The sequence below is a fragment of the Hippocampus comes genome, unplaced genomic scaffold (genome assembly GCF_001891065.2).
Source record: "Hippocampus comes isolate QL1 unplaced genomic scaffold, H_comes_QL1_v1.1 scaffold93, whole genome shotgun sequence".
In the NCBI taxonomy this organism is placed as follows: Eukaryota; Metazoa; Chordata; class Actinopteri; order Syngnathiformes; family Syngnathidae; genus Hippocampus; species Hippocampus comes.
The window spans coordinates 1,261,092-1,333,180 of record NW_017805481.1 but is presented as its reverse complement, the minus strand read 5'-3'; the positions used below and the strand labels follow the sequence as shown (position 1 = coordinate 1,333,180).

Sequence of the window (72,089 nt, the reverse complement as noted above, 5' to 3'; positions counted from 1 at the left end):
AAACCCGTATGAAAACTGACCCAAGGACTGCTTTGGACTAAGGTTTTTCTTGTCGTAGGGTTGGGCGATACGGCCTCAAAATTAAAATCCCAATTTATTTTCGGATATTGGTTGACTTTAGAGGCACGCATTTACCAGCTGTGAGGAGCTTCGCTTAGCCTGGATGTGCTCCATGACGGTGTGATTTTGCTTGAGTCGCGAAACCAGTTTATGTTTCCACTTGTCGCGGTAACATTGTATGCTGACGTGCTATTCTCACCCCGAGCTCATCATGTGGGCGACGGCACGCTATGGCACACGCCTACTTTATCAAACTACAGTTGCATGTCACTGAATATGCAGTATGCTTTCGTCATTTTTACATACATGTCCGTGAATCATATAATGCTATGAAACGTTGGAGCTACACCACGAAAGCCATGAGGTCGTTTAATTCGATATTTTACAGTTTTGTTTTTGTTCTGTTGGTCAGCGCAGCTGGTGCCGAGTCAGTCGACAGTGAAACCTTGCCAAAAGGCCGCCAAAGAGCCCCAGGCGACCCGTGGACTGCCGCAAGGCGCTGTGGCTACATGGACAAGAAACTGTGCATAAATGAGTGGGCCGGATATGGAATTTTCAGGCTCAAAACTCTTATGTTGTCACTTATATATGGAAAAACATTCTTCAAAAAAAACAACTTGAAGCACGACTTGGTTGCAACCAGAAAATGGATGGCTGGATGGATGGATGAGGTGGCTATGTGCTTTTTAGCCAAGCCCTCTAGTCAATGATAACCACACAATAAAAGTGGATTAGTTGAGAGACACTTCCGCATGTTCAAAAGTATCAGTTTAAGCTGAATTAAAGAAAAACAACAACAAGACTTATTCCGGCAGTTGCCAAAAGAACACATCTGTGTTTCTCATTAGATTCACTGCCTCGACTACTTTTAAAAATACACAATCTCTTGAGATACAAGGTGTTCATAAGCTTTGTGACTGGCACTTGGACAACTTATTAACATGAGTTGAAGCCCCTGGGCTGCTAAGCCGGGCTTTGATCAGACATTTTGGAGACACTGCGCTATTCCTTCAAACAAATCCATTGGGGCCAAATTCCAAACAAACTCATCGAGCATCAAGTGTACCCTACGGTGCAGGGCACGGCTATAAACGCATGTTCTCTTCAATAGCAACGTGAGGAGTTGAAAAGAAGATTCATACACGTGAGGACAAAGTAAGAAAAGGGAAGTGAACAGCATGCATGGGTAATGCTATGAGATCGGCTGACACACCTCTGCAACCTTGCCAGAGGCCAATCCCAAACCCTCTCCTGTGATAACAGTTATGTACAGAAAACCAATTTCGTCTTATATCCGCTCTTGAATTTAAGCAACGGCAACCTGTCAGTGGGGGAACACATCAAGCCGGGGTGAGTGAATGAAACGCGCAGAAAGAAAAGGCGGCCTCAAAGCCTCCGGCTAAAGAGTAAGGGTCAAAGGCAAGAAAAGGGAAAAAGATGTGGACAAGAAAGAAAATGAAACCGAAATGGACCAATTCAGTCAGCACGGGCGAACTGTGAAGTCACCTGAGGGGAGGCTCATACACGATTTGTGTCTCCATGGAGACTGGGCTTTGTCGGTGCGCTCTGAAACTGTTGACCAACTGGCCTGCCCGGTGACTGATTTCCACACAGTGTTCCTGACCAGATCGAGACCAAAAGCAGGCCTGTGGTCAAACTGAACTGATGTGGACAGCGGGGAACTAAAAGGTAAATGGGCTGCATTCATAAAGCGGCTTTCCGCCGTTACCTTTAAGAAACTCAAGGTGCTTTGGACGGGGGTTTGCTCAGTGACACGATGACCGAACTAACCGACTTGTTTCGAATTGGTACAAATCAACAGGAGTTCTGCCTGACATTCTGGCCTTAATCAAGTCAAACCGGGCTATGAATTCCTCGTGTATATTTCTTCCGTTAAGCGAGTAAGTGGCTAACTTCCTGCCCGGCGTGTTAGCTTGTCCGGATAATTGTGAAAATTAGCAACGACGGAGAATCTTGCACTTCCTGACCAGTCAGGGAAGACCAAAAACCTGCGCGGTGTGCTAGGGCATACTTTGGTCCGAACAGTTCAGTCAACTCAGTTGAACACGAGTGTGACAAAATAATTCATCCATCCATTTTCTGATGCGCTTTATCCTGACTAGGCTCGCAGGGCGTGCTGGAGCCTATCCCAGCTGTTTTCGGGCAGTAGGCAGGGGGACACCCTGACCCGGTTGGCAGCCAATCGCAGGGCACACGGAGATGAACAACGTTCCGCGCTCGCACTCACACCTAGGGACAAATTTAGAGCGTTCAATCAGCCTGCCGCGCATGTTTTTGGAATGTGGAAGGAAACCGGAGTACCCGGAGAAAACCCACGCAGGCCCGGGGGAGAACATGCAAACTCCACACAGGGAGGCCGGAGGTGGAATTGAACCCGGTACCTCTGCACTGTGAGGTCGACGCGCTAACCACTCGATCACCGGGCCGCCGGACAAAATAATACAACTCAAATTTCCACACATATGATTCGTTAAAAACAGCCTCATCTGCTAACATTTCTATTCTAAGTATAAAGGGCTAGCTTAGAAGGTACTGTATTTCGTCTTAAAGAATTAAAACGACAAATCGTATCTTATTGCACGGCGTCTTGAGCTATAAATACATATATGCAGTATAGCTTCCGTCCAACACAAGTTCAAGACACTTCAAGGCAGGGCTTTTCGATCATCTCTGGACTTCCTTCGCCATCCTGACCGGAGGAACCATATCAGATACTCAAGTCGGGCTTCCTCTGCGGTCCACCGTTCAGTGTCGGCTTAAAGGGGCCCACTCCGAACGCGCGGCGCATTATGGAAGTTTTAATAGGTGATCAGAGCAGCTGCTGCCAGCACAGCGTTGATTTACCGCGGCTAAGAGAGGGCTTAATGACTATAGAAGCAGACAGCTCTTAACCCTTTGATGTGCTCCGGATAATGTAATAGGATCAGGTAGCCCCCTTGGGAAAGTTGCATGTGCGCTCATGAAAATGAGCATATACAAGGCCCCGGCGCTTTGGGAATCCAATTACACCATCCGAAAAGTCCTTAATAAGAGAGCGCCGCCCCCTTTCAGTTCAGTTGGAACAGCACATGGCTTGAACTGGCGGTCAAAACGTTTGACACGCTTGTAACGGCCGTGCACCAGTGTGTAAACGCACTCCAATCCAAATCCATACGCACTTGGGTTTCTTGCTGACAGGTGGTGCGTGCTCAAGGAAATAAAAGCTTAACTGGCACAAACTGCCCCGGCAGGCTTAGCGCTTTGACAGAGCGCCATCGGGGTGCTGTTCCAGAAGTTAGCGCTATTCAGATCATGCAACATCCACATTGAGGGCCAAGGGGAGCGCACATTTTGTTTCGCAGCGTCCGAAGATGCATCAAGTGCACAACATGTCTTCAAATCTTCACAGATTTTTTTTTATTTTTTTTTTTTTTATTATGTCTGGGACACGAAACATTGAGCAGTTCAAAAGGCGAGCCAAGTGTAACGTGCGGAGTAGTAGATGATGCGGCAATGTGCACCCAGACCAAGAAGAAGCTTGGCTTATCAGGTAACGCCATTGCAGTCGAAATTTCTATTGTGGTATAACTAGGAGGATACATTAAAGAAAATTAGCAAATGTGGTTAACTCTGTTTGGCGGGTGGGGGAATTAGGTTCAAAATCAACCGGACTATATTTACATGGCAGTTTCGAAGCAGTCATCATACAACAATTGAGAATCTTTGCCAACCGGCTGTTCACCCTGATATAAAACTGGACCCCGGGGCCCATTAACAAATATAGGAATTACAGCTCAATTGTCCAATGGCTCTTGGTCTGCCAGGATGTAATCAAAAACAGATGGAATCTTCAACAACAACGACGACGACAAAAAAAAAAAAGTCCATTATTACAGTAAGGATGTCGTCTCCCAGTCGCTCATGAATTAAAGCGAAGCAGATACGGGGACTGTGAATGATGCTGGGCTTCCGGCAGCCGCCAAGTCGCTACCCACCAATGCCAAGTGAGACGGCGCCAGGCACTTCCTGTTGTAAACACGCAAGCCACATTTAGGGAGAGTGTGGGAGTGGCGGGGGGAGGCTGAATGAGAGACAACAGGGGGGACGTCGACATGTCCCCAGCTGCTCCGTGAAAATTTCCCCGATGAAACAAATGTGTTCAATTTGTTCAGACAACCGTCGGTAGTCTGTTTGAGGGGCTGTGTTGGGACAAATGGCATCCCTCCGTGGATTTGTTCATGGAGGCAGACGGCTTGAACGCGACTAAATGGGAGAAGCTTGCAGGATGTTTTTCTCTCCCACTCCCGCCATTTCTTCTGCTGTCACCTGAAGCTACCGTGGTCTGGAAAGTTTTTTTTTTTAAGAGTCAAGGTTGAAGTCAAAAATTAAAAGAAGTCGGTTAGCATAGATTACGGCCAAATGAGGCAGTGCCAAACCTGATCGAGAGGTTGTTTTTTGTTTTTTTACGAAAAAGAAATTGTGACAGTTTTCATTGTCAATGGTAAAATGGGGGACGGGGGGGGCTTGTAACTGACCATGGGTGAGTACCAAGTGTCCACAGTTTGAAATAGAATTTGGTATTATGGCGTCCCGTCACTTTTTTTTTTCTTTCCCAATATTGTGTCTTCACTCGCAAAGAAAGGGGAAGGGAGATGCGAGGGGGGCGGGTTGGGAGGGGTGGGGGGGGGGGCTTTAACAAGTTTGGCTGGTTCTTAAAACAAATGACAGCCAACAAAACAAATGTGCAATTACAAGCGAGAATTAAAAGGCATGACATTTACCAAGGCTCATTTATATGGCCAACCACGCTCGGCTCATTGGTAAAGTCCCAATTACGGCGGGTAGAGCGACGGTGAGCGAGCAGACGCTGGGTTGACTCGGGATTGAGGCCGGACAAACACAGTAGGGCTGAGGCGTTAACGGTCCGAGGGAGGTTCATCTCGTAGATGAATGAGCACCTGGATTAATGAGGTCAGCGAGCAGCAAGCTGCTGAGGAAGGAGATTCGAAGCCAATGCGGCCATTTTACGCTTTACTTTTACTGCACGTCTCATGGCCCGTTTTCCTTGGCCGGGTTTTAGAGGGGGCAACCGGAAGGTCACAAAGAGCCACAGGAGACCAAAGAACGGACTTTTTTTTTTTTTTTTTTGGTTCGAAGACAACCGAATGGGGGGCAATAACAGTTGGCGTGCCTATTATAGTGTCCTGGCGTGATTTTGAGAAACCGTTTGAAGGAAAAAAAAAAAAAAACTCGATTGGAAAACAGTTTTATTTTCTCACAATGCAATAATTTGGAGACAGCTATTATATTTAATTGCTTTCCGTCTGGAAATTAGCCCATCGGAGTTGGCAAAGGTACGCTTTCCAATGCGGGTGATGTCACGCCATTACATGCATCGTCGCGTTTGTAATTATTCAAAGCACTCGCAACGTCGTCTTTTGCAATTATATCAAGTTCATTGTGCCGTTTGACAACTTTGACTCTTCTTCGCGATGGAATAGTAATAAGGTAGTCGCTGGCCCTTTAAACGGAGCGGGCTAATAGATGCCGCGGAAAGGTGCTAATGGATGACAACTTGAAAAATGGCCTTATCTGAGAAAGGCCCAGGACAGTTACAAATGAAATAATCGGACCGGGCACATTAATCCATGCTCATGCCCTCCGGGGAGACCTCTGCTTTGTGTGAGCATGTGTACAGGCAGTGTGTAAATGTACGTCTGCGTGCGTTTGCAAGTGACCAATGCCTTTCCCCCCACCCCTATATGCTTCACTTTCAATCATTGCATTTGCCAGCGAAAAGAGAGGGATTTTCGTTTTTCTTCTTTTTTAAGCAGTCAGATTTTTCTACAAATAAAGAGACAAAACAACTCTAAAGGTATCCATCCGTGTTCTACCACTGACTGTATACTGTCCACGGCCCCACTTTGGTGACTTTGGGTGAGAGGCACGGTACGCCCCGGTGCGGTTGCCAATCAATCACAGAGCAAGCGAAAAGACATTTGAGCCACAATTCGCAATCTGGCATCTAATGGCCACCGAGCACGACAATGCCACCGTAAAAATGATGTAAGGTTATTGCTCGGAAGGTTCCTGGAGTGCCAGGCGACCTAGACGCGCAAAGGAAGTGGGGGCAGCAGAAGGACAAGGCAAAGGCTGGCCTCATTAGCTGAATATTAACGTCATCGTCAGTTTTGGAGAACGCGACACGAACCGCAGCGCGTCTCGCCGAATGCTTCTTGTCAGCCCCCCTTGTACAAATGTTTAAATATTGTCCTCTTCATGGACAAAATGGACCGGGGGGTAATTATTCCCCGTCTTTAAACGCAAACAAATTAAATCAGCTTTTGTTTTGCGTTCAACCAGGCGAGGAACTCCATGAAGAGCGATGAGAAAATGAAAAACATTCATCTTTTGGAAATGTTTTTTTTTTTTTTTTTTCATTTGTCAGCAGTTCAGCCAACTGCAGACGTGCTGTGAAAGCACTGTGACATATTTGTTGGTCAACACTGCCATCTGCAGCGCATGTGTTCACCCATCGTTCCATGCGTTCACACTGCTTCTTAATCCCAGTCGCAATCCCTTTTCTTTTTGCTCACTCTCTGCCGACTGTCAAGTTTTCTATCACTCGACATCGAGCAAACCGGTCGAGGCAGATGGCCTCCGCATCAAGGAAAATCCTTTCAAGAAAACGAAAACTTGCTTAGGCTACATCTTACGTGGGCAAAGCTAACTGAAACGAGGTGCTGGTTATAGAGAAAATGTCCTTTGCTGTCGTATTTGTGAATTAATATCATACATGAGCTCTGGGAGTTCATGCGAAGTGTATTTATTTCGGCGTCGGGGTACGTCCGCAGCTGCAGAAATATGAAGATCAGACTTTATTACACAATACCCTTCCTTGCACTCCACAAATGCTCTATAAATACAAAAAAAATTGTTTTGTTTTATTTAAATAAAACCATTAAAAACTGAATTGAAACGAAGCATTTCCTACCAAATAAAAACCAGACAAACTTGCCTCTAAAAACAACAACTGAATTTCAAAAAAAAAGGGGGGAAAAAAAGAAAATCTCATATTCCTGCGCCACCCGAGCTGCGTCTTGATTTTTTTTGAGGCTTCTCATGATGAAGATTTTTTTTTTCCTTGCCCCCTTTGCCTCGTAAAGCAGAATTCAGTTTGTCTCAATGTGACGTGAGGAGCACGGTTCGAGACCTGTTCCACGTGGAAAGTGCCAAGTGCTAAGCTCGGTTGTAAATCGGGACTATCACTGTAAAACTGAATTGAATGAATGGCATCTCATTTGCACGACTTGACAGGTTTGGGATGCAAGATAACAGCAGACAGCCTGGAGTGAAACTACGGTACGCCTTGTTGATTCATGTATCATTTGTTACGCCTTTAATGACGACACTACACTGCTGCAAGAATAAAAAAAAATATGGATCCTCTCACGAGCAATGGTATGACCTATGAAACTATTCACCGTTTTAGCTCCCCATTTTATATATTGTCGCTATATTGCGATTTCTTACGTATTTTATCGCAGGCGTTTTATAGCACGCCATGTTTAAAACGACAAACTGTATTTCCATTTGCTTTCAGGGCATTTCTTCAAATCACGCAGATACGCTGTCGCCAACACAAACTGATTGCCGTTACTTGGTTTGAATGAAGTGTTGACAATCTTGGGTGACGGCAGTGATGCTTCGAGCAGATGACTGACAAGCGAGGTGTGCTTTCAGTGAACATAGTGTGCATCATGCATGCAGACGTGAGTGTGTCTGATTCAAAATATTAAAATGTATACAGAATACAAGAGTGATTTTGGTACTGAAGCTGTACAAGCATTTGTGGCGTGATTTAAAAAATAAAAATTGCAAAAGTCAAGCAATATAAATCTCAAAGTTTTACTTTGATCTACCCATTCCACTATTGAACTGCTCTAACGACTGGTTTGACCATCTCCATCAGTTGAGCAAAATTTCAGTCTGCCAAACAAATACTTTTTTTGAGGGGGTGCAGGGGGTAGCAAAGCATCGTCAATCCCAAAACCCAGCGAAACATGTTCAATGCCAATCCTCCTCTAAATAGCTTTTTTGATATAAATATCAGACTGCCTATTCCATTACAGTCCTTCTTCAGAGATGTGCGATAAAAATAGTCATGTAGTTCTATCAAAATTAGCGTATCTAAAACTGCTGTGTTCCCAAATCTTTATTAAGCCAAGGCGCACATTCCACACAAAAACTCTCATGGGACACAGCCAAACAATAATGAGCAGAATTTCCAGACAAATTAAGAAAAAAAAATGGACAGTATATTATTCTATGGCACCCCGGATGAGTTCTAACAACCAGTTTTTGGATCACTTTATTAGTGATTTTAGCCAATGTCGTTAATACTCTCGAATTGAAGGCAGTCCACCGAGTGGGGGGATTGTAGAAGTATGACAATGCTGCCATCCAGTGCGCACAGGGGGGATCATGTTTACAAAAAAATATCATGGTCACAGTCGAGACAAAAAAAAAAAAAAAAAAGTGTCAATGACCCAATCATGCAATGATGGTGCTGTGAAGGGGTGCAAAGAATGAGAATAAAAATTTGGTACCGTTACAACAAACATCATCTTCGTCCCGATTCAATTTCAGATTAAACTGCCTCATCACTCTCATTCTGCAGGCGAATGAAAAAGTGCCCGTGTCGAACATTAATCAGCACTAAATGATAGCTGACCGATTCTGGGTTATTATTTTAAGTTACAGGTCACCAACATGCCACCCGCAGGCACCCTGGAAGCCCCCCCCAAGCACCACGGGCGTGGCACCTGCTCTAAAATCAGCTCAGCAGTGATGGGACGCTGTGATTTCCTAGAATGTTGTCGAAATGATCTTGTTAAACCTCTTGCAGAGATTTATGGAAATAAAGTGTTGCATATTCATATTTATCCGTTTCCATGAAGTGTACACAAACGGTAGTTCTCAGTTTCAAAAACAACGGTGACCGCGGCTTTAGATGGGTTAGTACGCCAAAGACATCATACGGCTCTCCTTGGCTTGCCATCAATCTCCGCCCTGTAAGGAACCAGCAAAGAGTACAAAAGGCTGATCGTGCTCCGACAAAAGGCTGCCCTTGGTGCGCACTGTGACAAAGGTCATCCACGGAGTCGCATCCGTTTATCATCAACCGATGGCTGACAGAAGCGCCGAGACGGGATTTCGTAGGATTTTGTAGAATCAAAGTTGACAATGCACCAAGGTGAAAGAAAGTGCGGCGACGACAAATAGGCGAGGTGCGTGCATTCCAATATGTGCCATTCAAATTCTTCTTGGTTAAGCTCACAAACTGAAGACTTGGCATTCAGCCGGGGCCGGGTAAACTTGCTGAAACGGCATGTGGCCGATAAAGAAACCTTTGTATTAACTCGGGGTTTAGGACCTCGCTGTCTAATTCTTGAGGCCTTAATGCCTTATTGATAAGTCGTAGATATCCCGAACGACTGAACAAAAAGGCGATGGCAGGAGACAGAAGCCATAGAGAGTAAGCACCTCTCCCCCCCGTTGGACATTTTCCAATTAGGCTGTGGCTCGCCAGCAGGTCTAAGCAAGGATAATCCGAGGGGTTATGGCGTTGCAGGACCGACAAAGTGAACGACACCCGAAGGAAAACGAGTGTCGGGAAGAGCTCGCGAAAGGCGAATGACGATGGCTGTGAAGAGAAGAGAGGAAATGAAAGGTGTAGTGCTTGAAGGTGCAGCGAGTTTATTGTCCTGAAGGAGGACGAAGAGTGAGAAGGGGAGATTTGCAGTCGGCGGAACCAGTATGTGACGTCAGCAGCTTGTTGGATTGAGGTGCTTTGTCCAGCTGATTTTAATCCGAACTCATTAAGGAACCGAGAGCAAGTGTCTGCGCAAGTGCTCCGGCAAGAGAAAGTGACAGCCGACCGAAGGAGCACTCGACGATCCATCAAGGGAGATAAGTAGACCCTTATCTATGACTTAGAGACGGCGGGGAACCGTTTTTGATATTCCCCTTTGAAGCATCTTGCTGGGTTTTCTTTTATTTCTGTTGTACGTTCTTTGTCCTTGGAATTTCATCGCGTGGCTTTGGTCAAAACATGCCCACAAACGGAATTAACAGAGCCCTGAAGCTCCAGTTTGGGCTCATCAACTACGAAAACCGCTACCTTACAGCAGAGGCCTTTGGCTTCAAGGTGAACGCTTCAGGCACCAGTATGAAGAAGAAGCAGATCTGGACCTTGGAGCAAGACGAGCACGACGGCCAGGTGGTGTTCCTCCGCAGTCACTTGGGACGTTACCTGGCTACCGACAAAGACGGCAAGATCACATGCGGGGCTGAAAGTCCTGAACCAGAGTGCCGGTTCCTGATCGTGCCCCAGTCTGATGGTCGCTGGGCGCTGCAATCGGAACCTTATCTGCGTTACTTCGGAGGCTCAGCCGACTACCTGTCCTGCTTTGCCCAGGTGATTGCCGAGCAGGAGTTATGGGCCGTCCATTTGGCGCTGCACCCGCAGGCCAGTCTGCTCAGCGTGGCACGGAAACGCTACGCCCACCTGTCGGCCTCCGACGGAGAGATCTCGGTGGACAGCAACATCCCCTGGGGGGTGGACTCCTTGGTCACTTTGGTGTACCAGGATGGCAAGTACAGCCTGAAAACCTGCGACAGCCGCTTTCTCAGCAATGACGGCAAACTGGTGAAGGAGAACACCAACGCCACGAGCTTCACTCTGGAGTTGAAATCCGGCAAGCTGGCCTTCAAGGACTGCGATGGCAAATATCTGACCCCCGTGGGTCCCACGGGAACGTTGCGATCTGGCCGATGCTCCAAGCCGGGGAAAGATGAGCTCTTTGACCTTGAGGAAAGTCACCCACAAGTCGTTTTTCAAGCTGCCAATAAAAGATTTGTCTCCGTCAAGCAAGGTAAATCGACAAACGACACGTCGTTCCTGCCCGCCAGTCGAGAAAACAACACGTAGCTGCTGCGACGCGATATCTGAAAATGAAATTCACACGAAGCAGCAAGTGGTACAGTGCTGCCAGCGACTCACTCTGCACAAAAAAAAAAAAAAAAAATGTCTTAAGATCATTTTTTTATGTGGGGTGAATGAGTGTTTTATTTTTCTCGCCACTCTGAACTGTTTTTTAAAATGTCAGCTTTTATTAAAATGTCAGTATAGGACAAGTGTAGCATGAACCAAGCGAACAATCTGAGGGGGGTTCTTACAAAATTGTATTTCTATATCATAGTTGACGTTTCAAAGGTTTCACTGGATATGCTGGTTGAATGAACATTATATATTTGCCACCGCATATTCATTTGACGGTTATTTTCAAAGTGGGGGATACATACAAAAACATCTCAAGGCTCAATTATAAAATAAAAACGAGTACAATAAAATAAAAGAGTGAAACTTTGATATTTATAAAACACTCGTCCCACGATTTAAAAAAATAATAATAATAACAATTCAGATCCTGTTGTAATCTGAGTTCCAAGGGCCACAACTTTAGGCACAATCCCAAAACAAGAGCCTATTGTCTTGGTTGGCTTTTTGCAAGCCCTTGCTGCATGTGTTGTAGATGTAAGCTGCAGAAACTGCCCTGAGTACATTAAGTGTTCCACGCAGACGCTAACAAAGACAAGCAGGGTGTTAATTCACTGAGAAATAAACCAAAAAGGTGTTTAATAGAAATATACGCGTTGTTTTTTTGCAATATGTTAGCCAAAAATCTCTCACGGGGCCAACCCCCAAAGCACCATCCGCATACATTCTGTTTAAACTACATTGTGTTCAAGTCTGCGTGAAAAAATCACAAGGAGTCTATTGACATGGCTGTAATTGCTCACACGCAGTACATAAAAATTCCTCAAAACACAAATCAGGGGAAGGAAACACAGACTAAATTGGTAGATTTATGGATGTGACTGGTCATGAAAACATTTGCGCTCTGCATTCTGGTTATTTTCCTCTGCATACATGATGGCGAACATGCCCCAGACAATCCCCGAAATTTTGTAAACAACCTACGACAGTGGAAACTAATGTTGAATGTTCCTCATGCCGCACAAGACGGAATAACGAGAACCTTTCAGGAAAATGACGCTAGTCTGTTCTGCTCCACCATATTTGTTCCACTGAACTCGGATGTTCAGCCCGAGCGAGAACTCTTGTGGCGATTGTACAAAAGGTGTTTCTCACGGTGCTCCTTACGATTGATTTCACAGTCCACTTGGCGATAAATTTCACTTTCTCCCCGCTACTCGATATTTTTTTACGGACTGTCGTTAACGCAATGTAATTAAGGCTCGCCGTCCTGCCATATTCACACTCTGTTTTCATTTCGCCATTGAAGAGCAGTTTGTGAGAGTTTTATGAAGATGACATAAGCAAAACCAGACTGTCAGAATGCAAACACAAATGATTTCGTTGTCATTAAACCTTCGTCCGTCCATCCATGCCGTTTATCCTCACGAGGGTCGAGGTCATGTGTGGCCTAAACCAGCTGACTTGGGGCAAGAGGCCGGTGACACTCTGGACTGGTTGCCAGCCAATCAATCACAGGGCTAATCTAACCCTGACAGTTGCATGACATGACTTTAAAAAAACAAAAACAAACAAAAAAAAAAAACCCCAGCCAGTAACATCAAGACGCCATTTCGAATGATAAAAAGCCGAGTTTATCTTGTGCGCGTGCCCCTGAATGGTCGTCAGCCATACCGTGGAGGTAATAGTGGTAATGGGCTTTGTCATCTCCGCTATGTCCTCATTGAAGATTACACCATGAGGAAATTATGCGGTGACAAAATTGTCCTCTACGGGTCAATAACCTAAACCTTGACGCTCCTCGCTCTTCACAGTCATCCACTGAGGAGGGGCTCTCGGTTCCGCAGAGAGGATCTGCAACACGCCGGTGCGGGCGCAACAAATAATTACAGCTGCGCCTTGTGAAATAAAGCTCGTATCAGCCTGCTAGATGTGATCTGGTCGCATCTCCTGTAAAAATAACTCATGCAAATCAAATGGAAGGACGGCTTCCCTCGCAAGGTTTCTTCATACTCAATTACAACAAGTGAGAGCATCGCTGAAGAGCATCTTAACCGGAGTAGATTTAAGGTTGATGTTTCTATAACCCCTCCATTTAATTTATCGGACCAAGACCGACATTTTATAACGGTGGCGTTGGTCCTTGCGGCGGTTTCACATTTTTTTAAGAACAGGGCACTGAAAGCTGCTTAGTGGGCCCTGCAGCGAAGATTTGCATTTCACCACTCAAGGAATTACAGCAAGCGAATGAGCAGGAAGGGCGGAGGGGGGTGACTGCGGCGGATTAGGGTTGTAACAGGCTTAAGAGAGAGGTTGGAGGATATTTCTGTGGCATCTAATTTGACCTGCAGCAGACACCGTTCAGTTATACGCGTCTGTCAGTGTATTCCCCACCACCTGACACACCCAAGCAGACAGGGCTAATTCATGAGGCTTAAGCATATAACATTGGATTGGCTGCAAGTGAGGCGACCCCCCCCCACCCCCTGCACCCCCACCCACTCCCAGGGCAATGGCTGACTGACAGGAATGTGAATTACTTACAGTACCGTATTTTCCACACTAAAAGGCGCACTGGATTATGAGGCGCACCTTCAATGAATGGCCTATTTTGTCTTTTTTTTTTTTTCATATATTGGACACATTCTAAGACGCAATCTACAATGCATCCACTAGATGGAGCTACGCTCAAGGAAATGCCAACAGAACACGACACGACACTACACCCTGATTTATATAGCGACGATCAAATGTCAGTAAAACTTATGTAATAAAGCAGCGACACAGTTCACTTAACCGACAGCAAGTTATAACATCGACTTGTTAACGTCGAACTCTCTTGCCGCTGCTCCATTTCCGTGTTCAACTGCGGAACCGATCGCCTTAAGTTTGAACTCTGCGTCGTAAGCATGTCTCGAGCGAGGAGCCATTTTGGAGTTGAGATATTACCGTAATGACCATCCAAAAGGCGCATCGGATTTTAAGGCGCGCTGTGAGCTTTTAAGAAAATGGAAGGCGCTTTTTAGAGCGGAAAATATGGAAATAATTATCCTCAAAAACTAAAATTCCTTAACATATATGACCATTTGTACACGGTTCCAAATTAGAAGTCCCGCTGACCAAAACTTTAAAAAAATAAAACATGGAACATTCTGTATCTGTGGCATCTGCAACACTCGACAGGTGACACGATGACCACGTTTTGTTTTTAATGTCGTTGCAAGACAAACGACCTCTGCCAAGAATTTGCAAAAATCAATGACCGAAAGATCCCCCTCGGCTGTAAGAACAACTCACAGTCCAGGGTGCATCGGATGTGAATGCAAGGTGTGTCTGTGATGTCCTCTTCGGAGGCGATGTAGTCATGATCCTCACGAAGAAGCAACACCTATGCAGGTGTGAAGCAGCAACACGATGGCCAATATTCTTTTCTTGATTCCAGGTGTGAGCATTTCAGCCAACCAGGATGCGGAGACGGACATGGAGACTTTCCAGATGGAAATTGACAAGAAGAGCAAAAAGTCCATGTTCAGGACAAACGGGGGCTCCTACTGGACTCTTGTGACACATGGAGAGATCCAGTCCACTGCATCTGAAGCGTAAGTAGCTTTCGAGAGGTGCGTTTTTTTTTTTTTTGTAGCAGACTATTATATCACTGTTCAAAAGGTGGCTCCAGTTTTTTCGTGCGGTGATTACAATGCTGGCCCTTCACTTTTCCAGCACGACTGTGTACATAGCAAAAGTCAGATAAAGAAGAACCAAAGTTGTTACGAATAGTTTTGCATCAAGGAAAACGTCGTGTGTCGGCTCAGGGTGAAATGGCAAAGATTTTCTGTGAATTCAACTTGACCGGTCGTCACAGGTAACTCACATTTATTCAGCTGACAAAAGAAGTAGGAGTCACTGACTGGCAAGCAGTCCAGGTTGGGTGCCAGCTCGCCTGAACGAGTCTGATAGAAAATAGGTGATTGGCCCTGACTGAGCCATCTTAACACCTTCTGGATGAACAAAAACAAGAGTCCAACATCAAGGACCATAACAAACGCTCTTCTGGAAAGTACCACATCAAGGTGAGATGAGGGATGAACATTTTTTTTTTTAATGCGAGTTGCCGAAGCCAATGCTGCGTTCCACATTTTAAGTGTTGAGCAAATTAGACCAAAGTTCCGGCGCTCCTCGCCGTTGTCGATACGTCTTCAGAGCTTTTATCGATTCCTGTCACCTGACTCACGACATCAGAAGCTTCAAATGTCAGTGGTGCTTCGCCATCCCCCATCATTGGTTGTGTGTGCCAAATCTGCTGTGCGGGATAAATCCGTTTGATGTTTGACAGATAAAAAGACTTTTTACGCATGAGTGGACAAGCACAACTCCATACCAGCTATATAACTGAAACAACGAAGGGTGTATTTTGACTACGGAAATATTGCATGAAGTAACATCTGGAGCACCAATGAGTGCGGGAACAATTGTCTTCATGTGGGTCCGGGGTAATTTACTGTATGAGAGGAAAAATGAGGCTGTTTCAGAGGGATAATACTCCAGAAAGATACCAGAACTTTTGGGGTAGTGACTGCAATGGGAAACAGAGAGTGTCTGACTTGGATGACTCCTCGACACCTTTAATTTCACTTCTCAAAATTCTTCAGACATTAACTCATTCACTCCCAAAGACGTTTTTAAACGTCTTTTCAGACTTGGTCCAGAATTGGCTGGTACCGAATGAGTTAAAGACGTTCAGAGTCAAATGAGAGAAGCAAGTTCATCTTCAGCTGTTTGTGATTTTTTTTTCTGCCCCCCCCCCCCATATCCCCAGAGAAATCAATACAATGTTTGACATCGAGTGGCGGGGACACAGAGTGGCTCTCAAGGCCAGCAATGGCAAGTATGTGTGCACAAAGAAGAACGGGCAGCTCTCGGCAGTGAGCGATGCTGTAGGTAAGTGCTTTTACGAGTCTGGTTCGAACTAGATTGCCGGACGTCGAGCTGTAACCGTATGCTATGTCCTGTTCTTGGAGGGGAGGATGAATTGTTCCTGATGAAGCTCATCAACCGACCCATGCTGATCCTCCGCGGGGAGAATGGCTTTGTGTGTCACCACAAGAACTCCAACACTCTCAATGCCAACCGATCGGTCTACGACATTTTCTCACTGATATTCAACGACGGCGCCTACAACGTTAAAAGTCAGTGTTGGCGGAAAAATCGACCGGACAATCGCTCAATCGCCATCGACGATTGTTTTTAAACCGGCTGTCGTGTTTTGGCAGGTGTGAATGGAAAATTCTGGTATGTCTCCAGTAACGGCCTCGTGTGCTCAGATGGCGAAAAGGCTGAAGATTTTTTCTTGGAGTTCCTGGAACACGGGCGGATAGCTATCAAAGGTTCCAACGGCAAGTACCTTCGAGGAGACCAGGGAGGCACGCTCATGGGCGATCGCACTTCAGTTGATGCATCCTCTCTTTGGGAGTACTAAAACCTCATCAAGTCAGTGTCCTAACGCGGCGCAAGACGATAATGAGATGAAGAAGCTGCTGCTGTCAGCTCACACAAAGTGGATTGGCTGGCTAACATTTTCATGCCATGTTTTATATCAGCAGCCAGACGCCCAATCGCATTTTTAAATTGAGACATTTCGGAAGAGCTTTGGTTCCTCATTTTGTTTTTTCGTCTTTGAAATGACCACATAATTGCCAATGTGGGAGCGAAAAGAAAAAAAAATAATCATAGCTCATCCAAATATGTTCTTTCAATCGAGGCCAGCAAAAGTACATCATGTCCAAGCAGACACCCACAACAAAAACGTCCTGATTACGAGTGCTGTCTAGTTCGTATTGAATGCCATCCAAATATTATTTGTAAAAGCCATTTGATGAACCAAGGCCACCACGAGTTCCACCACAAAATGCAACCATTCATCTCGGGAAATAGAAACGATGAAATTTCATCCATTCAAAATTGCTTTTTTCTCAACAAACACGACTGAAATTCGATCAGGAAAATTCCGGATCCATCGCAATATTGAAACAGGCACGCTTTTAGTTTCGCCGACCCTCGCGTTAAAGCCACCCCCCGCCCACCCTTGTTTACAGTCCTTTATTTTTGCCCAATGCTTTTCCTGGGTAAGCTCCAAAGGCAAGGCGTGGCCCCCTAAACGTCACGATGAGCAATTGGTCATGCCCCGTTGTTTTTAAAGACAGACGGGCGATCGCCAATGGAGTTTTCATTTATTTTAATGGGCCATTTACAGCTTCCATAAAACACGGTATGACACAAATGAAGTGGACTTGCGCAAATGGACTGTATAGTTCGAATGCCAAGCGATGTACAGTAAAGCAAACTTGGCGGTATCGTTGGGGTGGGGGAGAAAAACGTGTGGCAAATACCAAACATAGTTTGGGAAGAAATATCAAAACAGCAACATATGAAATGAGCGTGAAGCAAAGGCAGAGGTAAAGCATTGCGTGTGTGTCTAGTGGGTAAAGTTTCTGCATTGGGGCCTTATACTGCATTCCACAGTAAATCACTTTAGGGTTTTATGGCTAATTAGAGCAGGTTAGGGATAGGCAGCGTTTGGGTGCTGATGAGGGAGAGGGTTTTCTCGTCGGCATGGGCAAAATTTGCATTTCATTGTTGAGGAATCACATCTCGAAGGAACTGAGGCGAAAAGGGAGTATACCGTACGCAATTTGGCGGCAACTGTTGACCGAGTCGAGTTTGTGGTCTGAAGAAGACCGACATGACGTCCGCTATTATCGCAGATCCCCGATGGGGCGCCTTTCCGCTCGATGCAACAGCAGCACCAAAAGGGTTGCTTAGAACACGCCGATGAAAAGTTAAAACAACAAATTCATCGTTCATTTTTTCCCCTCAGGAGATTCGAGAGATTTAGACAAGGGCCCATGCCGCACCGTGAGAGAGAGGTCGATTGTGTTGGGTAGACAATGGCGACCTCTGTGAATGCTAATAAGGATTGTGCATTCACAGTCCATGGAGCACCGAATTTACAAAATCACAAATCGATCATCGCAGAGTTTCCTAACGCCCACTGTGACGCTTAAGTAAGGTCAATAGCTTGCTAAAATCCAATCACCCCAAACCAATCAGAAATTCTGATCATTGTATAGCACTTTCAGATGTTCATGGCTTGGTAGTAGGCTCAAAAAAAAAAAACAAAAATATTGCAAAAATGCATTTGTGAGTAGAGAGTGATATGATGGTACAACGGCAGCATCCGTGAAGTGGAACACCGTTTTCATCTTCCCTCCTGGAGTTGGCACTGTTCTTGAAAAGTGACACTCGAGGGTTCAACAGATTCGATCACGGTGAACGCGTGCTTTCATTTCCACGAGCAGACTGTCCATCAAACTATTTTCTTGGAATCAAACTATCCAGAATAAAATCTAAATGTGTCTACGAACCGAGATGGTGTGGGTCTATTTCTGGATGTCATTACTGCTCTCTAGAGCTCTTTTTCCGGGGTGACATAGACAATCCTCCGGAGGCTCTGTATGTATGTGTGCAGATTTATATCCGTGACATACACTGGGGGGCAGTGTGTGCCTTCTCGAGTTTAGTCAATTCACACACATACACACAGTTTGGTTCCAAGGACTGAGACAAGCCTCCACCGCATGATTTCCAGCATCGTTGAGAATCTCAGCATGCTCACTGCCCTCCCACCCCCAAGCACGGTCATCTGGCGCCACACAACTCCTCCTCACCGCTACCTCAAGTGCAAAACAATATCCTTACGAAATACATAGAAAACAAGTGCAAAAAGTGGCGCTTCCGCAACTCTTCACTGTTGAGAGAAACCCTTCTCCCAAGCCAAATTGTCAACCGGATTGTTGACTCGAGGCAAACAGCCATTCCGGCGCGTAAATCTTTTCAATCAACTCTAAAACTCAGCCCTGACATATTGACAGAGCACACAAACGACGAATACGTCGACAACAGGCAGAGCGGCGTGGAAGCAGATGCACTTAGGGGATTTTAACGTCCTTGAAACGGCTGCGGTTTTAAATTTATACGGGAAAGCCAAAAATACGCACTATGGTAAAATTGAATCCCAGAATCGTGACAAGGTGGGACCTCAAAGGTCACCCCAATGCATCAGCATTCAACACATTTCCCATTGAGGGTAATTATTTGGGGTGGGGGGGGGGGGTTGCTTTAGAGTCTAATCATGAAACTCGACTGTCAACATTTATCAAGGAATTTTTTTGGACAAGTATAAGCAGAAGTGAGGGAAAAAAATAAGACACTCTAAAACCCAACCATTTTTGGGCCAAGACGCAAATTTCTTGACTGTGATGATAAAGTCATCGATTCCCAACGAGGCGAGTGAACGCAGACACGACTCCGGCAAATTTGGACGTATTTGCGATTGTCGGATGTTTTCGAAGGATGAATCTGATCCTCCGGTGTGGGGTGTGTCGAGAAGAAATGATCTGCTCGGAAAATGGTCGAGACCAACAAATATAAATAGCAATGTGTTCAATTTGTACAGTCTCCAATCCCGAATGCGTGCGGTCAACAACGAGTCGAACCGAGCGGAAAAACTTAATGATTGCGGCGTTAAGGAGATCAATTGCCAATTAAGCAGCTCCCGAATCATTTGATGCTGACTGAAATGGGGTCTGGTTATCCGCCATCACATATTTTATGTCAATATTTGCAGATTTCCATGCTATCATGAAGAAACAACTACAAAAACAAAACACTCCAACCATTTTCTCTTCTCACAGCACTTTATTTTATTTTTTTAATGAAATTGCCTGCACGGTAATAAGCGTAGCTTTACCAGCAGGTTCTTTCTGAGAACAAAGTCCTCTTGACAGGTAGTTTGACAGGGAAAAAAAAAAAAATCATGCTTTCAACGCTGGGTGAATTGCATTAGCACGAATGAAAACTTGCTTTCAAATAATCATCTTAAGTAGTAGGTGTCAGCTTTAATTGCCTTCTATCCCCCGTACACATTTTTATACATGTTGAAACTACATGAGCAAATCTTGAAACGTCTTCCTTCCGCTATTCGATGAAAGTAACTTGATACCGCCGGTTTACTCACAAAATCGAACACGATCCATAATCGCGGCGCAAATTGTTTCTCATCCCAAACCAACAATTCACATCGGAAATACTGCAAAATGAATTCATTGGTTCCAAAATGCTCCCATCAGACACCAAATCTAGCGAATATTTTTGTCGATGGACGATGCGGCGAGAGGCAAGAAAATAAGTGAGAAATGGGGAAAAAAGCCAACTGCGATCCCGCTCACTCATAGAGAGCGTGTGGAAAAGACCAAGCGCACAAGTGGTGTTGAGGTGAAGTGCACCAATTCCCTTTTCCAATCTGGAGCCACAAACCGTTAAGGCCGTTGGGCCCATCTCTGAGCGGCCCCCCCCCAAGGCAGCTGGTCGAAAGGATCAACCCCATTAACGGGGCTCGAGTGTCAGCGCAGACTGCTCAAAGTCTGTGCTTCCCAATTGGTATAGCCGATGCACCAAAGCGTAGAAAATGAACATAAAGCCAGCGGAACCGCGACTGTGCAACAGAAGAACAGACTGGATCATTTTCATGGCCAGAGAATTATCGGATCAATGCGTGACTCATTATAAGTGTCAGAGTCGAGCTCGCGCAATGGGGTCGGGGGAGGGGGGCGACAAATGACTCGTCTTCACAGCACCTATGCACTTTCTTATGAGAAATGACACAAGGACCCCAAAAACAGGAACACGCCTGATCCTCAAAAAGAAGCTCAGCTTCAGAATTTGAGCAAAAATATTAAGACTCCGGGGATCACTGCTGTGTGCGGTTAGCACACCGGCCAAACAGTTCTGAGTTTGAACCTCAGCACTGGACTTACATGTCGCACACAGTTTCTCAAATAAAAACATTCTCGGTTCATTGACGACTAAATTATTCAATTGTGAAGGTGAGTAGGGTTGTTTGTGCGACCCTGTATACGGTTTTGAGGCTCTACAAACAAGGAAAGTGTGCTGCATGTTTTATTTTTAATGAAGCGCCAAAACATGGCACACTTGTCAAGATGAAGCGGATGACCCGAGGAAATGAGGTAGAATAAGGAGAGAATTTGGCTATTTTCAGAGGCTGCCGGCATGTGACCACCTCTGCATATACCGCATCGATATATATATATTTTTTTTACCTTTGTTCATAATTTCAATTTGCATGATTTCCAATAGCTTGAATCTCCCGTTTCCATGCTAAGTGGCAAAATGTGCGAAAAACGGTTCCATATCAAGAGATTCTGTCCTCCTTCTCTATTTAGATTCCTAAAAAGCTCAGGCGGCTGTCTGTCAATGCAGAGACACTTCCAAATTCATTTCATGTAAATGCCTTTTCAAACCTATATTTTTACCGCTCTTAGAGCACAAAGGATCTGCTTGAGGCGGCTGAGAGTTGGTTGTTCATTTGAATTCAATTAACTAGAATGGTTTGGACTTCGGAGAGCTCTTTTATGTTGTTGCGTGTCAAAGCACATGACAAACGCAACCACTACACTTCTTCTCGAGCATTTAAATAAATCTCTGAAGGAAATGCCACATGTATAGTACTGACAAATTCATTCATACTGCAGAACGACTGGCTACTTTTATCAAGCACTCTCGAAATCAAATCGAATTGCAATCCCACTGAATCGAACCGCATCAAATTGTGTAAAATGTACTGTCCTTGCATCCCATGCACAGAAATACATATTGAATCATCTTCTATTAGAGACATAAATATTTATGTGCTTTTCTCAACCCCATAAAAATACCATAAAAAATACCAGATTATTACTTTTCATTTGATTACAATTTTAACTAAATAACACATACTTTTTTGGAAATACATACAAAAAATAGATTTTACCTTGGGTGGCACTGGCAGCCATTAGCAGCACCACTTCCGACAGCCATCAGGACCTTTCTTTGCATCGCATTCAAAGGTTTACCACAGCGTTGTTCTCTGGTGTCAGCGTCACAAGGAGCCTTGACTGGCAGCTTAGAAGAGGTTGACATCGGGGACCTAGGGCATAACACCAAGGGCACAAAAATGTCAACAGTTGTGAATAGACTTTTTTTTTTCAGCAGTTTTAGTTTTTCGCAAACCGCGAATTGGCCCGGGTTAAATTTACAAGAACAAAAATGAGCCGTGGCAGCCTAGTTTCTTGTTTTTGTTTGCTTGCTAAAATGGTAAAACCCAAGCATGTGATTTGTGCAGAAGAATATACAGCTCAGTCAAACCCAGAACTTGGAAGCCGGCTCAAAATGGAGGATAAATCATGCATGACTCCCAAATTAAACAAGGAGCTGTTGCTCGTGTGGCGTCCGCCAGACCTAACCTGCCAAGATGGAGAACGTTTATTTTAAAAGACCTGCTATGGGTGAGGAATCAGGACACAGCTCGAGAAAACCTCACGTCATTCCACTGTCTACTATGCGCACCGCAGTGTGCTTAATTGCAGCATCTCTTTCCCTCTTCCCCCGAAGAACAGAGTGCAGCATTTCTCTCATGTTTGCAAGTCCATGTTTGAGTGACTGGTCATAGGGCCACAATTTTCCAAACCCCAACATGCTGAGTGGCAAAAAGCTTGCTCCTTTGTGTCTTATTTTTTTCTTTAACAGGATTAACACTTTCGTTCACAGCTGACTGCAAATTTCCTATAACAACTCTTCTCTCTCTTTTTTTTTTCCACACCACTCTTCTTCAAAAGTGAGAAAGCAGCATGAGAAAACCATTTGGCAGGGAAGGTTTTCATTTCCCTGCAAGAGCTCCATAAGAAATACATGTGAATGGGTTCAAAATATCCTCAAGTACTGGCCCGGTTGTTCGAAAATGTCTCTTGTCTCACTGAGGAACACTTCTTTGGATAAGTGGTAGGAACTTATGTGTTCAAAACACGCACACAAAAGATTGTAATGGTCTCCAAAGGCGCTGCCGCTGCTCATTAGGCGGACATCTTACTTTTGGAAGGGAAAACAAATACGACTTCCCCTTTCCTCCTGCTCACATCAATATAAGATCCTTGGGCTTTTGTTGTAAAATACTGATTTAAAAAGTGCATTTAAGTTACCCCGCAACTGGAGACGTGTTTGTTCAATTCCCCCCGCTGCACTGATCATTATTTGTCTGAGAAGCACGTGACATCACTTTCCTCTCCCAACAATTGACTTCCTCTTACTCCCTACTTTCTACATTGGGAGTCAATATACACAAAGTCACTTAGGTGAAAAGACACTACTTTGGTAATGCTACAGTGTTTCATGTTAAAAATCTGCACACTCACCTCATAGATTATCAGAGTTCCGCCAAATGACAAGTATATTAATTGTGGTGTACATTAATCACACTATTTACTCCTCTTTTTCACTTGCTCGTACAAAGCAGTGTTACACCATCCTTTGCCTTAGCGTTGTCTCTGAAAAAAACAAAAATAACAAAATTAAGACTATTTACATGAATAACAAACAAGTGGACCGGGTGCGTGCGTTACAAAAAACACAAACCTACATTGACTAATCAAGGCGGTGAGTTTTTGGAAATCGAAAACGACTTGGCAAGCTACGTCGCCGTTGGCAAGTATTACGGGTAAAAAAAAAAACGTGTGATTAAAAAGGACTATGTAGGGGTAGGTAGTTTCAAAGAATAAAATGGTGGGTTTTGCTTCGTTTATATTAGTCACGTCATATCGCAAGGAAGCCGTTTCAGGAACACTCAGTTTTCAACAACGATTACATTTGAATTGTTAGACGGCGTACATCGAAACAGGAAGCGGGAGGTACAAAAATAAATTACACTGCTAAACCATACCTTTGACTTATATTTTGAAATGCAAAGCCGGAAGCGAGTTTTCTTTTTCGGAGCACTTGACAAATCTCTACCCATGCGCTTGTTCACCCTGCCTGCGGGTGAATCACCTGTCAGTGTCTTCCTCACTTACACAAGCATCTCCAGTTGTTATCTTTTAGCGGAGAAAGTGACCAGAAAGTATTCTTTTCTTTCGAATATTCTGCGATAAACTCAGAGCTGTCGAGACGGACTAACAGTGATATAAGGAACGGGCGGTGTGGAGAGCTTTTACGCGTTTGATTTTTTTATTTTTATTTTTTTTTTACAAATGCAGAAAATGTGCGGAGTATTCGAATAACTGTCATCTTCGCGATGGGGTACGGGTTGGTGGTTCTCTCTGCCGGCTGTTCGGGTTTGCTCAGCTTTTGCTTCCTCGCCGTTTCAATCGGAACTGATTATTGGTACATTATCGATGTGAATAAGCCTAACTACACTGACTCCGCGGAGCTGAGTTCCTACTCTGGACTGTGGAGAATTAATGAAGGTACGTGCACTTACTGATTGCTGCAATAAAGCATGGCAGGAAAAAAAAAAACACCCTTTTTAAAAGTTTTTAAAAATATCAGTTTTTGTATTGGGGTTGCTTTAATGTAAATCCTTGATTTGGTTTTGATTGGAACGAAGACAGTTGAATTGTGATCAGTACTTGGATGCAAGACCAAAGCCCCTGTGAGGGAAAGATGGCCAGACTCAGACAAATACAGAATGTTGGAGTCAGGCGGGGCATCTACCATAAAAACCCTATGTCAATCCCCCCACCCCAAAAAACTCTTATATGTGTAGGATGGGGGAAGTGTACATAAGTGGCTTTTCAAATATTGTTTTTGATAGAAATAAGGCGCAGCTAAAGACGAAAACAAAGAATGGAAAATAACTAATCTCGCCTGACAGGTCCTTCTCAATTGTGCGGACGCCACAGGAATCCTAGTAAGAAATTGCCAACACAACTGCAAAAATGAAATGGGCTGCAAAAACTCCATTGTGGTTGAGGGCGTAGCCAGAAAACGTGTCAAGTGCCAACTGCGACCCGAGTGAGGACAAGCGGTTTAGAAAGTGAATGAGTGAATATCATGACGACAACCTTGAATGCAGGCTTCTTTCTTTTTTTTTTTAATGGACATCACTTTGTACGGCGCTTTTCATCCTTCAATGAATTCTAAGCACCCCGAAGAAGCAGACACACTGTCGTGATAACGCAAGCCCATTCACACACTGATTACACAGCATCAGGAAAAATCAGGCGGTGAGTGTCTTGCTCCAGGATGCGGTCTATCGACGTGATGATCTGCGTCTCCATCTCACAACCTTCAAGTTAAGAGACAGCCATTTTATCATCCAAGCCAAGCCTTTGAAGGAACCATACTTTTTTTTTTCTCCACAAATTAGGAGAATCGGACCAATTTTTTTTTTTTCTCCACAAATTAGGAGAATCGGACCGAGAAATATAAGCGATGTTACATAATGACACTTGTCAATGAGTGCAGCAAACACCAACTTTACTGAACATTCACACTGCAGCTCTGCTTACCTTTTAAGTCTGACACGATAGAGCTTCCATGTGGGCAGTCACTTGAAAGTGGCATCTCTTCACCAAGTCTAGCTGCTAAGTCATGAGCGGAGAAATCCAGCGTCGGGGGCGGTATCATGTGAATTCGAAGTTAGGTCACAGTCCGGTAAAATTCGTAATCTCTCACTTGTGAATGCATGAAAAAAAATAGCCATAGAGCAAAATATGTATTTAATATTTATTTATTGGTTGTTCAATTTCATACAATCACACCCAATCAATGGGTGGCTCGAGACTCCAAGCATTTGCACACAAGCCATTAAAAAGTCAATTATTCACCATCGTAGGTCGATATCCATTCATCTTGTTAAAATATGCGATGCAATAATGTTTGGGATCTCGGGCTTTTCGGACAAAATTTCAGGAGAACACTTTGTCACCGTTCACCTTGAAAGCTTTTTCACACGGCAGTTGAAGTTCACGAACAAGGAGCTGAAATTCACAACAGGTGTTTGAGCCATGAATCGACGTCATCAAGGTCGCCTTAAACGTTCAAAAATCAGTTTTGTTTTTTTCTCCCCTGGGCAATGTGAGTTCTTCGAGATGATAGCAATTGGAGCCATTGAAGCAATATCATTTGCTGTGTTGGGCTATCACAATCACTGATGCGATAAATGCATTCTCCTTGGAACATTTTCAGGGTCGAACAAGAGTTCGGTCATCCCTTCCTTTACGGCCAACATGTCCGCCCTGTCTGATGTGGAGAGGCACCTTCTCAGTGAGTGCTCATGTTTCTTTTTTGGCTCGTTCGTTTGTTTTTAAATTTTTTGTTTTGTTGGCAAGCAGACAAAATGGGGGGGGGGGGGAATGGAGAAATACAAAATGCTGTCACTAAAAACATCAAAGGGTTTCTGCGAGAGGCAGTCACCCTGTAATGACTGGGTGCACAGCAATTTCAAAGAAGTGCAAACTATTTAATATGAGGATGAAAATGGAATATACAGTGTTAAAAATGTTTCAATTGATCAAGTATCTTGTTGTGGACATTTAAAAAAAGTATAATTTAAGCACTTAATCCACACACTATAGTTTGCAGAGCCAATTGAATCAAATTATGTAAAGGAAAGGAAACATATCATCATCCTCCGAACTGAATGGTCATTTTTTGTTTTCTCACGAAAAACTGAACCCTATACTTATTATATTTATGAACAAGTACATTTCTGGTGTAGACGTGAATGATATGTTTTTGCGAAAGATGTAGCTGATTTTAGCAGAGGTGGCCAACATCCTGAGGGATATTTTTTATTTATGATTTTAAGATCCAAGAGACTGCATTTTTTTTTTGCCACTCCTAATAACACCTCCTTATTTGTTTTTCTGCTGTATTTTCATGGTGACTGAGTAAATATGATGAGAACGCCAGAGGCACCAAATAATGATATTGACCCATCCAACCTCAATTTACCGTACTGCGCTACTTAGCTCCCCCTGCTGGAAGTGGTCAGTCACTGCCGACATTTGGCCTTGACGCAAGTAAACTGTAATGACAAAAAATCATTTCAGATGTGAGCACCTTTATTCCCCTCCTCATCAATCACAGTAACGCACAACTACTTTTGTGGAAACCAGCACAAAACTAGTGACTTTTAACCGAAATGCAACAAACGACATTCAAAGCAGAGCTCTCGCCCTCACACTCCCATCAGAGGTAATTATACGAAAGAGTGGGTGACTGGACCATTGAAATCACATTTTCTGCTTCGAGCGTTCATATTGTGTCTATTATTAGCACAAAAAACAGCCCGATGATTCAGATTGCACACCGAGAGCAAATTGGACTCCCATGCTGTTTGCGTGATTGTCTGTGTTTTCAGAGCTCCACAAGGCGGTGGTCATCATATTGCCACTGGGCTTGGTGCTGCTGGTGTTTGGTTGGATTTTCGGGCTCGTCAGTTCGTTGGCCTGCAGCCCGAAGCTATTGACCGGAACCGCATTCTACTTTCTCATCTGCAGTACGTCCACACGCCAGATTCGTTTTTCTTCTCTTCTGAGCCAGCGTTAGCACTGTAATGCGTGGGCTGAGGCGAATGCTTCTACACATGAAGAACCTTCACAATCCACCGTCAGCGCTGCACTACGGCGTCAATTTTTTTTTTTTATTTCTCCTTGAGGCGGTTGCAAGAGTCTCGTTTCAGCCCTGTCAATACCCCCCCCCCCCCGCTAATGTCTGTACGTTCTACTGGCAGAGTGAATGTGAACAGGTGGCGTATATTCAGGCTGACTGAGGCATTGAGTCACTAAATCACTTTTACAACAGCGCGATCTGTGTTTGCAAACACTAAAGACGGCAACTGGACTTGAGTTATTGCACGCCGGTTTCATTTGAATACATCCAAGTTTATTTCGGTTGACATGATAATCTAAACCTCCATCGGTGTGTTTAGGTTTTTTTTTTTTGTTTGTTTGTTTGTTTTTTTCTAGAGCGCTTGCCCTCATTTGGATTGCAGGTGAGCTGGCGTTTATCTCAGCTGACTTGAAGTGGTTGCCGTGCAATAGCAGAGCAAATACACATAGCAGCAATTCACACTCTCATTCACACCGATAATCGGGTTATATTCCTGGATTGAGCAAACATAGGTTTTATATATATATATATATATATATATATATATATATATATATAGAGAGAGAGAGAGAGAGAGAGAGAGAGAGAGAGAGAGAGAGAGAGAGAGAGAGAGAGAGACTCCACATCACCAAGATTTTATTTCTTTTTTTAAATCGTCTTGACCAATTTGAGTTAATCACTAAAAGTCATCACCCGGCCCTGCTCAGACTTTTCAAAATAAATATCTTTGATGAAAGGATTGGCTCTTGCTGGGGGCCCCTATGGCTCGACTGGAGGAAAACCAAAATCGGAATAACAAAACACGGTAACGAGGACTGCCGTGCTGCTAAATGGTCATATAATAATGAGTTTCCCTCAGCAATCGACCATTTTTTTTCTTTCTTTCTTCTGGCAAGGCTTCATGCAGCGGCGGAGTACGATGGTATAGAGACTGTTCAGAAAGGAACTCAAGAGAAATGGCTGTTGGGAGGGAGAGCGGGAATGGCTGCATGTAGATGCACAACAAATCAGTAATACAGAGAAGCTTCCTCACTTGGCCATCTTCCAGCACACAATCACTTCATTTCATACAAAGCACCCATTTGCCCGTGCTCTGCACATCTCGAACAGCGTGCACCAAAAAGACTGCAAGCCTTTTAACCCTTTCATGCACCACGAATGATAACTCGGAACCTTGATAACATGTCCCCGAAGGGGTTAAAATCTGGTAAGGATCGCTTGATTGGGTTTACTAATATAGTCATGAAAAACCTGATATCTATTGTGTCCGTTGCCGTCGGAATCTGTTTTTTATCCGGGGTTCAAAAGTCTTTGAAAGTATTGCTGAGTCATTGTAGCGTTTGTCACCAAGACCGTTTTGTTTTGCAAGTTGAGGCAGCCTTGAGTCTCGTACTTGGTGAAAATTAGTTTGGCTCATAGATGTCAGTAGCCAACGGGATGAAGAAATTGTATGAAACTATTTTGAAAGGGAATTGAAAAAAAAGAAAAAATAATCTTAAACTGAGGCATCTGCATTAGAATCTGGCCGCAATCAAATTTTGCTTTCTGTCTCCTTCAGAGAGGCCATAATCATCGCTTTCCTTGATTTTTTTTAATTTAATCAAGAAACACGCGCTTCATCAGAATGATTTGCCTACAACTCCACTGCACATGAAATAGCCCCCTCATGGCAAATTCAAAAGAATAGTTTTAACTCTGCATTCAAGCCAACCTTGATTTGTCATGCAAGACAATTGAGCCATCAAAAGAGGTCAGAGACAATATTACGCTGATAAATGACAGACTTAATGGAAAAGCTAATCACTCATACAATGAATGCGGCGCTTTTTGTTTTGCATTAGTCTGCAATTGAGGACAGACGGCTTAATATGTTTTTTGTCTTGTTTTGTTTTTCAAGAAAGGGTAATTGAAGGCTAATTGCTATTCGGTAAACTGTGAATAATCAATGCAAAAAGGGAAAAAAAAAAGGTTTATTTTGTTGATATTCATCCAACTGGATTCCAACCGTTTACTGTGATGGAGGATTCGTCATGAATGCTGTTCAAGGCGTGGACAAATCACCCCGGCTTGTCTCTGACATTTAAAACCCACTGTAATGATTCACAGATCCCTCTAGATGGCGCTTTGGATTTTAGATCAGCGCAGCTTTTACATAGCAGGAAAGGATTCGGGGTTGAATATTGTCTTATCACGCCAATTAGTAGGGTGGAAACATGCGAAGAGGTGATTTTTCGCAGTAAAAAAAAAAATGTGTGAAGTGCAAATTGGCAGGGGTTCATTGTACTGAATGCAGTATACAGTTGAGTCCCATCTTGTCATTTTTCATCTGTCCAGGTCTCTTCACCGTGACTGGGGTAAGCCTCTACATCGAATACTCCAACAAGGCCATGGAGGAGTTCCAGCGCGTCGTGGCCCCAAAAGAGCTCGCTTATGTGAAGGTGTCATTCGGTTGGTCCTTCATCATGACTTGGATCTCCTTCGCTTTGGAGCTGGCCGCCGGCCTGCTTCTGCTGCTGGCTGCTAAGATCATTCAAATGAGAGGACGCTACGACTGTGGCATCGCCGTCACTTTGTGAATGTCAAAAGTCTTGCAGTTGACCTTTTGTTAAGTCACAACCCCCTAAAAAAAAGGCAGACCGACTCATCACAGCAGAGCACACATGAGAGGTCCTGAACTTCTCGCCATAGCATCCTATTGAACACAATCCATTCATCCTTCTCAAGGTGGAGCCTAATCCAGCTGACCCCAGACTGGTTGCCAGCCAATCAAACAAGTTGTGCCTCTCCCTAAGAATGCACACAATCCCGACCTCAGAACTGTAAGGCAGATCACCCACTAGTCCACCGCACTGTGTAGAACACTATTTTGACCACATTTTTATTTATTTGAACCTTTTTTTTTTTTTAATGGTTCAGCTTCCAAAACCCCAGACTAACCCAGACAAATTGCGAGCTGCTGATAAAGCCCTGCGCACCCTTCTGCCTGCTGTTTCAGTCTAAAATGTCATTTTTTTTCCCCACCCCCAAAATTTGATAATGCTCCTCCAGGCAGTGCAGACAATGTCAGTTTCCAGAGCTTGATGCTAGCAACGGTTACCAAGGCGGAATGGGTCTTAGCGAAAGGTCAATAACTGTAAGAAAAAAAAAAAGTGCTACAAAAGCCCACCTCATTCTATGTGACTATGGTGCATAAAGTTAAATTCTATTTGTCCTTTTAATGTATTTGTTTTTTACATTTAATCATACATACATATATATATATATATATATATATATATATACAGTATATCACTGTACAATCAGTTCAGCTCTACCATATTGATCATCACACCAATCCATTTGTACAAGTTAATTATATCAGCAGGCAAAAACATGAAAGGTAACAGTAGTAACTAAACAAATGAGATTTGATGAAGCATTGTTGCGCTTCAGTCAAAATGTCACTGGAGACAAGTCGTGTTATGAGTTTGTGTCATCTACAGTACTAATCGGGTCGCAACGTAAACAGGTGGAACTCAGTGCACCATGGGAAATCACCGCGTGAATCGAGGTCTAATCAAGCCCGAGTCAGCCTGAACGATAAGATGTGGAAAGCTGCAGGATTGAAAGTGCAAGATTGGTTACTATTAATGCTCTAAAATGATCATTACTTAGAGGCAATAATTATGGGCTGAGGACGGACCCTTGTGGAATATCACGGTTTATTTCTCATTCAGCATTGAATGCTGTTTTGGCTGGTAAAAAATAAATAATAATAATAATAATATTAATAATAATAATAAATCTGGACTTACCAAACATCAGTGCAAATAACATGTTTTTGGCAGCTTTCTGGTGTGTTTCACGGTAAATACAGAAACTTCTGTTCACTTTGCATTTATGTTGTGATAATGTTGTGACTTAACATAGTTATTGAAATAGATTGTTACATGTTTACTCTCAGTCTTTCAGATTGGTTAAAGTTATTTATTTGTTTGTTTGTTTGTTTGTTTGTTTGTTTGCTTGCAAAATGTGTTTTCATTTCCTGTAAAGCTACAAAACTAAAGAAACAACATCAGGGAAGGCTTCGAATCCAAAGCCTTTTCTTTCACCGTTCTGGGCCACATATCACAGCTACAAAGGTGAATAGAGCCATAAACGTAGAAGAAGAAAATCATGATCAAAATATTTACAAGTAACTCACGTTTCTTGGTGTTTAATGTCAAGTACAATAACTTATTTGAAGTGTAACATGAGAAAATTACGGGTCAAGTGGACATTGATGTTGTGTGCAGTCGGTGATAAATAAAATCTAACATCAAACTAAATTATTTTTCTTGTTTGTTTGTTTTTTTCCCGGAGATGAAAATATGAACAGGCACCTGTGGAATACTACTGACTGATCTTTTGTTATTTTTTTTTATTTATATATTCTTATAATCCTTACAGATTATTTGATTTGGAAACAAAAATGTACTGGAAGTAGTCGCTGATGGTGGAGTGGGACACTCACCTGACTTTTGTGCAGGCTTTTTTTTTCCGGGGGGGGGCTGTTTGTCCCTCTGTGTGCCCTGTGACTGATTGACGGCCAGTTCAGGGTGTAGTCTGCCTTCTGCCCGAAGTCAGCTGGAATAGGCTCCAGCTACTCCCTGCGATCCTGTTCAGGATAAGCGGTGTTGAAAATGGATGGATGTACTGGAGGTGCGAGAATGTGTAGAAAGAAAATGACTTGACAGTGATCCCGACCTTTTTCTGCATCATCTTAAGACACTTACCGAGGCGCCTCGCTGACTGTCGAATCGAGCTGGCGAGCAGCTGCTGGGCAACACTTTCGACTGCATCTAAGGGCATGACAGAAAGCACCAACAGGGGAGTTTGTGAGCGAACAGTTGTTAGTTCAGTTCAGAAAAACATCAGTTGGGAGTTTGCAATGATGAATTAGTGGAGCTTCTTAAAGAAAGCGAAAAAAAGCTTCCAATGATGATGGTCCACACTTTGGCCCTTATGGAACGTCACTTGTGATTTTTCATTCCTCCAAATGTGAGAATTTATTTCCACATGGGTGACGGAGATGAAACGAGTTATTCAATGATGTCAGGTGCAATGATGAAGGATCAGTGACCTCAATCAGTGCTCTCATCAGCTTTGAAGACTGAGGCTGAAGACCAGATATGCTTAATATAAATATACATTATGCATAAGCTGTGTGCTCACTCTTCTATTTATGGGGTATGTGGGGGCACGCGACTCTCTCTGAATAGTCTTCCGGCTCCGACATTGAGAATAGCGGCACAATCTTCAACACAATGGAGGAGAGAGGATAAAGAGCACTTTGTGACTCGCCTCCATCTTTGTCACCATCACTCCACCGGCCAATAAGTCTCCTTCACCCGCCTTCCGGGCGTTTATATCTACAGACTTATTGTCTGTAGAAATAAACTAGCGTTTTCGTTGAAGCACAGCTCCACTTGATCTCCACAGTTCAGCTTCCGCCACATCCCAAAACCAATTACCAAGCGATATTACTCTGGCTAAATGAAGCGAGCAAATAGTGCAGGGCACAAGGAGAAGCGACCTCCATTTCTGCTGGTACCTGCACATGTGACATCCCAATGCAGCAATGCAGCAACACATCATAGACTACGGCCACTTATTTGATGACAGACACCCCTTGGCGATCGATTGCCTTAATACTCTTGGTTACCATATTCTCGTATATATAGTCTGGCAAGTACATTAAAATATATGTGAAGTAAAACTCCAGTCCATCAATCTATTTTCTAATTTTGAGTGTGAAATTGGGTACATCCTGTCCTGGTGCTCAATCAATCGCAGGCAGCGGTGACTGATGTCTTAATCCATCCTCGATCACATCCTTAGTCGGGAGTAAGTAAGGAGGAAGAGCAAAATATAGCATTAGTGTCATTGTCTCGATCTGTCTTTGGGCAGATGATTAATTGTGCTCCTCATCTGATCAGGTTTGCGCTCTTTCATGTCGAGCTTGTGCTGATTTTTTCCAGGAAAGCTGTTTGAAGTCACCAAAACAAAACAGTGCAAAACAGTGATGTCGGTCGGATGTACCCTAAATCAAATTGAATTCAAGTCCGCCGAAACCTCAGTGAAGCTCAGACTCGCACCCAAATCTTCATTCATCATTCTTGTTTACATCAGCGAATGATGTTCAAATCGATTTGCGTCTTGCTTTTTTGGGGTGCGGGGGGGTTGGTGCAGTAAATACATCCGCGTCTTGTCAATTCAGCTTCGGCACTAAGCTAGCTGGGGAGTTCGCCTCCCTTTGACGCTGACAAGCACACGTTTATTGCTGTGATGCTATGAGATGCCAAGTAATGGCAGAGGACTTGATACGCTGCCAAGATGGACTTCAACGAGTGTACTGCGGAACAGTTTGTTTCATGCTAACTATTGCCACACGTTTTTCGGATCTCTGGAACGACCCGCCACTTGCCTTCATGCGACACATGCGCACTCCCCGCACGTGTTCGTACATCAGTACGTAAGGCACACTCCGTGTCAGCCCGTGGAACAATGCGACAATATGAAATGACACATTTAGATTTGGCGTTCACTTTTTAAGGCCCATTCGTCTCTCAGCTTGAGTCACCACCGATTCGTGCACAGCCCCACATCTCACAATTTATTCTAACAAGCAGCGGAAGGCACATATTAAATAAGCTAACGATGATTACTTCAACGTAGATGTGGAGATGTGGAAGCCAGTTCGGTTTAGCAGTACAGTGGACACGTTGCACTATTGTTTTATTGTCTTTTTGTGAGTGTAAAATAATGCCAAACTTTTGGACATTTCGGACATCTTTCACACGCTATTTCTTCCTAATTCGCGCTAACTGCTTCGGGAGTCTGCAGTAACTGCGATATAAAATTAGATATGTATGAAAAGATTGGACACAAGAATTATTTTTTTTAACTTTTGTTAACATTCGTTGATGTCTGCATTTCATTGTGGTTTCCCTTGATTTATTTTCACATTTCAAGGACATCCTGCTGCTGGATCGGAGGTAGCACTCAGCATGACGACCCACGTTTCTAATGACAAAAGAGTGGTTAATAGGATTTGTTGTTAGGCAACAACATAGGAACACAGCACTCAGGTAAGGAGGCACCCCTGCGGTAAAACAAGAAAGCACTGCCAGTTTGCCGTCGTCTCAGGTGTTAAAAAGAGTTGTCAGGGGGCTCATTTTTACAACAGAGGACACCGTCATGAATTCCAATTAAGTCAAACAGCTAAAAGTCTCCACAGAGACCTCCCTCGTAAAACAGCGCAGCAGCTCTCATGACAATATTTCGAATGAAAACTGAAGTAGAGTCACTCCGGAAACAACAACTGTATTTTAACCGTCACACCTGATGACGTTTTCCTGGGAAAGCGTGGAGAAACCGCATGGCCGTGGCCCATAAACAAGCCAAATTAACAATTAAACAACGGCGGTAAAGATTAATCGCCTGGTTTGTTTTTGATGGACGGGAGATTACACAGACCTTATCGCAAAGTCATTACCCAAAGCCTGCCGGCCCTGGTGATTAATCATCCTGTTGGCCGCGCTAGGACAATCAAATTGATCGTCTGGCTCTGGACGGGCATCCCATAATCCACTAGGTGTCAGCGTCCCATCATCTTCTCATCACGCTGCGCTCGCTTGTGTTTATTTATAGGGTGTCTGATAAAGGATGGATTTGACCAGCCGAAGACTTTTTGACTTGCTATTCATCTTTGCATCCTGCGTGTCTGTACATTCACGGTGACATTGAGCTCATCTACTTTGAGGTCACTTCATCGAACAGGAGCCGCGGCTTTCTTTTGGCTACCATTCATGTACACGGATGTCCTGCTATTGATTGTAAAAGGGGTCCATGACATGTGCCAGGTACTCTTTCTGGAATGTAGGTCAAAGGTTATGTTTGGATACACAGCGGTTATCATCGCTTCAGTTCCAGTGTGGGAACGTTGCAACAAAACCACATCGACAAAAAGTAACGACACTGCGCTCTGTCGGAGACATTATTTTTTTTACCATCTCAAAAAAATATTTCTGTGTTGCTCTCCAAGGGCCACCATCACGACCGACATTGAAATACCGTGGCGTTGGATGCCAGGTGTTCATCGAAACCGAGACAGGGTCATTACTCCTAAGTAGATTTAATATTCTTGCGCACGTTGAATATTAACACTGCATCTTAAATAGTAGTGGTTAAATAATGGTTTAATTAAACTTGAATTAAAATTGCATCGAAAATATTTGAAAACAAATAATTCAAAAATATCAAGTGATTAAAAGTTAAATCCAACTCAGGTATGAGATACACATAAAGGGAATGGATAAATACATTTTTAAAAAGCCATGGTAACATTATGAAGAGTTTGGAAATTAACACTGCTATTCACTGTGGGGAAATAAAAATCGGTACTTTTATAATGATTCAATAGAAAACAAATTGTAGTAGTGAAATTAAAAACTGGACCTTCACCAATGTGAAAATAAACGCAAATGCAACTGTGAACACGTGCCGGTCTTGGCAAGCACACATACACGCTTACTGGGAAATACTCTTATTTTAAATTTAATTTGACTCACTAGATCTGCAGCGCAAAAAAATCTGAAAAACATCTTTTTTTTTCTTCAGCTCAGACAAGAATAGTCAACAAACAACGGTGCCATGTTTCCACGCGCCGTGGTGTAACATCCCCCATGTCACGCCGCGCCATCAGTGTGACTCCTGCTGTCAAAACAAACAGTGCAGAAGCATGCTCACTATGTGCAGTCTTAATCCGCAATCCAACACCGCCCGCCGCCAACCCACAGGACAAGTTCGAACTGGCACGACTTGAGAAGCAAAATTAAAGTCAAGACGGGAAGAGCCCGAAAACAACCCCCGTCCCCGCCCCGCCCCCGTGCTGCCTGATCATGCTGCACCACAAAACTTCAGCATTTTCTCCCTCACAAAAAAAAAAAAAAAAAGGGGCATGCGGAGTAGTGCCCCACCAGAACCAGCAGATGGCACTGTGGGTAAAAACAGCGGTGATGAATGTGCTTAGCAAATGTAGTACTTTACGGAGGATGTGATAAAGCGATTCAAACAATGGGTGGATGGATATCAGGGAAAATCGACTTTTTTTTTGTATTGTGGCGTAAATAGTAGTTGTTACCCAGCCTTACACGATTGTTAATTCCAGGCAATGCGGTGACGAAGTTAACTCGGTGAGGTAGTCGTTTTGAGACGAAAAAGTCACCATCACTCATCGACTGACTCACAGGGTGAAATGAGCTCAGCTCCACTCACAGTAACACACTTGAGCTCACATGGTTAAGTTAATGATCAACCATGTGACTGTCAGAGGATCTTTAGGTCAACCGCCCGCTTTTGTTTATACTGTCTGGTTATTTGGAAAGAGGAAATCATTGTATAAGGCTTACGATTCCACATTAGTGGCCTTGGCAGGTGGCCACGGTTCCCGTGAAATTCATTCAAAAAAAAGAACGGAAAAAAAAAAAGAACTCCACCATGATCAAGCAGAAGATAACGGAAATCACAAAAATTAGGTCAGGGACTTTTTTTTTGCCTTCTTCTGAGTAAAGAAAATGAAGTAAAGGTTATTGGTTAAAATGTTTGATCGTTTCTGGATAATTTGGGGCTGCTGAGTCCAAAAATGACATCATCAGTTTCTTCGAATTGGATCTAATATTTGATATGTTGATATTTCCGACGCTGACTTGAGATCACCCCGTTTTTATATTTTGTTGACGACCTCATTTTTTTTTTTTCAGAATTTTGGCTTGATTTGCACACGGAACGTGATTTGCATATCGAGGCTCTCGGCGATAACGATCGTTGTCTTTCAGGACATTGCATCAAAAATCAACGAATAATGGATGGACATGCTTGAAAAGACAGATACAGCCTCATCAAAGTTGTAGCGTAAAAGAGAATAATCGGCGTCCTGTTTTTCCCTCGCATTGACGTGCTTAAAGCTGCAGTAAGACAACACAGCATGAGAGTTTTCGGGCTGGTCCGTCGACATCTCACGAACAACCGAAGCACTCCTATTAGTGGAAAAACACCTGCTGGATCTTCCTTATCCGTACCTTTTTCCTGAATTGGGCGGAGCGGGTGCTTAGCTAACAGGAATGAGCAGGAATGCGGTCAATGGACGAAAGAATCCACTCTGAGGGTCTTTTGGGTGAGGCATTCGCATTTTAACATGGATAAACGCTCCCAAAAGTTGATTTTGCATGATACAGGTGGATGTGGAGGATATGGGATTAAATGCTCAAACAGCTGTCATGAGTATTGACAGTCATGGCGGTAGAAGTACGATACAGGATTAATAACGGTTGGAGTCTTTTTGGTCATCGTCGAAGTCGTCGCAGTAGTGGTTTCTCGCTTTCTTTCTTCGTCTATCCATCTATCTAGTCAGGCTGCGACCTGAAGCTAATGCCAAAGCCACATGCCTGCGCTAGCACACCCTTTGAAGCTGACAAATGGCGACAGCCCCTGACATGCGATAGCGCAAGAACACAAAATGCAAACGACGTCCGTGTGAACGCGAGACACAAAAAGGCGCGAGTGTGCGTGCGTGCAGATTAAAAAATGGAAGTGTCGCCCCTGCCGACATGCGATCCACTCGCGCTCGGCTGACGATGACCTCACACCGGAGGAGCTTGGGTTTCTCACATCGGACGCTAGGACAAATGGCATCCGTCCCTGTTCATTGAGCTCCACTTCTTGGCCCGTTTGGGGACAATTATTCAACCGTGTAGGGGAAAAGAAAAGATGCTCTATCGGATGTCTGTAATTCAATCGCGCGTGGCTGCATCTGCCCTGCCAAAAAAATTTGATGAGGCTTTTTGGGCGCAGTGTCGCGCGGACTTGGTGGACACAACAAGCAAAACGCAGACCGTCCAATCACAGGAACGGATCTATGTCTGTCTATTCATCCATCCATCCATCCATCCAACAATGTCTAATTCACAGCAAAAATTACAATAATACACTTTTGGAGACATCTGAAGTCTCTCACAAGAATAAAAACGAAATAAGATCATTCATGGTCGGGGATGTTGAAAGGTGGCTGAACGAGGCTTTATCCAGTTCACCGCGTGTTTGATGCCGTTAAGGTCCGAGTTAGCGCTCAGGCTCTTCCACGAACTTCCCCTGGAACCAAACAAGACTTTGCTGAAAGCACGCGGTAGAATTGTCCAAAAAGTCTTGGCCGGAGAAACGATTCGGATTCAGGGTGACCTCGTCGAATTGCCGATTGATGAGATGAATGCGTCTCGATACTTTTTGAGTGCGCCTTTCAGTTTCCTCATCGGGCAGTTGAATTCCGATAAAAGCGCTCTTCCGACTTGGCCATCTTTGTGAGAAGCCGCAGTGACCGTAAAAAGCCACGAAACGCCCTCACACCTGATCAGTCCCCCGTGACACAGCAGCTCGAACACACCTTGAGATAAGGCGGTGATAGCACTGTCGTTTACTGGAAAGCCTTTGTCTAAGACAGGGTGTGTCAAAATCTTTTTTGTCACGGGCCAGTTGCAGAGACACAAAGAGATGATGGATGACTACTTTTCATGTCAGAAGTTAAAAAAAAAAAAACATGTTCACCGATTAGATAGAATTTTTTTAAATAAGGGAACAAAAAAAATGGTTGCAATATGTCAATATTTACAAATAAATGAAGACAAATTGCAATTTTGGAACACAGATTTTTAGCAACACGAAGCAGACACACGAGATGCCCCGTGGCCTCATGTGTGCCACCTGTGACTCATCACTAAGTAAAACACGAGGGATGTTTGTTCTCTGCGCCTTTAGTGAAGTATTCAGACATTCTAATAAAAAAATATTGAAACCGTTTTTGATAAGGGGAACTGAACCCCATCAAATTTCTCTTCATGAAAACATTTCAAACATTCTAGTTCTAAAAATGACAAAGAACGGAGACAAACAAATCGTTTACAACCACTGTAAATGACTCAGCAAACAGAGGAAATACTTTTCGTAGAGGATAAAGAATATACGCGAGTATGGCAAGTGTAATTCTCTTGGTTTTATGTTTGAAAATCACTTCAACTAAGGGTGACAACAAACAATTCAGCGTTTCATGAGCGTGAGGATTATCAACAATTCTGCTCTGTACACAACCCAAAAATCTGGAGAGCCCCCATTTTGAGACTTCACTAATTTTTCGATGATTAACCCTTTCATGCACCCTGTAACCTAATCACGTGATAAGCTGTCCACTGTAGTAACCGCTGTCCCTGAAAGGGTTAAAAAAAATAAATAATAATAATTGGACGGACTACTGTGTGGTATTTGGCGGCAAACACACACTTTCAAACGTTTTTAGTAGTTTTCTAAACAAACCGCCCTCAACGTTTCCGTATATCAGGTCGATTGTATTTCTACGTACCGCAGCTAAAGTGTCTGCCGAGCACAGTTTCAATTTGTACGATTGAAAGCATAAAACGCTGCAGCTGCAAGTGTTTACACTCCACTAACTGCCCGTGAGCTCATGTAACGCACACGTCATGGAAAACCGTATTCCTTCCCACAAGAGTCATTTCAGCGGGACGTAGTGTCAAACAGGTTTTTTATGCTTATTTTTTTTTGTTTTGTTTTGTTTTTGAAAAGTGTGCTGTCAGCATGGCTGGACGAAAAAAAAAAAATATTTAGGCAAATGAGCGTGCGACATTGCCCGCATTCCTGGAAAAAGTGGTGGACATTGGATGGCACTTCTGAGCAAGGTTATCTCGATTAGCGGGAACGTGAGCTCAGATAAGAAGAGTTCACGTTTGTTGACGTTTAAAAATGACAGCAAAACAAAACAAAAACAAAAAACCGTGGATGTGTCATGGAGTTGATGACTGTGTCGAAAAGCAAAACAAATCCAAAAATATCTTGTCTTGCAGCAATTTCTGTGGAAAGCCACTCAGTCGATTCAAAAAAAAAAAAAAAAAAAGCACTCATTCCAACCGCATATTCAACATCATTTTAATATCGCATTCATATTTCTGGAGCTGGTGAATTTTTACTGTAAGCTCACAAAATAAAATGCAAAAAAAATTAAATAGTGACGATCGACGAACGACACCAATGTCCACGTTCTCCCTCGCCGCTGCGAGAAATGTGAAGAGAAATATTTTTCCAATTCATTATTTTCAAAGGCAGGTGTTTTCTTCTACGTCATACATTCAATTGTGAACTTTAACAATCGCTTTACTCACCCAATTCTAGACAATGAAGGGATGCAGAGTGACGTCTCAGTGACTAAAAATGATAGCGGTAAACTAGTGGCAATATATCAATTTAGAGGAACACCATTATCATCATCTGTTTTCCTCTCGGGGTGGGTCGTCTGTCGTGTGACTTCCTATTCCCTCCTGTCAGTCAGCCAAGAGGATGTTTTGTGTCGTTTTTAACCACTGAATCACAATAATAATTTGGACTGACTGTTAGAACATGAGCGGCTCTCAAATGTGTTGACAAGGTGTGAATGTCGTATGTACGGAGTACATCATCCATTTTTCAAGCTGGTGATGCCATTTTTGAAGCAATGCTCCCTGTTGAGGAGAACTGAAATGCAATTTGTACAAGGTGACGGGGGAGGGGGGGGGGGCTCTATTTATGTCCACCTGCTTCAAATTTCATTGCGCCCCCCACCAGGGTTGGATACCCGGGGCCCCTTTATTATATTAAGTACAATACACTGTATGTGCAGGCTCAAAAGTCTATATGGGGTCGGCGTGGAACATCACTGGGTGTCCATAGATCAAATCGCTCAATGTGCAGTATGCAAGTCTCCAACGATTTTTTTTTCTTTTTTTCGATGATCCGATTATAAGTCGGTTTTGAACGCATTGTACGTTGTACTTTATCTCACTGTAGCTGTGCATATCCATTGCACATGCTGTATTTCACGCATGTTGCTTAGAGTGAAGCAGTCCCGTGTTCCTGTAATTCTATCCTCCCCGCATTGCTATAAGGTTTCCTTTGATAAATGCATTTGACTGAAATAAAACCCGCTGATCCACACACGCACATGCAGAGTGCCGATGAATGAAGGACTCATGATTACATTGGTAATAATAGGTTGTTTGTGCTCCTCCCAGCATGCTATTTGAGCGGTAGTTGCTTTTAAAAACAAAGTGCGGGCTAACGTGGGCGGACAAACATTTTCCTCCTCAGGTCAGGAAATTCATCAAACCACCTCTCATAACGGTGAAACGACCGACGAAATATTGTGGCATCAAAATGGCCCAAGGACACATGGCCAAGCTTTTTTTTCCCCCCTTTCAGCGGCTCCCAGCGCTGACTCACTCATCCCAATCAGAGATCACAGACACCGTACAGGTCTCACAATAAGATTTTATGAAACTTGCTAGAATCCATTTAACACAGCGACAGGTTTGCTACATTCTTGCAAAGCACTACACCCGCCTGTATGGTTTTTAAGTCTATGCTATTATGGACTGTAGCGAGTAGTAACCCTCCGGTTGTGTTGCAAATCTGCATCCATGGTTTTACAAGTTCCGACTGTCTGTGAGTCTGAGTCTGAATATAATTGAATGAGCTAGTCTTCGAAATGTGATTGGCTGAAAGCGGTGCGGGGGTGGAGCCAGTGCAATCGAGGCCAAAGGGGAAAGTGAGGGACGTATCTATGACCGTCATCGATTAATCGAGATCGGTTATCATCAACATCGATGGAAAAAAAACTCTAAATTTACTGGACGGGGATATGAGATGATGACTACAAGGTAAAAAATACGGTGCGGGCACGCCGTGCCATGAGTAATGTGTGAAGGGTTTCCTGACGTGCCACAAGCAAATGACTCACGTTTCTCAGAGTTCTCAGTCAGTTCCTTAATTTATTTTTTTATACTAAAAGAGCATCACTCATGCCATGATCCTGTTTTGTGTGTCTCCAACAGGTGGCAGAGGAGGGCCTTCCCTCCAACAGGCACACCTGCTGTACATCACCATTGCTTATACAAAAGGACTGTCAAGCCTCGGTTGGATTATGGTTCATCTTCCTTGTTAAAACGTTTTGGTTTTTTTTCCGATTTATGCCACATAATTTCTCGCCAGGTTTTTGCATTCTGGATGTATTTTTGTTGTGTAAATATCATCTCGGTTTTGTATTTGTCGTGGTTTGTCTCATTTCTTGTCTTTTTTTTTTTTTTTTTTTTTTTTTTTACGACCAGCTATTTACTGTATAACTTTGCTTGCCTTTTGCAAGCGTTTTTGGTTTGACTCGTTTTTTTTTTCCTGGTTTTTGTAACCGGTGTCATTTGTTGTCCTTTGTTCAGTCTTCTGTATTTGTGTATAATAAACTTTCCAATCTATTCTGAGTCCATATTTCTGGAGTATGATTCTGTTCCGGAACCCCCGGAACCGTTACAAGTACATGTCGGGCTGGTTTTTTTTTGGGGTTTTTTTTACTCTCATTCAGTCACTTCTGGTTGCGAGACATGTCGAAAGGCAGTATTTTTTCTGACGCCAATTCGCAATGTTTCATTTTTCCTGTTTCTTGACCAATGTCGACACCCGGGCGGTATGAAACTGCGACTATTTCCAGATAAAATGCAAGAGGGCAGGATGTGAGTCACGCGAGTAGCTAAGCGCTTTATTAAATCTATGAATGGCGCACTCGGCAGTCATCCTTATGTAGTTTATGACTCAACCTGCTAGAAATGGACTTCAATAATCACCTGCACTCTACTTACGACTACAATTACACCTTCCATTTCTACCCTTTCATTATATTATTATGCAAATTCACAGGATATTAACGGGAAAAAGAGCAAAACAGCATTAGAGCCAGTGGGTGCGATAGTTGGCACTGAATTACAAGAATAAAGTGCCGTTTATAACAATAAAGTCTCATTATGTTCTGAATATTTTGTGTTTATATTGTGTTCAATAATTTAATTAAAGGAAAAAAAAACATCCCTGCAATTGGTGAAATAAATAACGAGCAAGCTAGCTTGTGAGCACAATAATGTCGGGCCCTTGTTTGGTGACCGACCATACAACAGGGATCAACGTCGAGTCTGTCATCTTTATCTCATCTTATCTTAAGCAGCGTTACATCCCAGAGTCCCCGTCGTCCACTGCAGGAAGACAAGAGAGCACAAAGCGCACGAGCCTTCGCTTCCCTCATGCAATTCATGAGGTGGAGGAGTGTTTCAGAGGAAAAGTGCGGTGCGCCGCTGATTCACAGATTCAGCAGAAGGGAGGCTTTGCTTCTCTGCTTCAATATACAAGTTGTTCCTCGCCCGGCTGTTTTTCTTCAAATATTGTTAGCATACAAGCACATTTGCCCAAGGCATTTTTTTTTCTCCCAGTAGTGGTGTTGTAAAACAAGATCAAACACAATTCAACCAATAAGAAGTCCATTTCATTTTAGAACTCTGTATTTGTATTTTATCATTTATTTGTTTAGTTCAATGACCCCAAACGAGTCACTTGGTATATTTCCTGGAATGATGACAATCACTTCCACTGTTATCTTACATCACGGATGAATTCAGATGAAGCGGCAGCATGACCACCAACCCTGGCGCTCTGTCAAGAACAACTCCAACAAAAACCAGACCTGTTCAACTTCTTTTGCTAGCAAGTGTTGCTCGCAAGAACCTGCTCGTTACTGTGTATAATAGTTCCAGGTTTGCCAGTTAGACCCCGATCGACGGTAAATCATTAGCCACACCCGCACTACGCCCAGAGCAATAGTCTCTCCAAGTACCACCACCGTGACCAACACAAGAATGCAGTAGGGCTATAAGTCTTTGATACAAACAAGACAGATGTCTTTTTTGATTTTTTTTTTCCTAAAAAGCATTTCGTCGCTGTTAGGATAAAAATCCAAATATCTAAACTTAGTCCATTTTGTACTTTTTTTTTCACAAATGAATACAGTACTATTGGTGAGTCAACATATGGGTCTGCTTTTTTTAAATTATAAAATGTACTTACCAGCTGAAGAGTTGAAATAGCTTGCATTTTTTTTTGATAGTTTCATAAAAAAAAAAATAATAATAATAATCATAATAATAATAATAATAATAATAATAATTTTGGAGGCGTAAAGATTCCGCCCGACAACATTTAATATTATGGTCAGTATTACTACCCATAGTTTGAACATTAACACTACATTCAAATTGAGAAACATTTGAAAGCTCAATTCATTAAGGTACTTTTAACTACAAACGTACAACTGTTTCCTATTTAACCATAATTATACATATTTATAGGAATATAAAGACAGATTATTCATAATACAGTCATATTTGAATCACATGGACAGTGATTTAAATTGTGAGACTAAGATTCAGCGCATGCTTTGAAAACCATAATTAATAGAACGGCTTTCATGGTGTTCTGTTTTCTTTTGTTTTGTTTTTTTTAAGTTGAAAATAACAATAGAAGCCAATGTTCAATGTTTTTTTTAGAATATTGACATGTTTAGCATGACTGAGTGCAGTTTCAGAGAAAATAATTTCCAATGCAAAAGACAGGAATTTATTCATAATATTTCTTAAACACCCTAAAAATGCAACAAAAAAAAACCCAAACACTTAAACCATGTATTTTTCAGCCATGGTCATAAGATCAAGCGGGTATTTGCTTCCAGTATTGTTTTAGTTATGGCCTCCATTGGCTTCTGTGTTTCTGGTTGCCATGGCGAAGCTAACCAGGACTCTGTTTGCGCAACTCGAGTGTTCGCTAACCAGAAGGGCGTCACTTCACTACGGGAGAGCCTTCCAAGACTTCGTCTGTCGCGGTGACTCACAGGGTGTTTCCCGACACAGCGCTGCGAGTCTGTTCGGGATTTCTGCTCAGCTGACATTTTTATTTTGTTTTGTTTGCTTTGCGTGACAATAGTTACACAACATCCAGAGGGCACTCAGGGACTCCCTCGAACCGGAACGGTGGCCAAAATAAAAATCAGAGAAGTTTTGGAACATTCTGCAAAGCTTCATCGATGTCATTAAACATATACTAATCGCAAAAAAAAGTTGGGGTGAAAATTCTGAATGAAGCTAAAATGTATTAAAATCTTTACAGGTGAACTTATTTTGACCTTTTGAATGCAAATAACTTATACATCTTTCAATAGGCTGCTTTGGCACAAGGAGATAAATGGCACCATTCACAACAGGAGTTTTTATTTTTTTGTTTTGTTTTGCTTGCCCAAGGAACCCACAGTTCTATTCCTTTCTGTGACTCTTCCAGTCACCATTCGACCTGTCGCTAACTCTCACTCAGAGTTCAGTGGCCAATTCCAGAGATTTGTTTCCAAATAAATGATACGCTGAAAATATGCAAAGACTAAGAACTACCTAATACCCAATTGCGGAGATGTAGTTGTAAATATTTTTTACCATTTCCATTCCGTGATTGAAGATTTTCTATTTATTTATTTATTTATCTATTTTAATGAACTGGCAATTTGAGCGCCTCCATTTGCATCAGCAACTATCCATTGCAATTGTGACATGCAGTTAGCGAGCTAAAAATGCATCTTCCCCTTGGATAGACCACTGGCGTGGTCGTTTTGAGAATGTCTCGTTGTTGGCCACGAGTGCTTACGCCTTTCTCCCTGTGAAAAGAAAGGTGAAGTGCCAGGAGGGGAAAAGAAAGGGAAAAAAAAAGAAGACGGGCTGAAATGTCAGCAGGTGGAGCAGGTGGACTGGGGCTTCGAGCTGGAGAGGCCCTTATAGAGCGCCTCGTCGTTGCCCCGTGACAAACCCGGTGGAATATTTGCCAGCCATGGGAGGCTTTCCAGTAAGCATATATTTCACGGCTCAAACATGTAGTTATGTGTATGGGTGTGGCTTCAGCATATTCAACAGAGACTATAGCTTGATTTTCATAATTTTGCAGCTTCGTTCTATATGGTTGCCCGGCAATTACACTTTGCCCAACAAGAAATGTGTTTAAAACATTTTGCCAACCTTCACGAATTATTTAAACAGGTCAACAGTCTACTCACACACACGGTTGTGGGATGGCATTCCGCTACCTCGAGCTAGCAAATGGCAAGAACTATATTTACTAGGCGACAGACATAGTGAACGTGACAAACGTTTGGTGTCATGCACCTTCTATTGCGATCTGACGTAAAGCCACTGACTGCACGGGGGTGTCCAACCACATGGTGCCATGACCTAAATGCAATCTGGTTGCGATCCGCCCACTCTCAACAAAAAGCACATGGTGCACAATGTTGCCTGGGAAGGACGTTTTTGATGTTGTTGTTTTGACAGATTTTGGAACAGCGAGGGAAGAGTTTTTTTTTCTTTTTTTTTTTAACATTTCTGGGTGAGAGCGTCAACATTTTCAATGGAGGACTTTCAGGAATACGCTGCTGTGGGTGGTGTTCCCCTCAGAGACTGGTTGACAAGACTGACTTTTTGTGAACTGAGTACTTGGATTTGGTGACCGGTTTAAGGCATTTTGAGTCCATCTTGTTTGTGCCGTTTGTCAAGACGGAGCACCGAGCGATGATGTCGAACAAATGCTATTTTAGCTTCTCCCGGTTAGCTGCCAAGTGCGATGACAGCAGTTTGGACTCTGGAACGAATCCCGGTGTCTTTTATTGATACATTTTTGAGTGTGTTTTCTTTCACCTTCTCCCCCACCTCCCCCTCCCATCTGCATTTTTTTCTCTCAGCTGGAAAGCATCTGAAGTGACGCAGACAGTAACACAGATGAAGCGTCAGCTTGCATGCTTGGACGCAGATAAAAGTGAATATTTACGCGGCGGGGGGGGTTTGGGGGCGGGGTGCTGTTGGAGGTCTAACAGTAAATCCCAAAGTATGGAGGAGCAGGAGGAGTGTGCCCGGAGAAGTCGCTTTGGACTGGAGGGGTGGGTGGGACTTACTGGCCCGTGATGACTCACAGCTTTTGGCCCGCTCCGTGCTATCTGGCATCTGGAGCTCATTGACGACCGCGCTCCATGGCAACCGGCAGTTGTGGAATTGTAAACAGGCTGAGCCAGTGGAGAGACGAGCGGGAAGCTGCTTTTGGCTGCTTGCCCCCGTCTCACTCGCGCAAACACAAGAACGCTGCCTCGACATGCTGAGGTCACGAGTAGCATGTTAGGTGAACAGGATCAGACGCAATTATGTTGACATGCGATACACGGCCCTCCTCTTCTGTATGAAGTTTCGTATGGGCTAATTGTTGATTTCAAGTCATTATAGAATAGAAACTTTGTCTGTATTTGAAAATTCAACCCAAATCTAGTTTCACTTAGAAACAGCAGGTAGGATTACTAGGCCCATCTTTCCTAAAAAGACACACATGAAAAAAAGTCTCAAGAACCCATGCTGCAAAAGCTACAGGAAGTCTGCTATTTCAGTTTGAAGTAACAATTTCCAAAGGGCCCATAGCGGATTCCAATTTGGTTTTAAAATTCAGCCGGCAAAGTCAGTTTAACTAAGCAGCGTGAAATTTGGTAGGCTTGTCCATCACCAGCAGGCACACAAAAAAGTCTCAGGAACATATGCCGTAAATAACACAGAAAGCCTGAGGTTTTGGTTGGAAGCCTTCATTCGCAGCATAAGCCAGTTTCACTCACCAACAAGAAATTTGGGAGGCACTTCTATCAAAAGTCCATGCACCAAAAAGTCAAGAACCAATGCGAGAAAAGACAAGAGGAAGTTAACCATTTTGGTTTCAGGTGGCCAGTTCCACTTCAGTTCCAACTTAGTTCAATGGTACATGAGTAGAGACATGAATGTCCCAAAAATCTATGTTGAAAAAGGAACAGGAAGTCTGCCGTTTTGGTGTGGAGTGGCCGAAATGAGCTTCATTGTATCACAACGGTTGGGAAAATTCAGTCCCTGAAGGCAGTTTTACTTAGCAACAAGAAACATGGTAAGCACTCCTATCACGAGTGGACACACAAAAAAGTTCCACGAACCCATGCCCGAAAAGACACATGCAGTCAGTCGTTTTGCGTGGCCGTTTCCACCAACAAACGAGCTCGATAGCACAACTCTAAATGTTTTGAAGAAGCAGCTCCTGAAGTCGGTCACCTAGCAACAAGAAACTTGTTCGACACTTATATCACGCGTAGACGAGCAAAAACAAAAAAAGTCAAAAACCCATGCGCAAAAAACATGGGGGGGAGGGTCAACCATTTTGTTTTTGAGGGGCCTTTTTCATTTTAAAAACATTGCCTCAATAGCAGAGCCATTTCTGTTCTGAATATTCTGTCTCCAAATGCAGTTTTACTTTTAAATTTGGTTGGAACTTCTATCATGAAAAGATCCACAAAAAAAGTCTGCAATTTGGATTGCTTTGCAACACAAGCACATTTCCATTTTATCCCCCATACATAACAAAACTAATTGCAACATGTCAAAAATAACACCGTTGAGTGAAACGGCCTGCAGGCGTAATTCTAAAGAACCAGAAATCACAAAAGCACTTCTGAGGAAGTCCATAGCTTTCCCTTGAACGTCCATAAAGTAAAAATTACACAACCGTCACAAAGGAAGTGTGTATCTATGGTGACGGATCTTGAGTATCCGCCGGCAGTCACGTGACCTCCCTACCAGAGAATTTCCTCAGAGCAACACAAACAAGCAACAAGTGCCGCTTTTTATAGCGCTCCGTAGAAGCTCTCGCGGGCTTCAGCTGATCGTTCGCATACTTTGGAAAGGCCAGCCGACGGCTCACCTTGCACACACACAGCGAGGATGGCATTCGAAATGCCGCGGCTACAAAACGAGATTGGCATCCGTACGCGTGCAGTGAATGACACTTTTTTTTTTTTTCAACTCGTGTCCTTGATTTGTCTCATATCAATACACTGCAGAGGTACAGAGGGAGAGGAAGTTATAATTGCTGACTGACAGTTCACAAATCAGAGCCCAGACCGGTTGGGAGGAAAAATGCTGTGGAAGCAGGTTGAGCTCAAAGCGGTTTTTCCCGTAACTTCGCAGGAAGTTTACTGTGAATTCCCGCTCATCTGTCATTTTAGCAGGTTGCAGGAAATATAGTGTGCATTTATGCTCCTGGATATCATCTGGTTCTGGTGGTGGTTTATTACATGGACTTCAGTCAGTAAAGCACCACATTAAACACGACAAATATTTGCTGCCACCGCAGTACTTCAAAGATAAGGCGAGAAAAGGCTGACAACCAGCGAGTGCAAATTTAATTTGCGGTGATACATCAATTAAATTACGATATTATGTGACATATAATTGAATTCAATTTGGCGTCACCTTAAACAACTGTCAGAATTTCAGGAACCTAAACGGTCTAAAGGTTAGATCAGCAGTTCTTAACCTGGGTTCGAGCGAAGATGATATAGACATTCAATGAATTGTTCAGATATTTGCGATGCATTATTATCTAAATTGTGTGTCTTGAGATTAATTCATTCCAGCCTCCCTGCAGAAAAACAACAGAAAAATGTAATGTGTATTTTAATGAGGAAAAATACTATATTTTACAAAAACAAACAGACAGTCACAGGTTGGGACATTTCTGACTTTCCAATCTTTTGGACTTTGTGTGTATGAGCTTCAAGTGCGTTCAAATGCACTTTTCCCAGCCGTGGGTCAGAATTTGCTCACTTTCCAGGATTTTTCACTTGTTACATTTGGAGGTTGAAGGTTTCTGACAACGCAGGTTTTTCAAATGCCACGTCTCAATCAAGTCGCTGTAAAGCAATTTATTTTCCCTGACTTTACGTGGAGGCACGCCAACTCCAAGCGCATTAAAATGTACTTTTCCGATTTGGGAGACAGACATTCCAGACTTTCCAGTTTCCAGTACACTTGTCGTTGCTCGTGAATTACTGACTTGCTAATGTTCGTGAATGTTGCACCTTAATGAAGTTGGGTTACAATTATATCTCCTGACTTTGAATATAGCGTGGGTGACATTCCATACAATTTTCCAAGCCATAGGTTGCAAACTTGTGAGCACAGCATACAATTTCCACTTGGCTCCAATCGGTGTGAAAGACAGAAAAAGTCCACAAATTCAAAACAAAATCCTTTTGTAGTTAGGAGACGGAATATTTCAAAGTTTTATTGACAAGGAAAACACAATGTATGATGACTGCAGTAGGAGGACAACAAACGGGAAATTTCTCAAGTAATAATATACCAGAAAAGTTCAAGCTAATTGATAATGACTATTTACCATCCTTATTGCTGGGGAATTTTTAAGCACTGGAAGAGATCGGTCGAGAGCGTTTGAAGTCAATTCAAAACGTACACCAAGTGAGTCGCACATGTTCAGAGGAATTGCACAAGTCAGAATGTTCACGACAGACGACATTTCTGAGAAGTTAGTGCATTGGCAAAGTGCTGTGATAGAATCTGATGAGTCATACGCATGCAAGAGCTCCTTCAAAGCAGGAAAAGCTTCTCTGAAGTCTCGTAAGTTCCCAGAAAATTCTTCGCTTGGGAACACGCACAGCCTCGTGTGGAAGTCACACGAGTTGACAATGTGTTCTTTCGGGTGGCAAATACTAAAGGGTTTCCCCCATTTCATCAAGGCAGGGTTGATAGCCTAAACTGTGTAAAATGTATGAAATTATGATTTTGTGTAAAATGTCAGACAAAAATAAGACCTTAGAAGGGAGACCCAAGAGGGACATTTTTCTCTGGTGGTTGGCCCCCATTAGTCAGACTTTGTCAGATCTTGTGGTGTTCCTCAAGGCTCCTTTATCGGCCCCATCATTTTCACGCACGACATGCTTCTGTTCAGAAGTACAATCAAAAAATTTAAAGGAACCTCATTCATAATACAGATGTATTTTTATTTTAATCCTGAGATCATCCAATTTAGGACAAAATGCAACCGCTCTGATTTTGTCTGTACCTTATAGGTTCAGGCACATCACTCCCATTCTGTTGTCCTTGCAATGGCTCCCTGTTCATTTTCAGATGCGGTAAAAAATACACTTTCAGAGCCCTCAGGGGTCAGGCTCATCCATACTTGGTGGATAATGTGTCACTTCACTGTTGTTTTAGACAACCGCTGTCTACTGACTGCCTTTTGCTTTTTGCTCATTGAAGCTATTGCCTGGTTCTTTTGTGGACATTTTTAAAAACAAACTTGTGAAGGAAAGTGTTTCAGTCAGACTTGATTGCTTTGATGTGTTTTTTTTTGTTGGACAGTATTAACTGAATGATGCATGTTTTTAGATTTAAATGTGAAGCACAGTCCCTTGTCTGAGAAGTGGAACGGCTAAATGGATTTAATTGAATTAATTTTATTTTTGTGGTTTTTTTTTTTGTTTTTTTTTTCAAACAGCATTATATTTGGCACCTTGTACATCTTGGCCCCCTGGACATAGTTTCAAATCGTTCTTTTTTAGGTTAATGCTTTTTATTATATTATTGAAAAAAATTATATTATATTATATTATATACATATTTGTTTTTATTCATATTTTATATATACACCAATTGATTCTTTTATTTATATTTTATATAAAATTTACATTTCTTCAGAACCGAAAACCATATTTTACATTTGTATTGCTTCATGTATTGTTTACATTTTCTATATCAATTTTAATTAATTTTACATATTTCAGGGAAACATTCAACTATGCTTACCTCTTTATTGTACATCGTGCATTTTTTTCTTATTTGTACTTTTTTTTGTAAAGTCATTACAAACATGTACGTACTGTATAAAAGCTATGAAAGTGATGCAGCTTGTTGAAATAGTAGGATTTTTTTTAAGTGGTGTATTGTACTGCAATAAGAAAAGGTCATTTTTATGGGAGGTTACGAGATCTTTTTTATTTTTTTAATGTGTTGTAGCAATTTTAAGGGAATAATTGCAGTTTCATAACATTGTGCCGCACGTCTTTGCCATCATTTTCTACTAATTAGACAATAACTAGGACTAATTGTCTCAAATGAAATGTGCTATTTAAAGCCTCCATGCAACAGAGATCACCGTGCAACAGGGTGGAAAACAGAGCACGCTGAGATGCAGCTCAGTAGAAAAATAACATTCTTTATTATAAATTACTGAAATGTTCGTCCACATATAAATAAGTGCAAATTGTTTTGTCGACCAGTCAACCTTTAAGCATCTTTCATACATCTTTATAAAAGATTTTGTCTTCAATGTAAACATGGTGTTGTCCAACCCCACCCCCCCAAAAAAAGACAGTGAATTAAGACAATTGTTGTGTCTTGTTTAAATACATTCATTGGCGAGCAAGTGGCGTTCCTGTCAGTGCCGAAAAGTTTAAAACGAACAAAAAAAAATTGACCTTGTAAATCTACCGTAATGGAGGATCGAGTCAAAGTTCAGCCCTGACTAAAGGTGCGACTGCTCTTGTAAAAAGTACTCCCAGAATGCACTATGGGAGGACCATCCCGGGGCTGCTGGACGGACGCAAATGCGTTCATTGAGGCATCACATCACATTGTTAGCAGCATCATTAAATGAGGGAAACTGTGCGTCATCTTCGCCGGGAACTTCACTCCTGGCTCGCAGTCCTTCCCTCCCTTCTGGCTCCCCTCAGACTTGGAATGCTATTCTAAATGGGAGACTCGTAATCCTGCATGTATTGCCTCAGAGGATGGGGAAGCTGGTCCCTCGTGGAGGAAATGTCCAAATGTCCATTAACGGTTTTCCTGCATAAGTGCTGCAAGGTGGACGGGCAACAGGCGAGCGGTTTGACCAACTCCAGCGGCACCTTATCGCTGCCCGAGTAAATATAGTCCACGGTACGTCCGTTGGCTCTGCTCTGAGGCATGTAGTAGTGCACCAGCTTCAGGATGCAGTCGAAGTGGGGCACGGCGTGAATGTTCTTAGGGTCCGTCTGCAGGTAGAAGGAGGCGGCGTCGCATTGGACCCGCAGGTTTTTGGTGCCCGCCGTTGTTTTGACGCTGAGGGTGAACAGGTGGCGGTTGTCGGAGCTGTCGCGCACCAGGAAGGTGCCGGCCTTCTCGGCGCCCAGCAGGCTATTGGCGTTCTTGCCCGTGATGGCGCCCCAGTAGAAGCCGCTCTCCTGCAGCTTGCGCAGGGTGGCCAGCACCATCTGGTACTGAGCCTTGGACGTGAATGTCTTGTAGCGCTGAGGCAGCCGCATGCCGGCAGAGTCCAAGTGGCTGCTGCTCATGGCTGAGTAGGCCTTGCTGAGAGTTACCATGGCGCTGTGGCCGCTATGTGGTGCGGGGCGTGCTGGAGGTGTGTGGGGTCGGGGGCACCGCAGAAGAAAATGACACTGGGACAGAATGGTACTGAAGAAGCGACACCTGAGGAGGCAAGAGGAAGACCAGGGTTAGCGCACAAAGTCTGGATAAAGCTTTTCGCTTGCTCTACAGGAGAAATGGTCAACTTTTTCATATCACCTCAAAATACTAAATACGCATCATCACAAGAATATAATCTTATTTTTAAAGAATAAAGGTATCTCCTGTTTTCTGAAAAAAACATGTGACTGGGTTGTCATAACATGACAAAAAGATTCTCAGCTAATAGCTTCTTGTCCAACAAGCACATCACTAAACTTCTGTCCTGACAATGGTCGATACAAAACAAATTCTTCAATTTGCCCTAAAACTTTGACGCGAGTAAAAGGAGTCCAAAAATGAGAAGTGAGGTGAGCTGTGAAGGTATCCTTGACACACTTGACCACTTGGCTCTGTGGGGGTACTTCAGAGTGCTTAAGACGACTCCTGTTGCCTTAATTCAAGGGTATGCTTGCCTTATCTAGTTCTAGGGTAGACTCAAGGAAAAAAAAAAAAAAAAGCTTTTCGGATCCTAGTAAAGGTAAAAAAAAAAAAAAAGTTACTTTTGGAGCTCAAAAATGACTACTGGAAATGAGAGATGAGAGACCGCTATTTGCCTAATTTTATGTTACGCACGGGTACCCCCACTTTTAATTGCAAGAAAGGAACCAAAACGTCACTTTGGAGTCATTTTGTCATACATGAGATAAGATGTAACAGTTCTGTTTCCCTAATTCTGGACTCGACAGAAACCTAGGCTTAGGCGCCTCATATGAGGTGAACCAAAAAAACAGCTTTTCAAAAACTTGACTGAGTTTTTCCTGGCAGTGTAACGTACAAGTGTTTCACGAGGCAGCGCGACTGGAGAAAGCTGCCCGTTTGTTTTGGCGTCTTTGAATCATACATTCCTATTTATGATCGCGTGCAAGTCCGGTAAGTACTTTTTGTTTGTGCAACACTCTGCCTCAGGCACCATGGTCAGTTCCAGTAAACTTCTTGTGAAATTTGCACGGGGAAGACCTACGCTGGCAGACATAAATACAACTCTGGAAAAAAAAATAACAGATGGCTACAAAATTATCCATTTGTCTAATTTTGTGACTTATAGTTCCTTGCAAATGTTATTTGGAGCCTTTTTTTTTCAGACAATAACACCCGGAAAGCTCCATTGTTTTTTCTGTCACTTATTGAAAGGGTTTTTTTTTTTTTGTTTTTGTTCTGAACTTTTCCCAGAAGTATGATGCAATGACACCATCAATAATATACACATCCACATGCTTTCAAAGTTGTGAGCTGGAGAAAAAGATCAAAGATGGATGCTCACCTCTTGCCCAAAGTCCTTTCAAAGTTTAAATCCAAATGGTCCAAATGTTCCTGAGAGTGGAGGCAGCTTCCGACTTTAGCTTGAAATTGAAACTCCTACCCCCAAAAAAGTAGTTGTGGGGAGTTTGCCGCAAAGTTGAGTGTGGTGGAGCAGTTGTGAAAGGCGTCTGCGCCCTGTACTGACGCACAGGACTGCCTTTATAGAGAGAGATCCTCCTACTGCTTAGTGTGCATCTGCTGGGCTAGCAGGCCCCACCCCCCTCCTTCCAGTAAGGCGCTGGCAAGTTGACAGGAAACTCGAGTTCTTTCTTTCTCTCTCTCTCTCTCTCTCTCTCTCTCTCTCTCTCTCTCTCTCTCTCACTCACCCCCCCCCCCCCCGAATGGCAATATATCCACTATTTATTCATCTTTTAGATACTTTATCACCACGCCCAAACAAACAATAAAAAAATAAAAACATAAAAAATAAATAAAAAACCAGTCATGGTGTACGTAATTGAGTATTTGCATACTGGAAGTTCCTCTTTATTGTCAAGCTATGAGGTAATGACTTGGACTGCGCCGAAAGGGATTGTTGTGTAATTAGCTTCACAGTAATTCTCGGTAAGAGGGGTGAAAAAAAAAAAAAAGCTTGCAAGAGCGCCTCTTGGCCAAAGGGGGCGCCAAATCACATCACACAAAGCTTTTGGGTTCGTAAAGTACGAACACTCTATCCTTGAAATAAAAGTCCAAATATTTTTGTAAAACACGCCCACAAAATGCTAAAAGTAGAAGTACTTTCAGTTCCTGTACTCATGCAAAAGTAATAAAAAAAGTACAGTTTGAAAAAGTAGTTACTTCTCACCACTGCATATAATATAGTGACATTGCACATTAGAACATTTACTGTTCAGTAATTGGTCTATAACTTATTTTAAAAATGTCCAATATAACTATTATGCATGCAAAGTAGCACACCATAAAAAATGAATTTATAAACACTAATCATTACAGCTGTTGTTTTTAATCATCGATATTCAGTTGAGCACAGTTTCTTTCTTATCACTGTACATGTCAAGTCCATCGCAAATTTATGAAAACAAATGATGCCACCATTATATGTATACCTATCCAGGACAACCTAAGGTTCCGAGTACTTTTAATTCTTGGTACTTGTGCTTCCTGGAACTAAAAGGCTTGACCATCAAATATGATGGAACCGAGCACAACAGGTTCCATGGTCTCTTCAAAGTTCGACGACCCGAAGCAAAGTCTTCCTTTGGTCTCGATAACTAGCCGTCACCCTAAATTCGGCCAAGACACATTCGTCCACCAAAAGTTCCAGGATAAAAGATACATGAGGCTAGGAACATATTTCCTCAAATGGTACAACCTTTCACATTGAGCTGGCGCCAGTGCTGCAGTCAAAATGACCCATGTGGAGCTCCAGACAGAAATCTCCAAACTGATACAAGAGGCATGTGCAACGGCATTCAAAAACTGCTAAAAAAAATAGGCTAGGGTGTGATTGGGATGATGATTTTGGAATGTCTGGAGTGAGCAATGTTGATTCCAGAGCATCACGCAAAGAAAGGGAATCTTTGGCATTTGTGTTGGTGATTAAGAAGGCACTCGTGCTGCAAACATGTCAGACTTTGTCTTGCTGACTCAGGCTTGATCACCAAAGTCCACACCGGCAGCAAAAGCCTCAGGTCACCTTCCAGTGCCGTCCCATGGTTTTCCTTAACCGGCTCACTGCTTTAGTCATCAGTACTGCTGACAGAGCATTGGCACAACAGAAAAAGGTAGACCACCAAGCACATACTCCGGGAACTGCACACAACAAATTTGGTGAATCTCTGAATTCGTGGAGCCGAGTTTTGTGAGTTATGATGCACTCTAACCATACGCAATCAAGACATTTCAACTAGGGGAACGATTCCACATTACTCATCTGTCTAGTACACAAGGTTCATATTTGGTAGCAATCACTCACTGTCTCTTGGAGTTGTTCACGTTTGAATAACCCTCCAAGGGCCGAATCAAATCAAAATGGCAGACTTTGTGTCTCTTTTTTCAGTTCATTGTTTTGGTGACTTTTCTGTGGCTCTATTCGTGCTAGATAAACCTACCAAATGTCTTATTGTTTAAGTCAAAAGGGCCCTGGGGAGAGGGCAGAATTTACCTGCAAAATAGAGATGCGCGATTGAGATAATTTTTGGTAGAAATTGCCACTTAGAAGGAAAATGGTTGGCTTCTTGTGCATATACAAGCACGTGTTTTGAGACTTTTTGGGGGTCTCCTGCTGATTGCAAATTTGGGGTGCGCGATCAAGACCTTTTTTCTTGTGTGTGTGTGTGTGTGTGTGTGTGTGTGTGTGTGTGTGTGCAGAAATGGCCACTCTAATCAAAAAGGTTGACTTCGTGTGCCTATGAGGACATGTGCTCTTGACACTTTTGGTGGGGATCTACTAATGATAGACGTACCCACCAGATTTCGTGCTGCTAAGTCTCATGAGCTCGAGGGAAATACATTTTCAACTGAAATACTTTTGGATAAATGCGGCCACTTTAAACCGAAGTTGCGGACATTCTGTATTTTTGAGTCTAAACGAGACAGAGAGGCCCACCAAATGTCGTATTAGTGAAACTGGCTTCAGGGTCTGAAATTTCCCCACCATTTGGGACACACAATTCAGGCCACATTTTTAATGGAATTGGCGACTTCAAGTGTCAGACTTGGTGTGGTTTTTTTCGGCACTTTTTTTTTTTTTAGATTTTTTTTCGTGGTTCCACTCAATGAAAATGCAGACTAAAGGTCATGTTGCTAATTCAAACTGACTTGGGGGCTGGATTTTTCTGAAAAATTTGGGATGTGCGATCAAAGCAAGTTTCAGTAGAAACGGCCGCTGAATTTGTAGAATGCAATCCCTTAACTGGGACACACCAAGCACGCAAAGGATTTTTTACACACACACACACACACACACACACACACACACACACACACCTTATCATAATAACCTTTACCAACAATTGCTGGATCTGGATGGGTACTGGCTCATTTGCCCCTCATATAGAAATGAGCCGTGCTATCAGATGTGAGCAGAGGCGGACTGGGGGGGGGGGGGGCAAGGGGGGGGCCGCCTTGCGGGTAGCTGCCTGACGCCACGGGCCTGATGGCCTGATGGCTTTTGGTAAATGCCAGCTGGGTCCACAGAGGAATCAGGTGTTGTCTGATTCAGAGGGGACGACGGGGAGGGGCAGCTAGCCTTGGAACTTGTTTCCAGAAAGTCCGTTGCGTCATCATGATGAGACACGTACATCGTGTCCACGCTTCCCACCCCCTTTTCAGACCTCTTACTTTCCCCTCCCCCCCAATCACCGAGACTGATAGGAGTCCACGAAAGGGGAAAAACACAGAAGAAAAATGTCAACTGGCCGCCATGGAAAGCGGGATGGTTGCTTTTATGACATGTGGATTCCTGTCTCACGCACTGTAATTTACACACTTACTAGAAAGTGACGTTTAAGTACAGTGTACTCCTTCAAGGGCGAAAAGCGGATAAAAAGAGATACTGTTGTGGAAATAATTTGGAAGTTGCACACTGGGAAAAGACCAGACTTGCTGTCCCAATTGTACAAAACATCGACTCGCCTTTGGATCAATAATGTACATTTGATTGCAGTTACTTGGAGCAACATGTTGCTTCACAATAACTTGATGATCTTTATGTGATCACATTGTAGCGCCACTCTTCTCTGGTTCAACAACCAGATATATCGTATGTTATAAGCCTAATTCTGAAAATGATATTCGACCTATAAGCCTTTTTAAGTTGCAAGCAAAAAATGTTTGTTTCGAATCTTTCTGGACCCGCCGCCGCCCACATGTCATTCAAACTCAAGCCCATTTCAGTCCACTGCCTCATTGTTATGCAAAGTCAGTCAGTATGTTTATGTAGTCAAGTCGAGTGCATGATAACTCCCTGGTTTAAACCTCAAAAAAAAAAAAATGTGAAAAGGCAGCTGCCTTTTTCCCACACTGACTCAGAAATGTAGCCTCGCTCAACATTCCCGTAAAAAGCCGCTGGGCACACACGGGAAGTTTGCAGGAAGTCTTCCCTCTGGAATGATGAGCGAAAAAAATGTTTTCATACTAAATATTTGTCATGCAGGCAGAGTGTCAGAGTGCTGCTACAGTCAGAGAGAGGTTGTTTCCTCTGCCAAGGAAGTTTTAATTGCTTGGTTGTTAGCCATATGATAGGGAGGAGGGGCAATGTTTGGAGACAGCTGGATACTTTTTTAAAATTAAAATAAACTATATAAATAAAATTAAGGAATGAGAAAATTTTTGCAGGGTGTTTTTTTTTTTTTTTTTGATAATAGAATAAGCGTGCAGTAACTGTAACGTGCCACGCATGCAGGTGGCCGTTTCCTGGCATCAAAACACACTCATCATCCTTCCTGGTGGCTTCCCGTCATATTAGATGGAGATGTGCATTCACTTCCTGTACCTACCTGTTTGCTTCCTCTTTCATGCACCGCTGCTTGGGCAACTAGCTCCACCACTACGTGATTACTGATAATCATTTCCTGCTCACTAACCTCTCTTACTGTCGATGATGGGAAGCGTAAAGCCCCGAAGCATGTTCTTGCTTTATTTTTTCCTTTTTTCCCCCCTTCCCCTACAGCGCATTCCTTACTCTGACGGGCCAACAGCACATGCTGTGTATTGACACCTGTGTGCGTGTGTGTGTGTGTGTGTATAGGCACGCGTGTCGCAGGATTCCAGGAATTCTCTGTAGAACATTTTGTTTTCACAGTCTTTTGAAACGTGTCGCCTTCAGGGAACGAGAACAAATGCAGTCCTGCATATACGCTTATCTCCTGGATTTTTTCTCATCAGTGACAAGTAGGGTATTACAATAATATTCGACGATACAGAGTTGCAAGTCACAAGTAAATATCATGGCCTAACTTTCAAGTCTCAAGCAAGTCCTAAAAATCATTGAGTGAATCAGCTAGGAACTATTTTTCCACATGCAAAATGCCTCGGCTAACTTTCGCATGATCAAGCTAACAAGATGGCTACACAGACAATGTCTGCTGACTAGCTAGCATTTTTTTTTTCAAATGTTTTAAATTCTTTCTCAAGAAACAAAAGAATATAGAGAAAGATGGTATGTTGCTTTGACAACACAATATGTTGCGCAAAACAGAGGTCAATTAGGTAAGTGTAACGTTTAAAAAAAAAAAAAAAAGCCCTGTCATCACATAAGGCAAGCTAGGACAGGTCAGGCCTACAGGGTACATTGAGAGCTTCACATGGCCGCCTGCGTATTCCATGAGGGCTACTTAAGCCAGTGGCGAGTAGCATTACTGTCAAGAAGTGTCTTCTGGGAAAAAGCACAATACCTCATACCATTGACGCCCGTCACATTCCCGCATATTACACGTAGTGCACACAATAGCAAGTCCCCATTGGTACAAACAAATAACATCAAGATCAGGTTGGTAGCTGTAGAACCGGATAAGTACTCCCCGCTATTCCGCTCACGGTCATTATGTAATTACCATTATTATGCTTACTATTAACCACAATTTTCAGAAAAAAAAATTGTAATAGCATGGAGTACAGAGCTGTAGATTGCCAAGAAAACTGTCGGAAATCGAAAAAAAAAAAATGTTTTGTCCATTATAGTTCACTTGCGACAGAGTCAGCGATGCCTTTCACGCATGACTCTTGGATGTCAAGTTTTTCCAGTCACGAGTAAACAGATGAGTTATTTCCAAACCAATAATCAAACCCCAACTTCACTTTGCTGAAAGCAGAACGTTCAAGGGCGCACTCGCAACTCACTAAGTAAGTCGTTTCGTAACACAATGGAAATAAATGCTAGGTCATTACACCAAACAAAGTGAAACAAAAACAAATTAAACACAGAAGACAAACAAAGCCTGAACGGACAGGTATATTACATACACGTACATTCTAATCCTAATGGGGGAACACATACAAGACTGATGAACGTCATTTACTGCCATAGAAGGTGTTTAGTGCGTATTTCAACTTCTTTTGTTTATCCATACCTCCCCAACTTCACTTTGCTGAAAGCAGAACGTTCAAGGGCGCACTCGCAACTCACTCATTTGGGAAGTCGTTTCGTAACACAATGGAAATAAATGCTAGGTCATTACACCAAACAAAGTGAAACAAAAACAAATTAAACATAGAAGACAAACAAAACCTGAACGGACAGGTAAATTACATACACGTACATTCTAATCCTAATGGCGGAACACATACAAGACTGATGAACGTCATTTACTGTCATAGAAGGTGTATAGTGCGTATTTCAACTTCTTTTGTTTATCCATACCTACAACAATGAAATGTCAAAAACATTTGTTGCCAAAGGAAAAAAAAAAATCAAAACAATATGGGAGTGTGCGTAAATCCAATTCTTACCCCCCCACCCCCACATTTGCGATATTTACTGGGCAGCAACCAAATGTATTGCAACAAGGTTCAAATGTGGAAAGAGAGAATTTAGCCACGTTACGTCAAACAGCTGCACTATTGCGAGAGTCAAGTTGTAATTCGATGAGAAACGTGCCAAATGATGCAAAAACATTTTTTTTCACGTCTACTCAATATGGAAGTATAAAAATAAAAAATAAAAAACATTCTGGATTCCCGCAACGCGATGACTTCTTTTCTTGGCAATGTATGACTATTCTTGAGCACGATTATGCTCTTTTCTTCCACTTTATAGTTTTCTTCTTTGTATGTTATGAAAAATAGGGCAACATTTGGGTTTGGGTGTTCCCTTGTTTGTGGAAAGGTGGGTTTATTGTTATTTAGCCGTACTGACTTTTATTTGCGTTCTTCTCTTGTTTGTCAAGAAATGGTTAAAATGTAACTAAAATCTATATTTAATTTCCATTGAAAAAAAAATTGGTATGTGTCGCTTTATTTTATTTATGCTACATTTTATTTTTCTCTTGTGGCTGGATGACTTTATGTGACTTCAATTCATTTAAATAAAAATACTTATCTAAATACAATGGTGTGTTCTACTTTTATTTCAAAAGGAAAAGAAGACTATTTTATAATAAAAGAAAATAATAAAAAAGGGGCATGATATTTTTAATGATCATTATTTAATAAAATAAACATTAAAAAACTGTGGCAGGTGGGTTTATTCTGTTTTTAATTTAAAAGTGTTTTGGACTTTATTGACTAATTTTCTTGTGTCTGTTGTGCAAATCAACGAAGAGGAGGCCTTCTTAGATATGATAAAAGAAGGCTGAACACGTGTGTAAATAAATGTTATGGGTTGTTTTTTTTTTCTTTTTTGCAAAAGGGCATTTTGCAGAAGCGCTTAATTTGCTTTATTCCTGGCGTCTGAGGCTTTGCCGGAACGTCTGCTCGCAAATGGATTTCGAGCCAGTGAGCTCATTGCTGACATGCGACACACATGACAGGTCAAAGGTTGCTTTGTTTGTTTGTTTCTTTTACAGGAATGAAATAAAATGATGACACACTGCACTGACGCTGTGTGCAAAAAAAAAAAAAAATTGCATAAAAGGAATAAAAACTTTTCATCGTGACTTGTTATATGTCCCAAAGCGTTACGGGAAAGATGCGTGGTGACATTAAGAATAGATTACCGTGATTAATCAATCCACTTTGCCTTGGTGTGACGCGCACGCCTTGTCATGTAGTCACTTTGCGGAGGAAAAATCATTTGAAGCCTCACAATGCTCAGTTGCAACACTCGGGCCTTTTTGTTGTTGTGTTTTATGCTGCACAACACTGCTGGTGGGAAAGATTTGCGCAATATCCCTTTGAAAGAAAAAAAAAAAAAAAGCCATCCTGCTTGCTTCACAACATTCTGGACTGTTCCCGTTTTCCTCACTGACGCCATATCCAAGCTTTCCTAACAAGTGTGGCCCAACTTCTTAATGTGAGCCTCCATGACACTCACTCAAGGAGGCGAGAGATTCCCTGGAAGTGTTTCGAAAGCATTTACCACAAAGGGTGGTGAATCTTTGCAATAAAAGATGATTTGATACATCCTCCGTCCAGGCTGCAAATGTGGTATTTCCTTCAGAGAAATTATATACAAACATACATAAGAGATATATCAGGGGAGTAGCGAAAAAAATGTGATATTGTGAAATGACAACAGCTTTTAACTCAATTAATCAGCAAAGCCAATTCAAAATTCGAATTCGTGAAGTGTAATTACGTGACATCGTGTAGTATTCATGTGTTGGATGTGTGCCTTTAAGGGGCGTGAACAAGTGAGTGTCAAACAGGAGCTGGAGTCGGCCGGTTCGTCAGCGTGTGAGCATCTGAGTGTGAGCTGTGGTCGATGGCGGTTCCTTGCAGGTACGATCATTTTTAGATTTGGGTTTGACCCTTTGTTCGATTAAATGACTGGAGGTGCACCAGCGACTGTGCCACCCCCTCTTACTCACACGTGAGGACATCACAGTACCTTAATTACGCCACTTTTTTCCACTTGCTTGAGCTGGAGTGGATCTCAAAACAAACAACAACAAAAAACTGAACAAAACAAAAAAAAAAAGCAAAACGCCGCATTAAAATTTCATCACAATCATAGAATTTTGGCAGATTGAGAAATAGTTTTGGACCGCGTCCTACATCACTTTTATTCCTGCAATAACGTGAGCCTTTTCTTGTAAGTCCAATTTCTTATTTAGTCATACCTTTTTTTTTCTAGCGGTCACAATACTATTTATAAGTTTACTTTTATCATATTTAGAAAAACAAATGGCATGTGTTTGCACCGATAAGAATATGAGGCCATGGCCCCACACAAACACACACACACACACACACAGACAGTGAAAAATGCCTATCTGGCAAATCGTGCATGCTGAGAATGCACCATTGTTATTCATGGCGGTATTAGGATTGATCCAACCCGGGCTGCCTGGCACCACCGCCGCCATCCGTTTATCAGTATCGGGTGGCGGGAGACGGAGAAGGCGATGACATAATGGGGATGGTTCAGAATGGACTTAGATTCTCAGTAGCGGGCCTGGAAATAGCAGGCTGATGTCATTGGGAAGAAGGCTAATGAATGTGTCTACGCTGGAATAGAAGCTCGGACGCAACCGCGCTGATAGCTGAGACGGACGGTTGTGGTTTTTATACACACACACACACACACACACACACACACACACACACACACACACACACACACACACACACACACACATTATTCATATGCAAAACAGGTTGTTAGAATGGTTACCCGCATAATGATGCTACACAAACACAGGCGGTAATCCGATGCTGCGCGGTACCAGTAAGTGCGGTGAGAAATTTCCAAATAGACATAGTGTGTGTCTGTCTGTGCGCGCCTGTGTCAAGGTTAACATGGCACGTAGACGCACCTGCATGGATGGATGGATGGATGAAAATAAAAAAAGATGGACAAATGGATTGACGGATGCAGAGAGTGATGAACAGATAAAAAAAGATGGATGAGGGGCGACGAGAGGATGACAGTTGGATGAGTTGAGTGCATGGGCAGAGCGATGGTTGGATGGTCTGCGGACCGGTACCGGGCCTCGATCTATTCGGGACAAAGACAAACCTGCGATCAAATTTACTCCATCAGACGTGGCAGAAATGTGCGTGACTCTCGCCAACCGGAGTCCCCCCCCCCCAAGCAATACAAAGAAACTAATAGTAAACAAATTGGCCAAATGAACAGCTAAACGCACAGTTGTTGGGCAGCCAGAGAGGAGTTCCGCCCGTGGCGGTATGTCCACAGCGACGTGGAGGAGGAAGCCGTTGCGCGCGGTATGGCGTCAAAAACAAGGTCATACAAGAAACCCGATGAGCAGTTTAGTCGCTAATAACTAGCCGGCAGCCACCGGATACAAGTAGCAATCAATCATGTCATCTTTTGATCGGTCACATTTGCAAGTAGCAATGATGCTAGCGCCGTACGTAGCATGATAACTTTAAAATTATTGTGTTTACTTAATAAGGCGTATTTATTCATCACGATTGGTCCAGCGTTTTATTTTAGCCGAACGGTCTCTCTTTTGAGCGAGCTTTCCTCCTTTTACCTGCGCACTCAATGACTCAGAGGCAGATGGTTCAGGACGCCACATGCCTTTCTCCTCTCCCGTTTCTTTGATGCCATCAGGAAGCGATTTCCATGTGACTCAGCACATAGAACGGATTCAAACATACAATGAGATCACACGAGGGGAGCGCAAGCGGTTTGCTACGAGCCCCATTCTTCACGCTTCAATGGAGCCTTTGTTTGGGATGCAGGTGGGCCTATGACACGACCTATGACACCAAAAACTATTGCAGGAGGGGGAAAAAAAAAAGCCATAAAACAAGTAAGCCGCAAATGTTCATCACACAATTTTACAGACATTTTAGCTCGCGCGAGATTTCAACATTTACAGTCCCGTCTGGCGCCAAAGTGTCCAAGAAGAATAGATCATACGGCATGACACACTTCCCCTACTTTAATTAGGGAGTATGACTTCATAAATGACAGCATAGTTCTCCATTTATGCACACTCAAACGCGCGCGGGCGCACACACACACTCACGTCCACCTGACCTCCTTCCAGGGACAATTTAATGCGAAGGGTGATGTAGAAGAGTTCCGAACATCTGACTTATGTTCGGGGGAAAAATGCCTGCAGGCCTCTTGTCATCCAATCTTTAGACTATGCTTTAAAGTAGACCATCAAATATACTCCATATTTTGTTGGATTTAAAAAAAAAAATAAAAGCGAAAAGAAAATGAGGCCGCAAATAAGTCATTTCAGAAAAAAAAAAACAAAGAGATAATATTAAAAGAACCACGAATGGCACCATTCATTTGGGATGCAGAACAACGGCTGTTAAGACACCTTGGAATGAGGACAGCTGCCAGCCAACAACTCGTTTGGATGGAATCACTCGATAATATTTGAGTCATTGTAAAAAAAAAAAAATGGTGCGAGAGGCCAAATGTGTCTGTGTAATTTGTTGGTGACTTTTTTAGAAGCTACGTTGTTGTTTTTTTTTTGGAAGCAGTCACATACTGTATTTTTGCCTGTCTGCCTGCCGCCGTCTCCTCCTCCTCCTCCGTTCAGAGATGGTCTCTTAACCTGAGAGCATGCGTAAAGTAAAAATAAATATGCCTTCGCAATCTGGCACACCACTGACAAGAACAGTGATCACAAATCATGGCAGATCTGAATTTTTTTTTTTTTTTAAATGTAGCGTTTTAAACTTTTTTTTTTTTTTTGTAATTGAAATGGTGAAAAACAGTTTATCAATATATTGCCATAAGTTAGTCCATCTTTCTGTCTTTGCACGTGTTTGTATAGTGAGTCGCAGTGGCAACCCCTGACAGGGAAAAGTCTCTAAATTCACGTCGCAGGGTCATGAACTGAGAAGGCCTACGTCACCTCTCTTTGTCTTACTTGAAAATCAGACAAAATGGTAATCAAAATGACACACTACCACTAGAACGGACCTCCATTGAAGCCATTTCCTTTTGTTCCCTTCAAAATGGGCGCTCCCCAAAGGCAGGAAATTCTTCTGGAGCAGCTCCAAAACCACCACCTCCTTTTTTTTTTCTATTATTATTGTTTTTCTCCCTCCCTTCACTGTCCCACTTCCCAGCCAGATATCCTAGAAGAACCAGTACAGTGCGTCCCGAACAGTGTGTAAACAAACCACCTTGCACCATTCCAGAAAACATCTGCCGTCAAATGCGAAATGCGGCATTTATAGACATGCGGGGCGAGCTTTGGTGGGGGAGAGATAACGTAATGAGACGTGAGGTCACTTGTTAAACTCCCACAGGAGATAACACTGGCACCACATGAAAACACACATGCGACTAGAATTCCCAAAATGAAAGCCACACACACACACACACACACACACACACACACACACACACACGCGCACACACACGCACACACAACGGCCACAAGATGCCACATTTTCTTTCTTGCCCCCAAAAAAACAAAGTCCATCCCTTCCAGTAAATGTAATAATGAATGCCGGCCAACTGGGCGGTCACATTACGTTGACTTCTGCTAACGTGTCAAATCATTGACAGAAACCTTTTATTGTCTACACATATTCACACTTACAAGTCATAAATCACGCCTGTTCCCATTCTTGTCTGCTGATAAGATGCAAAATAAAACAAAACAATTACATGCACAAGTTCCAGGAAAACTTATTTTTTCCCTCCCGAGGCAACATTTGGGAAACCCAAATGGATACCATTACGAGTGTGACAAGATAACTACAGACCTGAAATGGAACTTAGCGCAACATGTCTAAGATTTTTTTTAATACTATTTACATACATGAATACATGCATGAATACATGAAAGACAAAAATAAAATTGTAAATGAAATTAAAAGAAAGCTGTCATACAAGTGTGAATTTAATTTGACACATTACAAAAAAGTCCAATATTTGTAATTATTTTTCAATTATTATCAGAACACTGTAGCAATGTTGTGATTTTACGCATCAATAGCAAAGAAAAAAAAACGTTTTTTTTTTTTTAAAAGTCTTGTATGAAATTACACTTAAATCACGAGAAAAAGTCAGCATTTTCCCAAAACAAAGTAACACGTGCATTTGTATGAGACGAGAAGAGAAGTTTACTTCTACTTCATCAGCAGTTTTCATGATTGCCTGGAAATATTCACTTCACATTTCTTTTGGGCAAGAAGTGTTTAGAAACAAGAAAAAACTTGGAGTCAAACCAGCGTGACCGAACAGATTGCAATCTACTTCCCTTTTAGAAGTGGAACTTCAGTTTAAGGTTGAAAAGACAAAGCTGCACTGTGTAGTCTTGCCCATTACATGAAAGACAACAATCTATAGGAAGGAAAAGGAGGGCTCGTCTTGTTGTGGCCGCGTTCTAATCCTCTTTCTGAGAAACGATTCCCTCTGGAATCATTTACTGTCCCTCTCCAATGTTTCACCACTGATTTACTGTTCCGCTGTAAAAACACATACTGCTTGCAGCTACAGTGCATCTCCGACAAAATATGTGGCACAGTTGTATTTTGGACTGAGAAGCTTCAAGACTGACTACTTACGTTCCATACACTCGCCAGACTTCATTAGGCAAACCTGCCAAACCACACTATCATGACATCCAATCACAAGATCATAGTAATAAATAAATACATGGCCTTCATAAAGATATTCTAAGAAAGAGAGTTTTATGTATTCATAAGTTTTGGGTGTAACTCTGAATATGAACAAAACAAGACAAAAATATCAATATGCATTCATTCATTTTCTATCACTTGTTTCATTTAAATAATTTTCGAGGTATTTTGAAAGTTCTGAACATTTTTTTTCCTCTCCGTGTTGCCAAGTAGGAATTAGCTAATTTAAGGGAAAAGGCCACTTTCGTGTTAAAGGGGATACAACGAAATGCATGACGGGACAGCTAACAAAAACTACAAAAACGAAAATGAAAGCCACGAATGTTCAATACAAGAGCACATACACCGCATCCTTTTTATTTAGCAATTATGAAGCATTTACAATTATTCCGTGTATGTGTGTTTTCTAACTGTTTTATGACAAACAAAAAAAAACGGCGGGCGTTGAAATTTTGTAAGAAGCGACCAAACTCGAAGACCAAACGAAATGCATCTCGGGATATCAAGGAAGCTTCTTATGTGTTGTTTTTTTCATGTTTAGTGCTCATGCAGTCTTCTAACTTGTTGAAGAGAATAGTTAAATAAAAAAAAAATCTAACGAAAATAATAACATGAAAACGTTATCGCGGATGGCGATACCACTTAGCAGGTTTATCGGCCCCGCTTTGGGCACGATGCTAACATTTTGAATTAGCACGTCAGAAAAAAATGGAAACTGGTCAACATTTGGTTGTGGATGTTTGTGTTGCTGCGCAGTGCGCCCTCACTTACCCGTGTCACACTGATTTTACGAGACGAATCGTTTTCACGCGAGGTAGGGACGGCACTCGGTTCCCTCGTCGCCGTGCCCGGGCCAGGAGCAGGAGAAAGGCGGGGTGGGGTGGGGGGACGCTTCTGGGAAACAGTCTGGGCCTAATTGGAAGCGTCTCATGTGTATCCACTTAAACACACGTACAAAAAAAAAAAGAGTGGGGGCGCGAGGATCCCGCTGCTCGCCCACTTGGGTTTCCACCTGGGGAAGCTTCCACGCACGTTACGAGGCAGGCATGAACGTGCTAAGTGGGTTTCGATTTGGCATCGGGCCCACAACAGTAGGGCATACTGTCATACCGCAAGGACTGCTGCCTGATCGGTAATTGTAGACCTGGTTTCAGTTCGCCAGGTTTCTACATTCTGATAATAACAACAATTATAATACACAAGTCCCAGCCCTGTTTTGTATCGCCAACCACAAATGATAACCTTGAGATCTCTTGGCAGAAATTCTTTATTATGTCAGTAGTGATGGGAATTCCGGCTCCTTTTAGGGAGCCGGTTCTTTTGGCTCGGCTCCCTAAAAAGAGCCGGCTCTTTCGGCTCCCAAATGGCTCCTCAGTTTTTTTGTTGCTTAAATTAATTTACTCCCATAAATAATGAAAAATTATGTGTAAAATGAATTACGAATGTAAAAAATACACAGTATATCAAATATTTATTATTTATATGGCTTTATATTCTTCTGAACATACTCAACATGGCGTACAACATGGAGTGCTACAAAAAAATAAATTACAAAGTACAAAAACAAAGACCCATCTCAAAACAAGGTCAACAAAAAGTTCCAATCTCTGATTGTGCATATTTATAAGTGTTTAAATATTTACAGTAAAACAACATAAGTAAGCTTTGATTACCAAACAACAAATTATAAATTAAAATTTGATCTTGGATATTTTAACCTTGCACAGTCTACACGCTGCCTTTGAACTATCAATTAAGTTGAAATCAGTCCAAATTTCACTGCGTTGCCTATCCATTTTCTCACCTTTCCACTTTCCACCGTGTAGTTTTTTTCTCTGTACTGTAGCGCTATCGAGCTCTCTCTCGTCTCCCTGTCTCTCCTGTTCGTGTGCTGCTCACAGTGTGCTGCTGTGTCTCTGACTCCTCCCCCTTCTCTTCACTGAAGCGCGCGCGTGTCTGTCTGCGTGTGCGCGTGTGTGTGTGTGTGTGTGTGTGTGTGTGCGTGTGTGTGTGTGCGTGCGTGTGTAACCCTCTCCTCCCTCTTCTCCCACGGATCTTGACCAATCACGTGCAGCTTTAACCGAAAGGGGGGAAAAAACAGGAGGAAAAAAAAAGTCGGCTCCCATTAAAGCGGCTCCCTCTTAGGAGCCGGCTCATGTCGTTCACTTCAAAGAGCCGGCTCCAAGAGCCGGCTCGTTCGCGAACGACACATCACTATATGTCAGCTCTGTTCTTTAAATTATTAGCTTCAGCGTGTTCTACATACTTGGCCAATAAAGATGATTCTGATTCTGATTCAGCTGGCAAAGGTACATGAAACCTGACACACTTGTTTCTTGCAGTCACCCACGCCCCCAAAAATGCCCAATTGAAAACCATTATGAAAAAAAAAACAAAAAAACGCTGTTGTAATATTAGGGGGCATGGTGGTCGGTCGACTTGTTTTTTTTTTTCCATATGTCAACCAGATGATGCTACTTTATCCCATTCAAACCATGATGCAAAAATGTCGTAATTTTTATTGGTTTGCATTACTGAAAAGACAATCATATTATGTGATAGTGGAATTTTTGACCAGAAATGAACCTGCTAAGTATGTAATGTTCAAGTCCTCGTTTGTTTTCTTGTACACCCAAATTCTGTAACTCCAACCACAAATAGTAACCCTTCTTTCTTATGTAATTTCTAGTTAGGGTTAAATTATCCTAAACTTGTTCCAACTAGTGACAACAACAAAAAAGACATCCCATTGAAAATAAAAAAAATTATTCATTTTTTTATCTCCCCCCCAAACTATTGCAATCAACTCCCATTCGAAGAATGCAACAAATTGTCAAGCAAGGAATTCCACGCTTGCTGAAATGATGATGAATCATACGGTTTGACCATGAACCTACCAAGTATATTTCTTTCAACAACCAAGTCCCAGTCTCCCCCCCACCCCCACCCATAAATCATAAGATTGGAACTTTTAGTAGCATTCAGTATCTCTTATGTTCACCCATACAGCTTATCCTGAACAGGGTCGCGGCGGCATCCTGAAGCCTATCCCAGCTGACTTCGGGAGCGGAAGGCGGACGACGTCCTGAACTAGTCAGTCGCTGGGCACATGAAGAGATGAAGAAGCACACACAGCCACATTCACCCTGGCACTGAATGGGGACCGATTCTCCGCTGCCTGCACACAAGGCAGGCGAGTGTACCACGACACCATCAGTGGTATCTCTTATGTAATCCACAAAAGATCATGGGAGGCAACTGGACTTGTGACCCGAAATGCTTCAGTTGTAAATCTTAGATATCGTTTTTCTTCAGTAATCTCGATCCTTTAAATTCAAATGAAAAAGTTGAATGCGTCATTTTTGATGCCATATAACTCTGACCATCACTCACCTCTGGACTGTGTTAGAATAAAGTGTGGGGCAGGATCTTTTTTTTTTTTTTTTCTTCAGAAGACAAGCCGCCTGTTTCGATTTTCCTCTACAAAAGTGTGATACTGAGCGAAGCAGCTCACTTTCTACACCGCCGCAACGGTGTTGAGAGATGTCTCCGTGACATCTGAGCCAGAGTGGCGAACTTCATTAACCTACCTGTACGGCAGTGGGTTATCTTCTCGAGCAGTTGTGGTCTCGCCGAGGCATGTCTCTAACTGAATTTCTTCAGATGTTTAATCAAATTCCTCGTGTTGAAAGTGCTCG

At 42.7% G+C, this 72,089-nt stretch overlaps 3 protein-coding genes and 1 long non-coding RNA gene across 5 annotated transcripts; 2 read left to right on the top strand and 2 right to left on the bottom strand.

Annotated features, from left to right (window-relative positions):
- Positions 1 to 9,705: 9,705 nt before the first annotated feature.
- Positions 9,706 to 18,546, top strand: fscn2a (fascin actin-bundling protein 2a, retinal). The gene is made up of 5 exons (XM_019875719.1): positions 9,706 to 10,997; positions 14,565 to 14,721; positions 15,939 to 16,060; positions 16,141 to 16,308; positions 16,393 to 18,546. Exons 1-5 carry the CDS (start codon positions 10,175 to 10,177, stop codon positions 16,596 to 16,598), a joined length of 1,476 nt encoding a protein of 491 aa, XP_019731278.1. The 5' UTR covers positions 9,706 to 10,174; the 3' UTR covers positions 16,599 to 18,546.
- A 5,512-nt stretch (positions 18,547 to 24,058) lies between these two features.
- Positions 24,059 to 31,252, top strand: LOC109519291 (transmembrane protein 235). Its single transcript, XM_019875717.1, has 4 exons — positions 24,059 to 24,471; positions 26,195 to 26,272; positions 27,372 to 27,509; positions 29,957 to 31,252. The coding sequence occupies exons 1-4, from the start codon at positions 24,300 to 24,302 to the stop codon at positions 30,196 to 30,198; spliced, it is 630 nt and encodes a 209-aa protein (XP_019731276.1). The 5' UTR covers positions 24,059 to 24,299; the 3' UTR covers positions 30,199 to 31,252.
- A 964-nt stretch (positions 31,253 to 32,216) lies between these two features.
- LOC109519372 (uncharacterized) lies at positions 32,217 to 69,658 on the bottom strand. Of its 2 annotated transcripts, none has more exons than XR_002168939.1 (3): positions 69,163 to 69,658; positions 32,348 to 32,442; positions 32,217 to 32,258 (listed from the first exon to the last, which is right to left on the bottom strand). It is a non-coding gene; the product is annotated as an uncharacterized LOC109519372 (long non-coding RNA). The 2 variants fall into 2 exon arrangements; XR_002168940.1 differs by having other exon boundaries at positions 32,225 to 32,258; positions 32,377 to 32,442.
- Positions 52,629 to 55,399, bottom strand: LOC109519371 (suppressor of cytokine signaling 3). Its single transcript, XM_019875856.1, has 2 exons — positions 55,202 to 55,399; positions 52,629 to 53,901 (listed from the first exon to the last, which is right to left on the bottom strand). Exon 2 carries the CDS (start codon positions 53,793 to 53,795, stop codon positions 53,181 to 53,183), a length of 615 nt encoding a protein of 204 aa, XP_019731415.1. The 5' UTR covers positions 53,796 to 53,901; positions 55,202 to 55,399; the 3' UTR covers positions 52,629 to 53,180.
- Positions 69,659 to 72,089: the final 2,431 nt, after the last annotated feature.

Bases quoted from the DNA above. Each gene is read 5' to 3' on its own strand.
- fscn2a (XM_019875719.1), top strand. From the start codon at position 10,175: ATGCCCACAAACGGAATTAACAGAGCCCTGAAGCTCCAGTTTGGGCTC. The intron at 10,998-14,564 runs GTAAATCGACAA...TCTTGATTCCAG, and splicing joins ATTTGTCTCCGTCAAGCAAG to GTGTGAGCATTTCAGCCAAC. The intron at 16,309-16,392 runs GTCAGTGTTGGC...GTGTTTTGGCAG, and splicing joins CGGCGCCTACAACGTTAAAA to GTGTGAATGGAAAATTCTGG.
- LOC109519291 (XM_019875717.1), top strand. From the start codon at position 24,300: ATGGGGTACGGGTTGGTGGTTCTCTCTGCCGGCTGTTCGGGTTTGCTC. The intron at 24,472-26,194 runs GTACGTGCACTT...GAACATTTTCAG, and splicing joins ACTGTGGAGAATTAATGAAG to GGTCGAACAAGAGTTCGGTC. The intron at 27,510-29,956 runs GTACGTCCACAC...TCATCTGTCCAG, and splicing joins ATTCTACTTTCTCATCTGCA to GTCTCTTCACCGTGACTGGG.
- LOC109519371 (XM_019875856.1), bottom strand. From the start codon at position 53,795: ATGGTAACTCTCAGCAAGGCCTACTCAGCCATGAGCAGCAGCCACTTG.